This window comes from Carcharodon carcharias, chromosome 19, assembly GCF_017639515.1.
Source record: "Carcharodon carcharias isolate sCarCar2 chromosome 19, sCarCar2.pri, whole genome shotgun sequence".
Classification (NCBI taxonomy): Eukaryota; Metazoa; Chordata; class Chondrichthyes; order Lamniformes; family Lamnidae; genus Carcharodon; species Carcharodon carcharias.
Window position 1 is genome coordinate 102,324,338 of NC_054485.1, and position 71,735 is coordinate 102,396,072.

At 47.0% G+C, this 71,735-nt stretch overlaps 1 protein-coding gene and 1 long non-coding RNA gene across 2 annotated transcripts in view; one reads left to right on the forward strand and one right to left on the reverse strand.

The window, feature by feature from the left end:
* Nucleotides 1–1,664, forward strand: part of LOC121291359 — a 5,435-nt gene extending 3,771 nt beyond the window's left edge. Inside the window, exon 2 of the long non-coding RNA XR_005945979.1 lies at nucleotides 1,331–1,664. This is a non-coding gene — a long non-coding RNA (uncharacterized LOC121291359). The remainder of the gene's footprint in view (nucleotides 1–1,330) is intronic.
* Nucleotides 1,665–4,480: 2,816 nt separating this feature from the next.
* On the reverse strand, nucleotides 4,481–59,122 carry LOC121291942 (N(G),N(G)-dimethylarginine dimethylaminohydrolase 1-like). The gene is made up of 6 exons (XM_041213623.1): nucleotides 58,143–59,122; nucleotides 13,950–14,049; nucleotides 11,862–11,935; nucleotides 10,062–10,181; nucleotides 9,493–9,636; nucleotides 4,481–7,120 (listed from the first exon to the last, which is right to left on the reverse strand). The coding sequence occupies exons 1-6, from the start codon at nucleotides 58,452–58,454 to the stop codon at nucleotides 7,004–7,006; spliced, it is 867 nt and encodes a 288-aa protein (XP_041069557.1). The 5' UTR covers nucleotides 58,455–59,122; the 3' UTR covers nucleotides 4,481–7,003.
* Nucleotides 59,123–71,735: the final 12,613 nt, after the last annotated feature.

The window sequence follows — 71,735 nt, forward strand, 5'->3', positions numbered from 1 at the left end:
CCGCTGGCTCTGAAGAGGAGTCATGCGGATTCGAAAAGTTAACTCTGTATTTCTATCCACAGATGCTGTCAGACCTGCTGAGCTTTTCCAGCATTTTCTGTTCTTGTTTCAGATTTCCAGCATCCGCAGTATTTTGCCTTTATCAGGCAGTGAATTGCTTCATTCAGAGCGATAGAATCTCGGAATCCTCTGAGAGCCGTGGATGCTCAGACATTGAGTGTATTCAAGATAGAGGTCGATAGATTTTTGGGTACGATGGGAATTAAATGATTTGCTGATAGTGCGGAAAGGTGGGGGTGAGGTAGAGGGTGGTCATATTGAATAGAGGAGCAGGCTCGAGGGGCCAAATGGTCTACTCCCTGCTCCTATTCCATATGTTTCTATGATTAAATTGTTCCATTTTTACTCAAGACGATGGGCTGGTCAATAAAATCCAAGTGTTCCAGTCTCCGGGCGCTGTTAATGTCTCGGAGGGCGGGTCGGTGCAGCTGAACTGCACTTTTGAAGGGAGCCGGACTGTCGGACAAGTTGCTTGGAGGCGGGCCTCAGGAAACCTGGAGCTTTCCAGTCAGAATCCTTTCTATCAGAGGCGGGTGCAGAAGTCAGGGCCCAAATTATTTGCCCAAAATATGGCTTTCATTAAAATCGACAATTTAGCGAAAATGGACTCGGATTTTTACTACTGCGAGGTGGAAGTTCCGATGATTGGGAGAGGAAACTGGACAGGAACACAGCTTTACCTGGAAAAACTCAGCAGGTCTGGCAGCAGCTCCAGCGAGAGGAAAGAGAATTAATATTTCAGATCTGTATAACTCTTCAGGGCTAAAGTAGAAGCCTAATGGATTTTATACTGTATAAAATCCAATACATTTCCACTTCTCTTTAGCTCTGAAGAGTCACATGGGCCTGCAACATTATTCTGTTTCCTCTCTTCACAGATGCTGCCAGACCTGCTGAGCTCTTCAGCATTTTCTGTTCGAAGCATTAGCCTGGTTCACTGGATGACTAGTGTAATAATGTTAGTCCTGTGTCACCATCTGTATTGCCCACTTGGCTATTCAAGCCCCTATTCAAGGGCTACACTCCAGTGAATTCTGTACAAGTCAGCATAAGCCATTCCATCTCATGTGTCCCATCAGCCACAATTGGCTGGTGGTCAGCATGTTGCTATTTGTGGGATCTTGCTGTGTGAAAATTGGCTGCTATCTTTCCTACATGATAACAGTGACTCCATTCCAAAAGGGTTTGAATGGCTGGAAAGGGCTTTGAGACGCCCAGAGGTCATTATACAAATTTAAGTTACTTCCTGTTGATGATGTTTTGCTTCTAGGAAACACCTCCTGGGCCCAGGCAAGGGGCAGTTCTGCCATACAACTGCAACACATCCTTTTCTGAATACAGAATCATAGGCACACCGAGCACCAAAAGTGGATCCATGCCTTCAAACCAGCCTCTCGCCTATTCCCAATCCACATTCCAATAGGATTGCAAGAGACGTGGGAAAACTGTGCACTGAAATGAAATGGCCCATGAGGGAGGACTTGAGTAATAGAGCAATACACATTAATACATGAGCAGTTTGCATCTAAGCAGAATCCACAATTTTAATGGAATATAGATCAGAAATGAGTTAAGAATTACACATAATAAACATTCTCCTGTTATTTAATGCTTCTTATATTACAGCAGTGACTATACTTCAAAGTACTTAATTGATTGCAAAGTGCTTTGAGACATCTGGTGGTCACAAAAAGCACTATATAATTGCAAGTCTCACACTTCTTCTGATCTAATTTGCATTTGTGTTACTGTTAGATTTGATTCAATGTTTAACACTCTCACCTTGGAATCATAAGATTGGAGTTCGAGCCTCACTCCAAAGACTTGAATCTGGGCTAACATCAGTGCAGTACTGAGGGGGCGCTGCCCTGTCATAGATGCTACTTTTTGGATGAAATGTTAAACTGGGACCCTGTCTGCCCTCTCAGGTGGGTGTAAAATACCCCACAGCCACTATTTCACAGAGGAGCTGAGGGATGCTCCCCAGTTTGCAGAGCCATATTTATCCCTGAACAAACATTGATGTTTGTGGGGCTTCGCTAAGTCCAAATTGGCCAGAACAATTCTCTAAATTAAAATAAAGTGACTACACTACAAAAGCATTTCATTGGCTATGAAGTGTTTGGATATGTTCAGAGGGTGTGAAAGGCACTATATAAATAGATATTTTTTAATTTATTTACCACATTTTGCAGTCAGGTTATGATTGGACTACAGTTGCTTTGTGACCCATAACTTGTGCACATTGATATAAAAGTCAGCTCCTGGAGATTTTTTTTTTTAAATCTTGTGTCTGCAGGCTAAATCCTTGTTCAGAGATCTGTAGACTGTACCTGGGTGAATTCTTGGAATGTACCGTAAGACTTCTTCCTGCACTTTAATGAAAATCTGAACCAAAAATATATAAACATATTCAATGTTAAGGAGGAAATGGCCTTAAGATATATTTTAAACAGGCAGTTTTATTCCGGCAATAAAACAATGAATGGTAAACAGCATGAAGTTCAGAGGCAAAGAGCAGGAGCAGATCCTAGCCCCAGATAATAAAAAGACACCAGGAGACAAGGCAAAGTGAATATCATTCAAGCAGAGGAACTTACTAGGAATCCAGAGGCCCAAGCTCTTGCTCTGGGGACATGGGTTCAAATCCCACCACAGCAGCTGGTGGAATTTGAATTTAATTAATAAGTCTGGAATAGCAAGCAAATCTCAGTAATGGTGACACATTCAACTATCATCGATTAGTTAAAACAGTGCCTTTTAGGGAAAGAAATCTGCCACCCTTATGCAGTCTGACCAACATGTGACTCCAGACCCATAGAATGTGGTTGACTTTTTTTTAAAACTGCCCTCTGAAATGGCCTAGCAAGCCATTCAGTTCAAGGAAACTTTAGGATGAGTAACAATTGCTGGCCTTGCCATGAAAGAATAAGGAAAAAAGGTTTGTTAAAAGCTGAAAAAGGCAATGGAGAAAACAATAAGACTGAAGAATAAGAATGCAGTTTTCACCCCAGGAGATTAAAATAAGGTGAGGATATTGCAATTTTTATAAGTCATGAACTTCCAAAACACACTTACTTCATGTATTGTCCCCTCAAATTGTTTAAGAGGAATATTGGAAAAATTTGAAAATCATAACTATTTTTTGTGAATTTGTTACTAGCAGGACTGACTGACTGGTCACTTGGACAGATATGAATAAATCACATAGAACCAGCATGAAATAATAAAGACTAAAGCATGTCTAGCTAACTTAGATGCACCCGTATCTACCACATTTAATGATGAATGATATTTTCATTGACTTTCAAAAGGCATTCAACAAAGTTCCTTACAAGGGGCAGTTGAGGAGAGTGAAAGTTTGTACAGAATGGAAGGCAACCTAATGTCAATATTGGGGAATTGGTTAGGAGTTAGGAATCAGAGATGGCAGAATGGTTATGACTCAATTGGTAGGAATCTGGACTGAGGCTTCAGCTTTTTAAATGCATTTATGAACCATGCAGATGAAGGAATTGAAGTTTGCTCAGCACACCTAAGTTAGGTGACACCGGGAGTAAATGCAAATTGGAGTTGAAAGTGCATAGAATTATGACAGATGGAGCAAGTGGTCAGAGATGTAGTAAAGCTCATCAGGGGAAAGTGACCATCCACTTTGGGCTTGAGGTCTGATAGGTCTAAATGGTGAGAAACTGAGCTGTGAAGGGACAGATTTGGAACATGTGCACAAAATCACCAACAAAAATAGGTGGTGCATAATGGGAAAACTAATGAAATGTTACTCTTTATCTCAATGTGATTGGACCGAGATGGGGCCGAAGTTATGGTATAGTTATAGGCCACATCTAGAATACTGCATTCAGTTCTGGGTGGGCACCATACACCTCAGAAGGATATACTGGTCTTGGGAGAGTCTTCCATGCAGATACATGGAGTTAAATTGTAAAAACAAGTTCCATAGGCTAGGTTGGTACTCCCTGGAGTAATGAAAAATAAGAGGTGATGAAAATTGAGGCATTTTGGATTAATTAATTAATTTGACCGGGGAAATTACTTTTGATGGTGGTGAGAACAAGGGGACAGAACCTAAGCCCTTAGAACTGGGACATGCTTCTTAAACCAGATCAGAAAGGACATGACACAGGGTCACCACCCACCCAACCCACTTTCCCCCTCCCCAGAAAATAAGTCAAAGCAGTTGAGGTTCAGGGTGAATTAAAATTTCCAAACTGAGTGATGTGGGTTATGGAAATGAATGTTGAAAATTCAAGTGATGTTTGAATGGGGAGGCTGGGGGGGTGGGGCAGGCTCGAAGGGCTCATGTCCTCTAGATAGGTATATATACACTTAGCAGACACACAGCCCCACCCCCCCACCCCCCCCCCCCCCCCCCGCCCAGTATTAAACGCCATACACTGAATTGAGGCAGATTCTCAATTTTATTCAGTCAGAAGAGTCACTTACAAAGGAGACGCAGTACAAAAGCTGGATTTTATGGCATCAGAAATAAAAAGCACCAAGTGATTTGGCTCCAAACACATCGATCCCAATCCAGGGACGATTGGGATGAGGTAACACACTGGAAGTGGATTAGACATCATGAAGGACAGAGGCATGGACAAACTGAACTGATCTATCGGACGGCTATTCACTAAATTACTGTGCTGGGGAGAAGGAAGAGAAAGAGAGAGAGAGAGAGACACACACACACCCACCCAATCTTTCAATGTGTGTAGCTCATCTTCCATGGGACAAATATGCAAAGGTTGATGAACATTTTTTTCTCTCCACACTGATAATTTCAGATAGGGCATTAATTGGGAAGTTCTGCAATCGGCCAATCAAATCTGACAGCTGGGGAAAATAGACAAGCCAGCATTCTCATTGGAGCTCACTATACAGTGCCCTCTGCAGGAAATAACGGGTGTGGGCATTTCCCACAAGACAGCCAGTCAATATCCATTGATTTAGGATCAAAAGGACATGACCACTAAAGGCTGGGGCACTAAAATGAAAGGCCCAGTGAATTCTCTCCTTAGGGATCTGATGAACAAAAAACCGGATCCATATTACTACTGTTGCAAAGATTCAAAACAGGAAGGATCCATTTATACTGAACAATGTTAAATTGTCTCTGCACCACAAAAATTACTTGTATCCATGTGTAAAAAATCTGGCACCAAGAATGTTCTCAATCATATTGTGAGAGACACAAAGCACAGCCAGATGACACGGGTTGTGTCCAGAGTAAGGAGTGCAGCATTCACAGGACTGATCCTATTAAAAGGAAATTCCTCAAATTCTAATGACTTAGTAACAGTGACAATTAAAACAAGCAATATGAAAAAAAGGAGTCAAAGAGGGGCCAAGAAAGTTGACCTTTTGTCTGTTCTTCTGCAATATTACTTTCCAACTCTAGATGGTGCAGTTGCACAAAGGGACTAACAAAGCTGCTGCAAGCAGCATCAGCGCCAACTTACTCCCTGCAGTGGCCACTACATGCCCTTCCAACCCCAGATTTGTGGTGTCTTGACTGCAGGACTTTAGGTGTCAAATTGAAAATTTACCCGGGTGCAAAACGGGCATTGGAAATCAGTTGCCTGTTTTCAAAGCTGCCCCAGTCTTCTGTTACAAGCCAGTCGTACATCCAAAGAGGCCAATTTGAAAGTAAATGCTCAACAAGGGCAGAAATTCCGAATACAAAAAAGGTAATTCCCTCTCTTTACTGCAATAGCCGTTTCTTAGAATGTCGATTTACTTTTAGAGAGCTGTGGTTGCAGGGGAGGGGGCAAAGAGCCCCCACATCTTCCCTTTATTTTAGCACAGGGTCTACCCTGGTTAAAATAAACAGACATTAGCTGTCACTAAAAGGTTGTTCCCTGAATGAACTAAATATCCCAAGATGACTCCTCCCCATCCAAATCCCCTGATTTGAGAAAATCACCCAAGTTTCCAAATGCATTACCTAATTTAATGCGACTTTCCCCACTCATACATTTTAAGTATAATATCAGTGAGATGAGCTGCTGAGTGATTGATACGTAAAAGAGAGGTTTGGGGGAAGGGGGGTTGAAGGTTGGACATTTGTCTTGTGTTCAAGAAGTTTCTATAATGTTAGAAGACTGTTAATTGTGAAATGTTCCTCACATGCTTTCAATGCTGGATTAAGTCAGTGGGTTTGACCACAGCTGGGTGTGGATGACTCCTAGTTTCAGGAATTTGACATTTTGTCTATTCCTCCCAGGATATTTAAGCCAGATTCAGCCCAACCAGCCTCAGACTGGAAAACAAAAACACAAGGCATGCTGGCGTCCTGGGTAATTTTCCCAGGAAGAACCAAACACTTGGGAGAAAACTGGGATGAGAGGGGGGATCAAGGTCTGTTCTCAGAAGCTCTTACAGAATTAGGGAGATCTCATTCATGCCAAGATTCATCAATATCTGGATCAGGAATCAAACATAAATCCTAGAAAAAAAAAAACCACACAAAAGGAGATCCAAGTGTAGGAGAGGATCCAGGATTTCAGGGAGTGGGATGAGGAGACATCTCAGTCCCTGCTTAGAACATTGGGTGGAAACTGGAGAACAAAATGTTTGCTCCTCAGATTAGAGCCAGTGCGGCTGCAGTAATACTGAGTGTATTATGCGTTGCTGGTAGGCTTACCATCTGAAATCTCTCACAATAAACAGCTTTGCTCTGCACATCAGGCTCCTGATTACATTGAAGGTAAGTTCAGTCCCTAGTCTCCTATATAAAAATAATCCAACTTCATTTCTGGGATTTGGGTGGGTGGGGGGGGTGGGGGGAGATTGTCCCTGATCCAAATATTCCAGTGTATCCCTCATACTCCAGGCATCCATCAAATCAGAGCCATTTCTATTCTATTCCACCATGGAATTAAGGCAGGGGTGGGGGGGTGCAAGAGGGCACCCCCAACTGAATCTAGTATTCAAACTTCTTATTGATTAGGATGGAGCACGAGCTCAAGGCTGCTCCCAGTTTGGCCACTTCCGTGCAGGAGGCTGGGATCAACGTGTAGTCCGGAAGCTTCTTGAAGGCCTGGAAGTGAGAAGGGGGGGTGGGGGGGAAGAAAAAATTCTTATTTAAAGAAAGACATATTACAGTGATTTCAACCCACAAGGCAGAGTTCCCTGCACAACGAGCACTTGACGTGTCTTCCCTTAACATTCATACAGCACCATTAACAGTCAAAAAGTCAAAAGATACTTAACAAAAACCATTTAATTAAATCTGACACTGAGCCACATCTTTTCAACTGATTCTTGGGATGAACATGTCTCAGGTTAAAAATCAGTATTTGTTAATCCGTCCCTAAATCCCCTCGAGGGAGGTGGTGGTGGTGAACTGCCTTCCTGAACCTCCTGCCATCAGGCTCCTCAAGTAGCTACTTAATTCAGGTTTCGATGGGAGACACCCAGGCAGACAATGGGAACACTTTAGGGATGTCCTCAAAGCAGTCCTGAAGAGGTCAAACACCCCCGATGATGCCAGACCATCCCCTGGGCCGGCAACAGGCCAAAATGGAGAAGGTTTATTCGGGAAGGCACCAAACACATCAGGAGACTTTGAAGCAGGGGGTGAAGCTGAGGCAACACCTTGCCTACCCAACCCTCCAAGCAGCATTGACCCCCCATGCGGTGGGGTCTGCATTGGGTTTTTCAGCCATCTCAGAACCCATCAAACTGGAAGGGAAGCAAGTCACCCCAATCTCATAAGAGAAGCCACCCTGTCTGAAGAAATTTCTCCCAATTGTCCCTCCCGATTAATTTTTAAACCAATGATGTTGACCCATTTGCCGGAGGAAACCGTACCTCCTTACTTGTCCATCGAAAACCTCTCAACTTTGGAGCACCTCCATTATGTCTCCCATTAACCTTCACTAATACTCCCTTCTCCATTTCTGTTTCAGAAAGATCAACCCACCACCTCTCCCCCCACTCCTTTCCACCCCCCCCCACCACCGTGGGGTTAAGATTGTCACACAGGCAAATCCGTGCAGCTGTGGGATTTTCTGCTGTGCTCGGCCTTGCTTTCCAGACACAAGATTAAAAAAGTTACTAAAAATTTGCCAACATCTTTTTCACACACCCCCTCATTAGTCACTGCTAGTTTTAGAGTGAATGAGCCAAATGCAAAATGATGGCTAACTTGCATTTTATTTTTAAAAAGCCAGCTCACTAGATCATACATCCAACTGCCAAAACCACAGGGGAAACAAAAGTTTAAAAATCCGATCACATAGCCCAATAGCTCAGGGGCTTAAGCACAAACTATAGCTGTTAAATCCTTTCACACATCAACAAAAGGAAAATGTCACCAGGGTTAGATTGGGCCCCGTCTCCTTAGCAATAGGACTCAGCAGTAGGACAACGATCCCACAGGCCTGCCTGCCAATTGTGTAGGGACATGCTCCTCCTAAACAATTCTCAGGTACATCATTTGTTCAAACGGCTGCCACTCAGCAATTAAAAGGGTCTTGTGGGCCTTTTCTTTTTAAAAAAAAGGCTGTTTCATCCAGCTGATAGTAAACAGGCATTCAGACAAACGTAAGTCATCCACTGGCTCCAAGCACCGTCACTAACACAGCAGCTGGGGCAAGAAGAAAGATGAAGCTTTCAGTGCAGAATAGACTCAAACTTCAACATTGTAATATATTTCACCACAGAGAGAGAGAGAGGCAGGCACATATACATACAGCGCCTCCTGACTTGTCTTTGCCATGTTTCCGCATAGCTTTCAAACATCTGTGAAGTATTAACCCAAAGTACAGACACGTTGCAACTGTGGCGCTAATTGAACACTGCCTGGGTCACAGGTTGCAGTTAATTTATGCTGAAAAAGAATTTAACAGCTTCTCAGAACATGCACAGCCTGTCTCCCACATAAGCCAGGCCCAAGAGAGCAGAGGGCTACTGATCTACAGGGTTAACTTGAAGCAAGGGGATTTAAAACTGGTCAATTTGGCTTGTGACCTTCTTCCTAAATAAGGGGCCCTCTCTCCCTGCTCTGCTGCCTTTGCAGTACTGCTCGCCCACCAGCAGGTGCCGATGTTGGACTCAGAACCTTTTAAGGCCTTGTGCAATTTTAAATCACTTAAAAGGGGAATACACATTGCTCACCTTCCCTGCCCTAAGGGGAATGCACAGCAGCGTCATCGTTCAGCACCATTCGAAGAACATTGCAGGAGCTTCCAATGCTATGGTAGAAATCAAATAGTCTTTTCCGTTTCCAACCATTTGAACCTTTCTCGTTACAACACAGAAGGAGCAGTTCTATGCCCTGCTGCCACCACACCCTCCTCCCCCACCAAAGACACCCAGACAGGCCACAGTTGAATAGTCCCAGGGAGAGGTCATTGTAACCCACAGTTCTGGTCAAACACCCAAGGAAACAAGTCCAAAATAATTGACCTTATAACTTTCTGGAAACTCATCCGCTGTCCGATGGACCAGGATGTTGCTCTTATTGCCAACTCGTGCATAGATGCAATTGGCTGCAGCGTCATCCGGCACGCTCAGTTTGTCGTATTGATAATCCGTTAGCTGCTCCATTGCCTGTCAGCAAAGAAGAAGCCAGTGAGCAATTGTGACACATTCTGAAAACCATCTTTCATCAACAGTGACTATCCCATCAACATCCAGCCAGGTATGGAGCGAATCTCCCTCTACTCTATCTAACCTGGTGCTGTACCTGTCCTGGGAGTTTGAAGGGGCAGTGTCGAAGGAGATTTCATGGGGAATTGGATAAATATCTGGTGAGAAAAAAATTTGCAGGGAAAAGGCAGGGAAGTCCAACTAGCCGAATTGTCCTTGTAGAGAGCTGGGACTGACATGATAGACTGAAAGAATAGCTGCCTTCAGTGCTGTAACCAATGATTTGGCCTCATCCAGCCCTAACCAGGAGTAAAGGGAGGGGTTGTGGTGAGAGGCTGTGTTTGGCGGAGAGAGCAGTTGGAGGTGGATAAAGGGGTTCACCTTACCTTGATAGCCTTTTGAGCAGCTTCACTATTGCCGATGATAATGGTGCTGGGGCCTCCCATGCTGCAGAAACTCTTCAAATGATGGGGTTCGGGAATGTGCACGATGGAGACAGTAAAATCCTGGACAGCCGAGACAACAATCCATTAAAACAAAGCTACCTTCACCATACAAGAGACTCACCCATCAGCCCACACACTGAACTATTATCAATTTGATGATTTAATCTCATATGGATTATTATTAAATGCAGAGATCTCAGCTTCCTCCAAACCATACACCCCCCCCCCAGAATGGGGACAAACGGAGACAGAGGTAGATCTTTCACACTCTGTCCAGGTATAAAACCAGCACTGAATTGATTTTCTTTTTATACAGGAGTTTAATAAACAAATCAACTTCATTTCTAGATCCTCACCATTAGCTTCACACCTGCAGCGCCAGCTGAAAATCCACCTTTGCACAACTTTTCCACTAACCCAAGAAAATTCCTGCAATTTGATCTGGGCAGTTCACCATTTTCAGCCACCTTTCCCAATTTGAGTTTCTAATCCCACATTCCCAAGGGTCAGTGTGGTAATTATGGTTTTATGTAATGTGCAGTATATCTTTAAGAAGGCTGTCATAAAGGACGATCACATGATCTCATGTAACCAATAGAGGAGCAGCGCGAGCTACCTCTGTAGTCAGCAGAATGGAGATAGGGTTTGAGTTGAAAGCACACAAGTGTAGCTCCTGAATACCTTTGTAAATAAACAGTGTATTCCACCCCAGAAGTGTCTGCTGATCAACTCTGTCAATGTACCAACTGGGTCATCCCACAACGAGCATGCAACCAGGATCCAACAGTCAAGAATATAACTGGACTGTGTGGTGTAAAGAGTTAATGTTAAATATGTAAATAGACAGTCTGCATTAGCGATGGGCAACATAGGCTAGTGAGTGAGCCACACGAGTAACCTTCCTTCAGCTCAGTGAGCCACAAGATTGAAATTGGTCATATGCACTAACCATGACCCCATAAATAAGATTAAATACATTTAATACACACAGAATATTTCATAACGAGTCATAGAAAACAGGTCATTCATATATTAACAGAACCGTCACCAACTTCAAAAAGGGTAAAAATAAATATTTACACTTACTTACATCATGCTCAATGTGACTTCTGGTTGGATCTGCCCTCCACAACTTCCCTGAATTAGGACTCCAGGATGTGCAGATGCTTCACAATTCAGCACTGAGGTTTCCATCCGTTAGTCTGCTGAGCTTCTTGCTTTTGATGTATCCCATAGCAAGAAAAGGCAACTGGCAAGCAGCGCTTTGATCGGGTGCAGAGAGCCTACTCGGCTCTCAATGTTGTACGCAACCAGCACGCACCTCACTTCATGCGCCCTTCCTTTACGTGCATACCACTTTAGCAATGTCGGTAGGAAAAATACTGCATGGACAGCTGAATCAGGCAGCCCTGCAGGTGGGCAGTCAACAAAACATTTCGCAGGCCCACACTCAGAACCCTGATGGGTCACATGCGACCCACAAGTTGCACCGCCACTGGCCTACATCAGTGATGCAAGATCACATGAGGATGCTGAGGGATTGTTCCTGACCCACCACAATGACAACAGAGACTGCCCACTCCTAACCATCCCTGGATACACACACATGCCCAGTCTGCCACTTGACACCCCCACTACTCTCCCTCAAAAGGGCCACTTGATCCTAGGAGCTGGGCCAGGAGAGGGGGCAGTGTGCTTGGTGGGGGTTGGGGGGGGGGGGCGCAGGGTTTAAAGTCTCACCTTGAATGTGTTCGCCACATATTCTGCCCCTTTGTGGTTGGTCCATTTCGAGATCCCAACGAAGAATTCGCGTCCTGGAACCGAGAAAAGGGAAGGGGGTAAGATCAGAGAAAATGCCAAGAAGGATTTACCAAGGTGTCATAGAATTGGAAGAGGGAGTATGAACTGGCAGGATAAGCCAGAGGGAAGGGCCGTGAAGAGGAGGCTTATTTTACACAGCAATGCGCAGCCTGAAAAAAAAGAGGGCAGAAGCAGATTTAATAGTAATGTGCAAATTTGCAGACTAATTGGGAAAGAGCTGCAGTGTGGGACTAGCACAGGCCTAATGAGCTGAATGGCCCCCTCTGCTTTATTATTCCATGGCTGTAAGTTCAGAAGGGGGTGGTGGGGAAAGACCTACAGATAGGGATGAAATCTACACCCTCACTTCCCCTCAACCTGCCCTGACATAGGGAGGCCAAGTCAGTAAGAGTGCCAACTGCCAACCAGCACCCCTGTTAAAACAAGTGTATGGACACTAAGTCTTGCTATGATGCCCATGATCAAATATCAACATCCTGAGGGGTACCATTGACCAGAAACTGAACCAGCCATATAAATACTGTGGCTACAAGAGCAGGTAAGAGGCTGGGAATCTGTGGGATTAACTCAGCTCCTGAGTCCCTAAAGCTTATCCACCATCTACAAGTATCAAGTAAAGGGTGTGATGGAATACTCCCTACTTGCCTGGACCACTGATGTATCAGTGTGTCCTATCTACAGGATACACTGCAGCATCTTGCCAAGCTTCCTTCCAAATCCATCTGGAAGGGCAGCAGGCATGGGAACACCACAACCTTCAAGTTCCCTTCCAGGCTACACACCATCCATACTTGGAAATATATTACCATTCATTCACTGACACTAGATCAAAACCCTGGAACTTTTAACAGCACTGCAGATGTACCTGCACCACATGGGCTGCAGTGGTTCAAGGTGGCATCTCAACACCACCTTCGAGGGCAATTAGGGATGGGCAATAAATACTGCCATAGCCAAGAAACCATGACACCCACATCTCTTGGCTGCCCGTTAACTTACATTTAACCTTGAACAGCAAGTATAGAGCTGCCAGAGGTACCAAGATGGCACCCAGCACAGCCAGCTGACAGGTCAAGGGAGAAAAACCAAATCAGGGAGATGGCCTCTTATACAGAGGACACAGAGCCCTTTGAGTGCCTCCTAGCCTCTATATAGGAGGGGCTGTAGCCATCCAGCCACGTTTTCAGCAATTTCACACAAACCACTTCCTCATTCTAGTCGGAGTCCAGGATAGAACCATTAGAAAAATATAGCCTCATCTAAATGTGTCACTTCCTGAGTAAGTAACTGAGGGAAGAGATGAAGAGCGATTGGGGGTGGTCCTGGGTCTATGCAGGATCCAAATGTGATACACCATCCAATATAGAAAGGGCCTCAGCAGGTCTCACATGGGACAAATCTCTGTTGACTAAGGGTCGCAGATTTAATATTCTCAATTTGGTCGCAATGTGTTGCTCCGGGTCTGCCCCCAATTTAACAATTTTATTCTGACGGTGGTGCAGAATATGCAGCAATGTCACCCGGGGGTCACCAGGAGATTGGGGTCACAGTGTGGTGGAGGTGGATTCGATCATGGCTTTCATGAGGGGAGTTGGATAATCATCTGAAGCAAAGAATATTTGCAGGGCTACGGGGGTAAGGCAGGGCTTGTGGGACTAGGCGAGTTGCACGTGCAGCAAGCTAGCATGTAGAGAATGGGTTGGAAAGCCTCCTACTGTGCAGTAACCATTCTTACAGGTGGCGTTCACAGATTCTCCTTGTAATTGATTGGCCGGCCCATATTTGCTGTACAAGTCCTTACACAGGAGAATGGGCATGCAGTGCCAGAGGGCTCCTGGCATCCATGAAACCATGCCCCAAAATCACCAGGAAAGTCTTTGAAGCTGCTCCCACTCCATTGCATCTAACTTTGCCACAAGGGCAGTGGAAGTGGAGTTTCCGGCGGTGGAGTGGGGGCAACCGTCTGGAAGTTATGTGGAGGAGGAGAGACATATAACCAGTATTCACCAGTGAAGAAGACATCACTGCCATCAAGTGTGGCTTTCTCATCCGTCACCTCGAACACACGTAGCTTCAGCTCTTCCAGAACATTCTTCACTGTCTCCACCTGCAACACAAGAAGCTGATGAAAGCTCTGCCCCATTTTATAAAAAAAAGCTAGCTGGATAATCCATGAACTATCCCAGCCACCCGAGCAGTGTGCTGCTCCAGCCCTGTGCAAGACACTACCAACAATCTCAATGCACTCAGATGCCAGAACTGGATGACAAAAAAAATTAGTCTCCTTTTTAGAATGGTTACAGCACAAAAGGCAGCAATTTGGCCTGTGCCAGCTCTCTGCTAGAGCAAAATGTTTGCTAAAACACATCAAAATGGATGTTAACCAATCTTCCCAATGCCCAATGGGGTAAACACAATGATCCCTAAACCAGAAGAGGACAGAATGCAATCTCAGGTCTGTGTTGCCCGACATCCATCTTTGGGAAAGGGCGTTAACTTGAGGCCGTCTTCCCTTGCAGATGAAAGGAAAAGATCCCACGGCCAACTACTTTGAAGATGTGCGGGGAAGTCCTCCATGGTTTCTGGGCCAATATTACTCCATCATGCAACATGAAAAGACCATTTGATCTGGTCATTTCCTAGCTGTGCAACCTTGCTATGTGGACATTAGCTTTTGTAATGTAAGAAATTCAATGGTGATCAATTTCAACAGAATAAAACTGAAAACCATTCTCCACTGGCTCATGGAGCCCTATTGAAAGTCTTGAGGTGGTGAAAGCTGCTATTGAATCATGAGTGTGTTTTATTGCATACAGGATCTACATACCAATCACAAATTGAGCTTGGTCCCAGTCAAACAACCCATAAGATCATAAAGAATAGGAGTAGGCCACTCGGCCCCTCTGCCATTCAACAAAAACCATGGCTGACCTGATTGTGGCCTTAACTTCATTTGCCTGCCACCCGCCCCCCCACCATCCATCCGTGCTCCAAGCCTCGATTACATTGTAGATCAAAATCTGTCGAACTCAGCCTTGAATACATTCAATGACATAGCCTCCGCTTCTCTCTGGGGTAAAGAATTCCAAAGATTGACGATCTTCAAAAGGAATTCCATCTCACTTCCCTCTTAAAACAGGAGATGCCTTATTTTCAAACTATGCCCCCTAATCCTAGATTACCCCACAAGGGAATTCAACCTCTCAGCATCTACAGTGTCAAGCCCCCTCAGCCCACCTCGCAATTCATCCAAACTCCAAGGAGTCTAGGCCCAAGCTGCACAACCAGGAATCAACCTAGTGAACCTTCCCTGGGCTGCTTCCAATGCAAGTGTATCCTCCTTAAATAAAAGGAAACCATAACTGTACATGTGCTCTAGGCATTTTCTCACCAACACCCGTGCTCATTTGTAGCAAGACTTCCCAACTACACACTCCACCACCCCCCAGGCAATAAATATGATGCTTTGCTCAGCCACATTTCGTGAAACATAGATCAGGTCAACATTGGAGCAACTGCACATCCCCTTCAAACCTCCTCCTTCAAAAAAGTTCAAGAACAGGGAAGCGACCACCACAGTAAAAGTCTATCAGAACAGAAACGTAAGTGGAAGTTAAAAAGATAATGTCCAAGCCAACCCCGCCTCAAAGTGCAGGCCAGCAGCCAGCGGTTGCCAGGGAGACCAGATACATGGCAGCGCATGACTGAAGTCTGTGTGAAGTCAATGACTTTCCAGCATTCCAGGCAGCTGGCCTGGAACACGAGGCCTTGCTGAGCACAGTCAAACACCTTCGCCAACAGCTGTTACACTGAGCTGATCTCTACTGCTGCTTGCTATGTATTCAAACAAAGATTGGCTGACAGGCAGCTTGGGCTCCAGTGTCTAAAGCTGGGCTCCACAATTTGGGAAGGACATCAAGTCCTTGGAGAGGGCAGAGTGGAAATTTACTCGGACGGCATTGAGGACGAGGGTCGTCTGTTACGCGGAGACTGAGACCCTGGGGTTTGACATGTTTCAACCATGTTAAAAGGCGCAACATAAACACAAATTGATGCTTCACCGCCCTCCTCCCCCCCCCCCCCCCGCCTTTGAGCAGAGAAAGTTATGGGGGTTAAATGGGCTTTCGAAAATCATAAACCATTTTGGCAAGAATAAGACAGTCGAAGCGGTTTTCAGGCGGTAGATGATTGTGTAACCAGAGGACCCAGTTTTAGGATGAATGGGAAAAGAGGCAGAGGGGAGAGGAGGAAACATTTTTAAACACAGCTAGTTTTGTTTATGGTGATCTGAAATGCACCGCCTGAAGGGACGTTGGGTGCAGGCTAACTGCAAATCTTAAAAAGGGAATTAGATAAATATTTGAAAAAAAAATCTGCACAACTATGGCGAAGGAGCAAAAGATATTAATGGGATATCTCTTGAGGCACAGGCACAACGGAGCGAATGCGGTTCTCCTGCGAATGGCCAAACACACTGAACGCAGCAGCGCAAAGTGCAGAAAGATCCCAGTCCTGGGTCGACCAAAGTTATCTGCTGCAGTACAGGCCGTGAGGGGACCCTGATCACTATCCATGCTGAGATCCCAGATCCAAGCCCCGTGTCAATCATGGAGAGACCAGCATAACGAAGTTTCGATGGCACCGCCCTGCCCCCAACCTCCGCCCCCACGACCACCCCCCCCCCCCACCCCCGCCCCCAAAGCCAAAGGTGGAAACGCTGATCGTGACGCATTGTTTGAAATTTTCCCTGGTATCCTGACCAAGTTAATTCCTCAACTAACCTCACCGGACAGGTCATCACCTTCCTGCATGCAAATTGGCTGCTATGTTTCACAGTAGCAACTGCGCTTTAAAAAATGGTCTTTATTGGCTAAAAATGCTTTGGAACATCCGGACATGTACACAGAGTTTGAGAGATCTGTATACATAGCAGGTATATGTTTGGATAAGAACATACAACACTCCGTTCAGGAATATAGGCATTCTCCTCCGAAATGTATCCTCTTTCATTTAGGCAAACTGCTGTCTCTAATCGTTCCCCAGTGCTGCTGTGGGATCAGTCAGCGGCTTCTGCTGCCAATTAAAGTTTTATTGGAAGATGTCTTTGTTGTTGGGACAAGAAAGAACAGACAGCTGACAGAGGGGAGTTCAGGGCAGCAGGGTTGTGTGCCCTTCTCCTCCACCTGCCTCCCCCATCGGTCTCACCATGCCAGATGGTGAAAGTGGAGAAGGCAGAAGCACTGGGAGTTCAACTAGACTGATGGAAGTTTACAGCAAATGGAGAGGGGTGGGGGGTGGTGGGGGGCCATTCAGACCATTGGATCTCTGCCAGCCGAGGAAGATTCACTCAGCCTAATGCCACATTCCAGCTCTTGGCTCGCAGCCTTGTCAGTTCCAGCATTTCAAACGGATATCCAAGCACTTTTTAAATACAATGGAGGGTGTCTGTCTCTACTGCCCTTTCAGGCAGTGAGCTCCAGATCCCCAAACACCCACTGGGTTAAATCTACACTCCTGGGTTATTGACCTCTAAGGGAGGTGGGTTATTTCTCTCTACTCTATCCCAATTAAATCTTCCATCAGCCTCCTCTGTTCCCAAAGATAACCACTCTAGTCTATCTAAACTTCTCTTGCAACTTAAATTCTTCACTCGGCATCCTCTAAATCTCTTCTGGTCTCTCCCTAGTGCATTTGCTCCCTTCATGTAATGTGCAGACCAGAACTGGACACAGTGGTATAGCTGTAGTGTAACTAGTGTTCTATGCATTTCTAGCATAGCTACCCTACTCATTCTACACCTCAGCTAATAAGGCCACATTCCTTCTTAATCACCTTATCTAACTTTCCTGCTAAATTCAGAGATCCCTGTGGGCATTTACTCCAGGCCCCTCTGTTCCTCTATACCTCTTGCTATCGCCATTTATTGTGCACTCCTTTGCTTTGCTTACCCTCCATTACCCTACACTCTGCCAGGTTGAATTCTGAATGCCAGCTACTGGATATCTTCTTGGAAGTCTACAAAGTTCTTCCTCACTCCCAACCACACAATCAATTTTCATATCATCTGCAAACTTCTTAAATGAAGGGAGCAAGATTAAGACTAAATCATTGATATACCCCACAAAAAGCAATTGGCGGTGCACCCCATAAAAAAACCCATACCGACTGGAAACAACTTTCCAGTCACAAAAACGACTGTTGATCCTTTGCTCTCTCAGTGCATAGACCAAGTTTCAATCCACTTTCCCATTCAATCTCATGGGTTCTTACTTTTCTGACCAGTCTGTCATGTGGGACCTTGCCAAAAGCCTCTTGCTAAGAACCCATGCATACTAGAAATGGACCAGCGTCATTACCCCTCAAAAAATTGAATGTTAGTCAGACCTGATCTTCTCTTACAAAATCCATTCCGACAGTCTTTGATTAATCTGTACTTTTCTAATGGAGAACTTTTTCCAATAATTTGCCTAAAGGTACATTGACCGGCCTGTGTAGTTAGTCTGTAAGTAGTCGATTGGTAGTACAGAAGAGTATTTCAAAATAGACACGCCTAAGCTTTTCATGTTGCATTCATCAGGGCACTTGCAAGAATACCAACAACAATTTATACTGTTTGTGAAGAGATGCTGATTGGTTGGCAAGTGGCATTGCCATGGAGAATATACCTTTGATGGTGACTGACAGTTAACTGCCAAGCATTGTTTGGAATTTAAACCAGGCAGCTTGACCTTGATTGCCCTGAGGAATGGGTCAGTGAATGGCTGTCACTTATTTTGTTTGGTCGAAACAGGAGCAATGTACATTCACATTCTGTCTGCAAAGAGCTCTGTGAATTAGTATACGTAGCTTCCTGTACAAGCAAATGCATGAGCACACACCAGAGCCCGACTGACCACCTTAAAATGGTGGTCAGTGTAATTCTTGGCACATTGAGGATTATTTAGCAAACGCTGTAATCTGGGAATCACATCTAATACTGGACCCCGTGTTTTGAGTTTTGCAAGCACAGACTGGTTGGGTACAGTCTGTACCTTGCCCTTTGCAAACAGTGGCTGGGATATGCTGCTCAATACGACCCACCAGTCTTTGGGATGTTTGATTAGGAGGTGAGGTATCAATACATTAAAGACATTTCTCATGGAGCCCAACAAAGATGCTTGCGAGAGCTGGGCCTAGAGGGGATCCCATGGCAACACCATCTATTTGGACACACATGGCATATTAAAACTGAAATCAACTGTGAGTTGCCGAATTCATAAGTTCAATGAATACTGATTCATGTAATGGTGGCAGGTCTAGATCGCCATGATGTATAGTGCTGCAGCACAAATATCTATGGCTATGGCACAATGCTGCCATCAAGCCAGAAAGATGTTCAGCCTATCACACAAATGAGTAATGTGGTATATGAACTTCAGTGCCAGTGTGATGCTAGGTATGTAGGCTGCATGACCCAAAAACTGGCAGATCATATCAAGCAGCCTGTCCCAGCCACTGTTCGCAACAGGCAGGGTACAGGCTGCATCCAGCCAGCGCTAGCAAAACTTGAAATAGTGTCCAACATTAGATGTCATTCCACAATTGAACAGCATTTACTAAGTAATCCTCACTGTGCTAAGAATTACACTACCAATTTAAGAGGGCCAGGTCAGTCGGTCTCACAGTATAGTGCTTTTGCATGAACAGGAAGCAACAAATATTAATACACAGGGCCCTGTTCTTTGAGGACAGAAAGGATGTGTACATACATTACACCTGTTTCAACTAAACACTAAGTGACAGCCATTCACTGACTTATTCTTCAAGGCAATGCCTTGACTAGAGTCAAGTTGCCTGGTTTAAATTTCAAACAATGCTTGGCAGTTAACTGTCAGTCACCATCTGTAGTGCATTCCCCATGGCAATGCCACTTGCCAACCAATCAAGACACTCTTCACATAGTATAAATTGTTATTTTCCTCTTATATTGGTATTCTGGCACTTGCCCTGATGAGTGCAAGACAAAAAGCTTAAACATCTTTTTTTCAGCAACGCCTAGTCTATCCCTTTCTCCCTCATTAACAGTACAAAGTTAGCTGCTCTCCAGTCCGCTGGTATCCTGCCTGCAATGAGAGGGGGTTGGAAAATGATGGCCGCAGCCTCCAGGATTTCATTCCTTGTTTCTCTTCACAGCTTGAGATACATTTCATCCTGGCCACTTTCAAAGAAGTTGAACCTCTTAATATTTCCTCTCAAACTGTTATATTTTGCATTTTGTTTTACAACACACACCCCCTTAGTGGATGCATTTTTAAGCAAGGGACATTAAATAGTGTTCAAGAGCACGAACACTGACTGATTTTTCAGCTCTCCAGCCCCCTGGAGCCATTGTCATACCCCCAATCAGCCATCTCACCATTGACAACAAACATAGGCTCCATCTGTTGACTCCACCAATCTGAGTCATAACTGGAACAGTTTGCTTCCAAATAATTGTGAATATTACAAACTTATATGAAAGAATGTAGTTGTGGGACAGACAAAATTCCACAAGACATTAGCATGGCAACAGTTACCAATTCAGCTGTACCCCATTTTTTAAAAAAGAAAGAATTTTTGAGTTTTGTTAGGTACTACTTATCAACCAAACTATTCTTATTTCTCATCCTTCCATTATCCACTGGCCAAATTTGAGGCCTCCATTGTAGGACCAGACTAGGCAGGACTTCTTAACCCATCATTCCCTGAAGGCTTTATCCAGAACAAGATAGAAAATGGGACAGCTTTTGCAGCACATCTCTCCACAGGGCAGAATGCAAGCTATGCCCAATGATGAGGTTGCTGAGAACAGTTACTCAGTGCACTTAACAGATCAGCCATAAGTAGTTGAAAGGTTTGAGAGCCTGAACAGCCAAGTCCTCTTACGTTCCCCATATTACATGGAGAGGGAACCATCATCCCCACACATCCCACTATATGCAACCCACCCACTAACAACATCCTGGGGGTTACCATTGGCTAGCCATATAAATACTGTGGCTACAAGAGCAGGTCAGAGTCTGAGAATCCTGTGGCAAGTAACTCACCTCCTGACTCCCCAAACCCTGTCTACCATTTAGAAGCACAAGTCAGGAGTGTGATGGAACAATCTTCCCTTGCCTGTTTCAAATGCAGCTTCAACACTCAACAAGCTTGACACCATCCAGGACAAAGCAACCCACCCGATTGGCACCCCATCCACAAACATTCATTCCCTCCACCACTGACACACAGTAGCAGCAGTGTGCACCATCTACAAAACGCACTGCAGGAATTTACCAAGGCTCCTCCGACAACACCTTCCAAACTCACAACCCCTACCACCTAGAAGGACAAGGGCAGCAAACACATGGGAACACCAACACCTGCAAGTTCCCTTCCAAATCACTCACCATCCCTACTTGGAAATATATCACCATTCCTTCACTGTCGCTGAGTCAAAATGCTGAAACTCCCTTCCTATCAGCACTGTGGGTGCACCTACACCACACAGACTGCAGCAGTTCAAGGCAGCAGCTTACCACCACCTTCTCAAGGGCAATTAAGGACAGACAATAAGTGCTGGCCTAGCCAATGACGCCCATATCCAATGAATGAATGAAAAAAAACATCCAGGCAGAGGTAGGAAAGGGTTAAATATCACATCACCCCAATCCTTTAAATCAGGTTAACTTGCTCCTTGAACTTTAACCTTGAGCAAAGTAGCACTGGAAATGAATTTTAAATTTAAAGAAGCTTGGACAAAAGAACAGAAGGAGGCCATTTAGCCCCTCAAGCATGTTCATTCAGTGAAATCATGGCTGATCTGTGTTCTAACTCTAGATGCCTACCTCTTCCAAAAAAGAAAATTCAATCTGGGGCATCAGGCATGACCTACCCTTTATAAGTCAATAATGAGAGACAGAGCCAGCCCTATTATAGGTTAGGAAACAGGCTTATATAGCAGGGGCTTCAAGGGTCGGCAATGGATAGACAAAGCAGCCAAAGTTACTCATGGAAGGTCATAGCAGACCCTCTCAATCAGCACAGCTGGATAAGGAACCATTGTCCTCCCTCTCAAATCCATTGGCCATTCCACTCTGCACAGAACAAACCTCCTGAAGAAACGGCCAATACTTCCTCAAAGCAGGCCCAAGCTCCCATTTCACACCTATTGTTAACTAGCCCCAGTCTAGAAAAGCTTTCCAAAGGCAGACTGCCATCCTCAAAAAACCTCAGCAGGCAAAACTCCACATCAGGCAATCAGTGCCAAGTTCACAGGTTTTGGGGGCAGGGGGCAGAAATCACCGCGGTCACAAATTACAGCCTGGACTTTTACAGCACAGTAATCAGCCACTCAGCCCAACCATTTCACATCCCTCCTATCCCAGTGCCATCATTAACCAGTGGATGTTCAAACCCATTACATCTCACTTGGAAAGAAAGGGACTTTTGCTCCACTTTAAGCCTATTCCTCAGTTGCAAGGTTTGGGACTGAATCCTTTAAAGCTCCTCTCTTATGGAGAGATATGAACCCAATTTTAAGTGACCATAAATTGCAATCCAGTAAAGGCAGCAAATTTAAGAATTATTGCATCCAGCTCAAATGTTATTCGATCTTCCTCCCTTACCAAAACATTGCTTTTTATTGGTGGGGGGGGTGGAGATAGAGGTTGGGGTGGGAGGGCCAGGGCTTGGATGAACGCTCCCTGGAATAATGGCACATTTTTATATATAAACTGTTGGCTTAAGCACAAACAGCTGCAAGACTTAAAAAGCAACTTAGACTTTGACAGACAAGATTAGACCCAACTTTCCCAGGGCACTGCTCCCCAAAATGTAAAAAAGTCATGACTGGAAAATACAAAAGCGATACCACAATAGCATTACATCAGCAGTAAAGTTTTAGCAGTTCCCACCCTCCAGCCAGGGGATGGATGAGAGGCACCACACCTTCAACTGAACTATGTACGTAGTGCAAGCTGAGGGATGCCAACAATCCTTTTAAATGCTCCAGCTTCCAGTTACTGTATGTGTCTCTGTATCTGTGTATATGTCTGTGTGTGTCTTTTTCTGTGTATTTGTGTGTGTCTGACATCACCAGGAAAGGGAGCTACAGGCTGTATCACATTCCCCAAGGGAAGGTCTGCTGTTTATCAGCTGATTCTCAACACGAAGCAGCTGCTCATAATTCACCCTCTGCCGAAGTTGACAGAAATAATATACAGACAATGGAAAGCAGGAGGGGGGCTTGGCACGCCGCAGAGAATGCTATTTAAACTCAACCCTCCTGTACTTTTGCACTCGACAGTAGTTAGCCAGCAACAGACTGTCACTCTCTCCCCACTCAGTTCGAAGATTACCAGCACGGTCATTATGCTGGACTTTTCTTTTGTGCCATCTACTCGCTAAATGGCATTTCACCCAATTGTCGCCTTGCATCACTGCAAAATGGAGTAAAGCAAGACTCATTGCACCATCTCCACTTTAGCTCGTTCCTTCTCAGCACCTGTAACACTTAGAGAACCTCACTCCTCTCCATGCACAGATTTAAAAAACCCCCAACAAGTTTAGTAAGAAAACTTGCATTTTTATCGCACCTTTCGCACCCACAGGAAGTCTCAAAGGACTTAGGGAGTGTGGCAAGCATTGTAATGTAGGATTCATGGCAGCCAACCCCCACAAACATCAATGTGATAAGGGCCAGGTCATCTGTTTCTAAGTGATGTTGGTTGAGAGAAAATTATCAGCCAAGGATCTTGGGCAACCCACAACAGCCAGCCCCTCCCCTCCACCAGTTTTCCTTCCGAATAGCAGCCCTGGGGTCTTTTATATCCAGCTGAGGTAGCAGACAAGGTTCCTATGTGACATCTCATCTGAAAGATGCCCATTTAGGACAGAGGTGAGGAGAAATCTTTTCTCTCAGAAAGTTGGGAGTATTTGGAGCTCCCTTCCTCAAAAAGGCACTGGAAGCAGAGCCTTTGAATATTTTCAAGGAAAAGGTAGGTAGGTTCTTGATTAGCAAGGGGGTGAAAGGTTATAAGGGGTAGGCAGGAATGCAGAATTGAGGTTACAATCAGATCAGCCATGATCTTATCGAATGGCGGAGCAGGCTCGAAGGGCTGAGTGGCCATCACCTGCTCCTAAATTGCATGTTCGTATAAAGACAGCACCTCAGACAGTGCAGCATGAGGGGGAAAGAAGGGCTCCTGCGCTGGAGTGGGACTTGAATCCATGAATTTGTTGAGTCAGGAGGTGAGTGCTACCAGCTGAGCCACAGCTAACCATATTACTCAACTAAACACAGGCCTTTGACCATCAGTGATTATGGCTGAGGGGTTGGGGAGAATGCAAGGTCCTTAACATCAGTACCCTGTTCCCAAGCATCAGCCACACTTGCCTCCCCCACCTCTGCCAACCCCAGCACCACCCAATTCAAGATCGAGAGTGCTAAAAGCAAAACTAGCCAGTCACCCCCTATTCCAGTGAGACAGGCTGATTGTCAGCCTCTCAACAGGTCTTCCTGGTTAATTCCGTGTACAGAGTTGATTGCTCTTCGGGGACCTGGAGCTAAGTGGAGCTCAGCAAAGCAGATGTGACCCGTCAGAGTGAAGCGCTCAATTGGACAGAACGATGAAGCCCCAGCTCAGATAAACTCATTTAAAACAAAAAGACAGAGCCACCAGGGAGGGACAAACTGGAATAGTCCCGGCATCTTGGGATAGGGAAGTTGTGGAGCACGCCGACAAGGAATAGGAAGAGGCCAATTAATTTCAAAGTTGAAGCCAATGGATATTCTGATGAGACGCCTACTTGGGCTGACCTGGGGTGTTGGAAATTTTCACCCTTGCTGTGCAGGGGCCACTTAACTATCAGGTAGTGAGAGTGCCTGCCAGCCCATGTACAACAGCATCCTAGCAACAACATGCGTTTACATGCCCAGGGCATTTCAGGAGCGATCAAAAAACATTTGACACCGAACCATAGGATGAGATAGTCGGACAGCTGATCAAAAAGCTTGGCCATTGTGGGGGTTTTTTTTTAAAAAAATGAAGGGAGGGAATCCCGGGGCTAAGGGCTGAAGGCACGGGCACTGATGGTGGGGTGGAAGGGATGAGGGCTGAGCAAGAGAAATGCAAAAGTGCTGGGAGGTCATAGAGATAGGGAGGGATGAAGGCATGGAGGGATTTGAACAATAGGGTCTGGATCTTTGTTGTAGAGGAGAGTGTTTGGAGTCAGGAATTCTCCAGGCCCCACGATCCCATCTCCATCCTGGAGAAGCCTGCCCGTCCTGTGTGTCAAAGAGACAGGTTTGGGCAGGGGATGGGCCTCTGGATGGATTGTGATTGAGGACATCTCAATTGGCGAGAACATTAGTGGCTCAAAACAATAAATAAAGCAATGCAGGTCAGCTTTATGTCCTGCCCAAAAACCACCCTCAGCCCTGGCCCTCCCACCCTCTCCACCCATGTGTTCACATTTGGCCCTATAATACATTGCAATTCCTTCAAGTTAATTTCAGATCCATCAAAATGGAAAACAATTTAACTGAATAATCCATTGGAGAGAAAAGTCACTCCCCCTCCCAGTTCTGAATATGGGTGAGACAGGTAATGAGTGGGGAGATGTGGCACAGTGGTAATGTCACTGGACTCGTAATCCAAAGGCCCAGACTATTGTTCTGGTACATGGGTTCAAATCCCACCATGGCGGAATTTAAATTCAATTAATAAATCTGGAATTAAAAGCAAGCCTCAGTAATAGTGACCATGAGACTGATGTATGATTGTTGTAAAAATCCATCTGGTTCACTGTTTCCCTTTTGGGAAGGAAGCCTGTCGTCCTTACCTGGTCTGGCCTAAAATGTGCCTCCAGGCCTCAAATAGCCTAGCAAGACACTGTGTTCAAGGGCAAGCAGGGATGGGCAACAAATGCTGGCCTTGCCACGTCCTACGATAAAGGATAAATTTTTAAAATCCTCCGATGTCAGTATTTCCTGATGAAGTGTAAAGCAGGAAGCTATCTTCCCACCTCCAGGTCACATTTCATAAGGCATTCCCAAGCGTGGCCATCTCCATGAAAATCATGGGGGATCTGAACTAGCCAAATTTAAAACAACGTGGTTGGGGTTAGGGGGTGCAGGGGTCATGACCTGCCCCTTTGCTTGTGCCGGTGAAACGAGCTGGTGCCAGAAATGGAGGTGGGACTTCTAGATCTGGTCCGTAGCCATCATTTTCTCCTCGGCCCCTTCTCCATTTCAGCTCCGATTGTGGTCACGAAAATCTGGCCCTTGGCATCAGAATTTCACATTCGAGGTAGTTGGGCTGGGAGACAATGTAGGTCAACGAGCACAGAAAGTGATGGGGACAGGAACTTCAGCAGTTTAATACCGTCTCAGTGCAAGTTCAACTGTATTTGCATTGGGCAGAATTTCTGGTTAAACAGCTTTTAACGACACTTCCAAGTCATGTGACATCTCAGGAGGATTTCAGTATTTTAGCCTATAAATCACAGCTTCCTCAGTAAACGTCAGGGCCTAATTACCACGCAAAGCACAAGACCCATTTCAGGTCATTACCTATACCATAAAACAGAGTTAAGTAATGGATTCCCTGTTACATTTATTGTACTAGATTCTGCTTCCATTTCAGAAAAGAACAACGCCTCACTGCACTTCCCAACATGCCCATTGCAGACTGAAGCCAAGAATCACAGCCAGGCAGAACAGAGGCAACATGATCAGGTGCGGCAACACCCGAGTTTTAAAATTCACAAAATTCCCTTCCTAGCATTGAAATCCACCCCTACCCGCTCTACGCCCCCAATTTCAAACCTCTTCCAGCCCTACACCAGACAGAGGTCTCTGCACTCCCAATTCCAGCCTCAATGCCTAATTCCCATCATTCCACTCTTGGCAGCCGTACACTTCAACTTTCTAGGCACTTAGCACTGGCATTCCATCTCTAAACTTCTCCTTTCCCCTTTAAAGGTGCTGCTTAAACCGTACCTGACCACTTTGGTCACTTCTCCTAATACTCCCTTATGTAGCTCGGTGATAAATTGGATTCGATAAAGCTTCCGTGAAGAGCATGGGACTGCTTTACTCTTCAAGCTGTTACTGCCGAGGATAGAGGGAGGACATAGTTGCAGAGTTAGTACAGATACACAGTCAGTTGCAGAGAACACAATGAACATGACTCAACACACAGGTTGTATTCGGGAGCAGGAATGAATGAGGAGAGTTGTCTCAAACGAAAAGCATAGTCTTGGAGTGGGACATTGGCCGGTGCCAGGGAATGGGATCTTAATCTCAATCCCACTTCAATCACCAGGCTCAGCACTAAACGCTCCCAGGTCAATCAAGGCACAGCCAGTTTCATCTCGACTACCCCAACCCTCACTTTTAACTTCATAACTGCACTGGAGAAACCTGTACCAGAACAGTGATTCTGAAGTGAATGGAGATAGGTCAATTTGGTTCCAAGATTAGGGCACTTTTCTCATTCATGCATCAAGCCTACTGGGCACTTGCTGTTTTGAGGAATCAGTAAACAATCACAGGACTGTTGTGGTGCAGGAGGCCATTCGGCCCATCATGTCTGCACTGCTGCTGCGAGTGAGCATCATGATTCAGTACCATTCTCTTGCCTTTTCCCCGTAACCTTGCACATTGCTCCTATTTAACCAATCATCCAATGCTCCCTTGAATGCCTCAATTGAACCTGCCTCCACCACACTCCCAGGCAGTGCATTCAAAACCCAAACCACTCGCTGAGAGAAAGTTTCTCACTTCACATTCACTCGTTTTGCAAATCACTTGAAATCTGTGTCCTCTCATTCTCGATCCTTTTACAAGTGGGAACAGTTTCTCCCTATCTACTCTGTCCAGTCCCCTCATGATTTTAAGCATCTCCATCAAATCTCCTTTTAGCCTTCTCCTCTAGAAGGAGTATCCCAATCTATTCAAACTATCTTCATAACTGAAGTTTCTCATCCCTGGAACCATTGTAAACCTCTTCTGCACTCTCTCCAATGTGTTCACATCCTTTCTATAATGTGGCACCCAGAACTGTACACAATACTCCAGCTGAGGCCTAAAGAGGGTCTTATATAAATTTAGCACAACCTCCCTGCTCTTGTACTCTATTAATAAAGCCTAGGATATTGTATGCTTCATTAACTGGTGCAGGAAAGTGGGATTAGAAAAGGGCACCTGGGTGCCCTCAGTCTGGCATGGACAAAATGGGCCGAATGGCTTCCTTCTGTGCTGTAACCTCTCTATGGTTCTAACTGCTCTTTCCACCTGTCCTGCCATCTTTAATAACTTATGTATATATACACACCCAGGTCCCTTTGCTCCTGCACACCCTTTAAAGTTGTACCCCTTATTTTATATTGTCTCTCCATGTTCTTCCTAACAAAATGAATCACCTCACACTTCTCTGCCTTGAACTTAATCTACCACCTATCTGTCCACTCCACCAACTTATCTATGTCCTTTTGAAGTTCTACACTGTCCTCCTCAGTTTAAATATCATAACTTGTATATATACATAACTGTTAATGTAGTTAAAAAAGTCCTTAATGCTTTACAGGAAACGTTAACAAAATGTAACGCCAAATCAATAGAAATAGATTAGGTGATCATAGAATCATTGCAGCAATGAAGGCCATTCAGCCCATCGTGTCTGTGCTGGACATGTAGCAAGAACATCAGGCATAAATCAGTTGGTAAGACTCTCGCCTCAGAGTCACAAGATTCCTGCTTCAACTCCCACTCCAGGGTTCATGCACAAAAAGACTGATGCTCCAGTGCAGTCCTGAGGGAATGCTGTGCTGTTGGGGGTGCCATCTTTCTGATGAGATGTTAAACTGAGGCCTTGTCTGTCTAACCAGATGGATATAATAGATCCCAAGGCACTATTCTGAAGAGCAGGGGAGTTATCTTATAAAAACAAAAAAATTGCGAATGCTGGAAATCCAAAACAAAAACAGAATTACCTGGAAAAACTCAGGTCTGGCAGCATCAGCGGAGAAGAAAAGAGTTGACATTTCGAGTCCTCATGACCCTTCAACAGAGGAGTTACCCTCGCTGTCCTGGTCAATGTTAATCCCTTGATCAACATCACAATGAACAGATTATGTGGTCAATGGGATTTTGTCTGTGTGCACACTGGCAGCTGCATTCCCTGCAATACAACAGTAACTATGCTTAAACTACTCATTGCTTGGTTGCAAAGTGTTCTGGGACATGGTCATGAAATGCACCAAATGAAAGACCTTTATCTTTTCTTAATGCTTAGGTAGCTTTAAGAAAGGCAGGTGGTCAAAAAATTCTTGAGCCTAGAGCACAGCCAACAATGGTGCAGTAGAGACATTGGGAGGGTGGCGGGGGGGGGGGGGGGGGGGGGGGGGGGGGGGGGTGCACAAGAGGCTAGAATTGGGAGGACTGCAGGGTTGTGGCGCCGGAGGAGGTTATAGAGATGGACATGGAAGAAATTGAACAGGAGAATGTTAAAAGCAAGACATTGCTGCAATGGGAGCCAGTGTATGGCACCAAACAAGACCCATCACAAGTGGCCTTTTTAAAAAGGCAGCACAAATAGAAGAAACACCGTTCAGCTAAACTAAAAGCAGCTCATCATAATCTAAACAAAAGTGCCAACAGAAGCAAAGGGAACCTTTCTAGTTAAAATCCTAATGCATTTAAATTATTGTCTGCAAGACACATTATAGCACTGAAAGCCAGCTGGCAAATGAAAAGTTCATCACATCAGCCCAGTCAAGGTTGAACACAACTCGAGGTTAACACGTTGTGTCCCCCAGCACCAATCCTACAGCTGTCATCTTGCCAAATCTCACTAAAAATAGAACCAGGTTAAAATTAAACAGAAGAACAAGAGTGTGTGAATGCATCAGATGCTGGAAATACAAACCAAACAGATATTTTTCAGGGGTGAGACCAGCCACTAGCTGATGCTGCAGAAGCAGGTAGGGGTCTGGTTATAAAAGCGCCGTGTGGGTCTTCATCATGGCCACCGCTTCCCTGACCAACTCTATTGTCATTAACACAAGTCTAATCAAGAGCACAAATCTAGCACATCAGCGTTTCCAACTTTGAATTTCACATTATATTGGTTTCACTTCATTCACATGTGCATTATTATTTGTTGAGACTAGCTTAGTCTAAGAGTTAAAGGGACTGGCACAACTCATGGTTGCAGGAGAGTTAGGGGCTTTTCCTTTATTGCCAGTATTGTTCTTGCTAGACTGTGGGACATGACAAAACTTAACAAGGTTCAACTTGCCCTCTCTTCTGTGCACTGTAAAGGTTATTGTCGGACATCACTCAGCAGGGGTAACTGAAATGTTGCAGTTGAACTCAAAGCCCTGCAAGAGCTAACACCGAGACATACCCACACATGGACAGTACTCACACTGCCCTATCGACCCCTCATTTTCTTACCTTAACTGACTATCCCCTCCTTCCCATTTCAACCCTCCATGGCCCCGGCCCCACCCTCCGTCTTCCCTTGGATCCCTCTTCCACCCTTACATGCCTCCAACCCCCACTCCACAACCCCCTCACCCTTGCCAGTTCCGAGTCTCCATTGTAAGCTGCCATTCTCCTGCTCTCCTTTGTACCGCTGACCTCAGACTCAACTGCACAAAGCTAACATTTTCATGCCCCTTGAAACAACAGTGAACCAGGTGCCATGAGATTTTCCTGTGCCGCTGACTCCATCTTGAAGGTAGGACGTAAAAATTTTAGGCCATGGAGTATCCATGGCATGGGGACATGCTGAAAGAGGGGGGAGCAGAGCAGGAGTGTACCACAGGCCGGCCTGAGGCCTGAGACACCACAAATACCCTGCTGACGATGCTCGACATCACAACCCACCATCGGGAGGTCAGAATTTTTGGCTCCCGCCGAATTCAGTCACCCCGCATGCCACATCCCCACCCTTGTAGACTCCATAAAATCCCTCGCTATGTGTGAAAAACATACACATTACACTTTTGCACTTCCTCCGTGACCACATACACCTTAACTGACAAAGTGCCTGATAACGCAAAACCATATTAGTTAGCCTTATTTGGCAGGTGCTGTTAGTACGTAATACAGAGACCCACATTCAGGGCATGACTTCTGTTTAGGGGACAATATTTACCAATGTTTCTGCCTGGATGTTGGATCTGGGTGGGAACAAGGTGACAGATTGGGAGGACAACATGCTACTCAGAAGCTGCCCAATTTCTCTCTGCGGAACGTGGGAGTCGCTGGCTGGGCCAGTATTTCTTGCCCATCCCTGGTTGCCCTTGAGAAAGTGTTGGTGAGCTGCCTTCTTGAACCACTGCAGTCCATGTAGTGTAGGTACACCCAGTGCTGCTAGTGTGGGAGTTCCAGGATTTTGACCCAGTGACAGTGAAGGAACGGCGACATATTTCCAAGTCAGGATGGCGGGTGTCTTGGAGGGGAACTTCCAGGTGGTGGTGTTCACATGTGTCTGCTGCCCCTGTCTTTTGAGTTGGCAAAAGTTGCTGGTTTGGGTGGTGCTGTCAAAGAGCCTTGGCAAGTTGCTGCAGTGCATTTTATATATAATACACACTGCTATCAATGTGCATTGACGGTGGAGGGAGTTAATGTTTAAGTTGGCAGATGGAGTACCAATCTAGTGGGCTGCTTTGGCCTGGATGGTGTCAAGCTTCTTGAGTGTTGTTGGAGCTGTACTCATCCAAGCAAGAGAAGTGTTCCATCACACTCCTGACTTGTGCCTTGTAGATGGTGGACAGGCTTTGGGGGGTCAGGTGGTGAATTACTCTCCGCAGAATTCTCAACCCCACCTGCTCTCATATCCATTGTATTTATATGGCTGGCCCAGTTCAGTTTCTGGTCAATGGTAACCCCCAGGATGTTGATATTGGATTGCACGTTGGGTGTCTGAACCTGTTTAAAGTTATTGAACCTTTCAGATTTTCATTTGGGCATTTTGCATTGAATTCACATGTCTCTGAACAGCCAAATCTATCTCCCACAATCATTATTTATATGGCAATGAGGTTACTGGATATTGGACATAGAAATTCTGCTGCTGTGGTCATCAGCCAATGATGTTCCATTCATCAAGGTTAAAAACTGAACCATCTGTTCAGATCACCATGTGCTGCTCATGGCTCAGCATCCTCACCTCAAAGGAAAAAGGGTCTGGGTCCAAATCTCACTCCAGAGAGTCGAACACAACATCTGGGCCGACTCTAGTGCAGTGCCTTGCTGCCAGAGGTGGTCTTTTGATCAAGACAGTAAACCCTCTCGGGCAGATGTAAAAGATCCCGCAGCATTATTTGAAGAACAGGGAAGCTCACACCCAGTTAACAATATTTATTCTACAACCAACATTGCTAAACACACATCACCTGGCCCACCTATCTCATTGCTGCTTGTGGGACCTTGTACACAAGTTGGTTGCTGTATTTCTTACATAAGACAGTACTTCAGTGTTTTGGGACCTACTGAGGGGCCCTATGTAAAATGGAAGTCTGGACTTTTCTTGTTGAATGTTTTTTTTTCCCTGAAATGGAAGCCAGGGAGGAACACTGGCAGCTCCAGCTGACATTTCCTTTGCAATAATTCAGAACTGAACTCAAAATCAGGCACACACACACTCCCAGCACTGCTCAAGTCCAAACCGACTGTACAGAGAAGTCCTCTCAAAATCAATTCCATCGAGAGGTCCTGTCATATCTTGCAATGATGCACAATGCTGGCAATGGGATAAATGCCCCTCAATCAAGCCGTAGAGAATTATTTGAACTGGGGAAAAAGGCTGCAAAAGGATTAACACCTCCCCCTTTCCACGCTTTCAGGAGAACAATGACGATGGGAGGTTTGTGCACTGGGAGGGGAAAGAAAGGAACCCATGGAACATCACAGAATTACTCACTGGCTCCCAAGCCCCTTCAAGAACCAAACATGAACAATCTGCTCAACTCCTCGCACTGATGGGGGTTTACTCACCAAAAACCTGACCGGCCTCTGGAAGTGATTGTGGTTAATGAGGAACAGCAAAGGAACATAAGATATTGGCTTTTGAGGGATTGTTGCGCTGGTTTACCTGAATGATACCTAGGGTTAAATTACAAGGAAATATTAAACAAACTAGGGTGTATCCTCTGGAATTTAGAAGGTTAAGGGTGATTTCAAAGTTTAAGATATTAAGCAGAATAAGTAGTTTCACTCTATCTGCCCTTATTTCTGCTGGCTGAGAAGTCCAGGGGTACAGGTAAGAGTTTAAAAATTAGAACCAGACCATCCAGGAGTAAATTTAGGTAACATTTTTACATATAAAGGCTGGTTTAGGCACTCCCTTTTGAAAATGCCAATTGATGCTAGTTCATTTGTTAATTTTATATCTGAGATTGGTCAGCTTTTTGGTGTCAAAAATGCCATCTCGGGCAAAGTGTGTGAAGTTAAGTGGCAAATCAGCCATGATCCCATTCGATGGTGGAACAGTCTTGAAGCAGCTGAAAGGTCTCCCCCATTCCAACGTTTCTAATAAAACTAGGGGTTTCACCCCCATTCCAATGTTTCTAATAAAACTAGGGGTTTCACAGGAAAAACATTTTCACCACAAGCCCAAATTTAGATTGCTGTGCTCGGTCACTGCTGAAGACAGTTTGACCCAGAGTAGGGCTTCCCATACCATATCTATGCCGCTGATTTTCAGCTCCATAACATTCACCTCATCTCAGCTCATCAGCTGCTGAATCCCTCATCCATGCCTTCATTACTTCCAGACTCGACTATTCCAACTCACTCCTGGCTAGCCTCACATATTCTACCCTCTGTAAACTTGAGGCCATCCAAAACTCTGCTACCTATGTTCTAACTCATACCAAGTTCCATCCCTCTATCAACCCTGTGCTCACTGATCTGCATTGTCTCCTGTTAAAGCAACACGGTCATTTTAAAATTCTCATCTGTTTTCAAATCCCTCCATGGCCTTGCCTACCTATCTTTGTCATCACCTCCAACCTCAAGTGATATTTACACTCCTCTAATTCTGGCCTTTTGTGATTCCCCCAAATTTAATTGCTCCACCATTGGTGGTCACAACATCAGCTGCCTTGGCCCCAGGCTTTGGAATTCTCTCCCTATACCTCTCTGCCTTGCTTGAAGAGGCTCCTTAAAATTCTACCATAATAACAATGGAAAATGGTGGAAAAGCTCAGCAGGTCCGGCAGCATCTGCAGAGAGAGAAAGAGTCAACGTTTCAACTCCATAGGACCCTTCTGCAGAGACTTCATTAATCAAACCAGCTGACAAGGGTTGGTGCTGTTTTTGCCTGGCATATGCCAACCTCTACCTTGCAGAGGCAGGGCACCACTCAAATTTCTTTCTACCTCCCCATGGACCATGACCCCACCACAGCTCTGAAGAGTCAAACAGACTCGAAACGTCAACTGTTTCTCTCTCCACAGATGCTGCCAGACCTGCAGAATTTTTCCAGCATTCTGTTTTTATTTCAGATTTCCAGTATCAGCAGTATTTTGTTTTTACCTTAAAGTCCACCTCTTTGACCAAGTTTTGTTCACCTGACCTAGTGACTCACTGAGGTTCAGCATCATACTTTGTTTGATAATGCTCCTGTGAAGTGCCTTGGGTCATTTCACTGGGGCTATATAAGCTGTCGTTGTCAAATGCTTTTCCCCACCTCCCCAGAGAGTAGGGCAGCCACTGTTTGCTGAGCAACCATTTGGTTTGCATCACGATCCATCTTAACCACATTAGTAATATTGCTGAAAACAGGAGACATGCCTATGCTTTTAATCTTGCACTCATCAGGATGCTCGCAAGAATGTCAATTTAAAGGGGAAAACAACAATTAAAAAAAACGTACATATTTTGCACCTTTTTCAGCTAAACACAATAAGTGACAGCCATTCACTGACTCATTCCTTTAGGACAATGCCTTGACCAATCAGGATCAAGCTTCCTGGTTTAAATTTCAAACAATGCTTGGCAGTTAACTGTCAGTCACCAGTCATGCATTCTCCATAGCAATGCCACTTCCCAACCAATCAATACTCTCTTCACATGAATTGCTTTCCCCTTTACTGGTATTTTTGCGAATACCCTGATGAATGCAAGACTAAAAGTTTAGACACATCTCTTTTTCAGCTATAAGTCCTGTACCACCAAATGACCATTAACCACATTACCAATACAAATGCAAAGCAATGAACCAATTTATTTGATGAGGCAAAGCAGCATTGTCACAATTGCATTGCTGGCGTCTGTGTGTCTGCAATGGGTGCAGGGCAGACCACTGCTAATAATCTATAAAAGATTAACTCTTTCAAGTGCACATTCCCTCAGATGTTGCCCCCGCCCCCCCCCGACACACCCCCAGTGGGTCAGTTGATAACTGCAACCTGTGGCGCAAAAGGGCGATCCCAGGTTCACTCCCCAAGTTAGAATCCAAACAAGGCAGCTGCTGGAAGCAAATTACAACTGGCTTCAGGCACTTGGGCTTTGGAGGGGAAAACAGCGTTCCCATTCCTGATCATGGTTCAGTGACTTGTTCAAAAGGACAGGATTGGGGGTGGCACTGTGACATTACTGCCCCTCCCCTCCAAACGTGGTCAAGTACCATGCAGAAACTATAGGGCTTCTGAAGTTAGGGCTGTACATTCAGGTTGGAATGAGGGAGTGTCCTTCACAACTACCTCAATCACATGGCGACATTTCTTGGCTGTTAGTGGGGAAGCCAGTCTTTAGTCAGCCATCCCTGCCTTCAGAAACATCGGCTGCATCCAAAGCAACCTTATTGCTTGGGCTTTTCCGCAGTTAGGCCAGGAATCAGGAAAGCGTGGCAAGTACCTGTTCAACCAGGTAGCATCTGTGCTGCCAGTAGAGGGAGAGGCTGGATTTTTAATCCTTAACCCAGGCAGGAACATTGGCAGACAGGTGCCGAATCTGGTACCGCAAGCAGTGGGCAGTCAATTAACCCACTTAGGTTTGATTAAGGCCTATTAATGGGAGGCCAATTGGTTTCCAGGTTCCTGCAGGCAATAGATTGGCAACTTGTGGAGCAAGCATTCTGGGCAGGCTCAGAGAAGCACCCCTCCCCAGGCAGGCCAAGAGATGCACCCCAGCATCTCATCCCCTCCCCAGACTGGCTTAGAGATGCCCCCCTCCCCCACCAACTGTTGCCCCCCCCTCAGGTAGGCTTAGAGGCACACCCCCTCCCTGCACCTGTCCAGGTTCAGCAGCCATAGGTTGTCCTGTTGTGGGACCCTTTCATGACAAACTAGGAGCAGGAGTAGGCCACTCAAGCCTGCTCTGCCATTCATTATCATGGCTGATCATCCAACTTAATAGCCTGCTCCCACTTTCTCCCCCTATCCTTTGATCTCTTTTGCCCCAAGAGCTACATCTAACTCCTTCTTGAAAGCATACAATGTTTGGCTCAACTACTTTCTGTGGTAGTGAATTCCACAGACTCACCACTCTCTGGGTGAAGAAATTTCTCCTTATCTCAGTCCTAAAGGCCCCATAACCTCAGACTGTGACCCCTGGTTCTGGTCTCCCCCATCGGGAACATCCTTCCTGCATCGATGGCAGTCAGGCTGTTGAATCTGACTTTCATTTTGCAAAGGTTGGAAGGAGAGGCCATCAAGATCCTCCTAGCACAGTCTTTCATTGGACAACGAACCCATTTCTCTGGTCATTCATTAGCCATTCTGTGGCAAATAAAAAGATCACAGGGAGTAACTGTTTCCCCACAAGAGTCCAGGCTTGAGCCCCATTAGAGGCTGCCAGAGGGGTTTTGAAGCCCTCAGGGAAAAAAAGTTTTACGCCATATTTCAAAGCTGAGTTTGACACCAGGGCACACCATTTGGGACTGATTGTGGCTCAAGGGAGGCCTTCATTTACCCCTACTAATCTTGCAGAGTTTAAACAGAAGCCCTAAAACTCTATTCAATGTTCTCAAGTCAAGCAACAGTTAAAAAAATTAAGGATTCTGCAGAGCACTCACATCGTCACAGATACCTACTTTTGTCTCCTCAAAGGCCTGAATAAATTAATTTATGCATCCCTCCACTGCCCTGCTCCTCCCCCATTACAGACACCAGTGAAACTCTGAAAAGATTAATTCAGTGCTTCTCAATGCAAGCTGCAGAAAAAAAAGTGGTAGAAAACAGGGGGGAAAGTCATGGAGAATTTAGATGACAAAAAAAATTGACAATTCTGATTTTAACACCTAACCTGGACAGGTTATGGTCAGATGCCCTTAACATTCAATTTAGAGAGAGAGACACTATGATTTTACAATGATAATCAAAAATTTGGGCATCTCCAACCCCCACCGACCCTCAACAAGTGAGGAGACTTCAATCCCATATCATTTCCGGAGTTACTTGACCCAGCTGAATGAGCAACCAATTCATCTTAACAGAGTTCGAAAGGCTGGATATGGCTTAGCACTGACTGAGCTATAATCTGACTGATATACACAACTGGGTTTAGGAATCCTCATCCACCAGCATAGAAACTTAAATTTGGTCAATCTTAAAACAGGTTTTTTTTAAAAAAAAATGGGGAGTCTTCAGCTCAAAACCAAAAGTCAAGAGTTAAAACCTGCTCACATGGCTCTGCTGGACCAGGGCAAATGATGCTTGGCCTGTTGCTGAGTTACCAGATCTCAGTCTCCTTAAGCCAAGAATTTGAGAGCAGTAAATGGCCGAGCTTCCTGTAACTACCACTGGGAAATGTTCAGGACATGCATGTTTGTTTCTAAGAACATAAGAAATAAGAACAGGAGCAGGCACTCAGCCCCTTGAACCGGCCCCTGACAAATCAATAAGATCATGGCTGATCTGCTGTGGCCTTAACACCACTTTCCTGTCTGCCTTCATAGCCCTTGACTGCTTGTCAATCAAAATCCGTCTAACTCAGCCTTGAATATATGTTCAATGATCCACTATCCACTGCTCTCCGGGGTACAGAATTCCAAGAATGATCCCAAGAGAAGAAATTCCTTCTCATTTCCATCTTAAATGGGAGACCCCTAATTTTGAAACTGTGCCCCTTAGTTCTAGATTCCTCACGAGGAGAAACATCCTCGAAGCATCCAGCCTATCACAATCGCATGCATTTCAATAATCACCTCCTTTTTCTAAACTCCAACCTGCTCAACATTTCCTCACAAGAGGACCCACTGTGGGAAATCAACAGAGTGAATCTTAGTTGTCATTTGGTAGCACAGGGCTTGAGTATTGCTGACTCACACTCAATCTTTGAACTGCTTCCAATACAAGTATATCTCTCCTTAAATAAAGAGGCTAAATCTAGGTGTGGTCTCATCAATGCCTAGTTCAGCTACAGCAAGACTTCTCTTTTTTACTCCATTCCCCTAGGGTTATCAACTCTCAATGGGTATATTCCTGGGAGGTTACATCACCTGATCTGCTGCCCCTGCACTCCCACCATCCTTGGCCAACATGCCCATCCTTGTGGCACTCTGCCTTTGCAAAGCGTTGTGAAATAGACCATTATCCTGTGAATGACTTTTGACTGTCAAGCAACCTAAACCACTCAGCACCATCCTGATCAATCCCCAATATTTTTAAAATTAGTAATCAAAATGTTATCTAAAAAAACTTTGAAGCAATTTTTTCATGGCATGAATCCTCATGGCCACAATTATATTTTGTGTCAAGGTTTGCTTGCAGTTGCGTCAAGGAGACACCTTTAAATTCCTGGAGACACCAGGGCAATCCTGGAGGGTTGGCAACCGCTGCTGGCTTCGGTTGCCACAGGTCGGGCCGAGCCAGTGGATCGGCCCAAGCATCAATGGGTTGAAGCTGAAGACGCATTTAAAAATATCCTTCCATTGTGGGCTGCAGGCTCGGGGGGATGCTGTGACAACTTCAGTCAATTAGTGGAGTTATTTAGAGCCAGGCAGAGTAATTCCCATCTCCAATTACAGTCATCGACATACACTGAGCAAATCACTCCCTGGAAAAGCCAGTCTTTCTTGCAAGATAAGTGAGTGAAAGGAAGAGGTTTTAAAAACCAGAGTGCAGGATGAGGTCAGGAGGCAGCCATTTCCAATGACAGGCTTTTTAGGCCCATTTGTAGTTGTCATGGCTACCGATGGCAAGTTGGAAAATTTTAATAATTCACACTTGAGTCACTCAAGGAAAACTGGCCCCGGGGTGGCACATCCTCAAGAGGATGTCAGATTCAAATGGATAGAGAGATTTTCTAAGAAATATAGAAGCACGGGTGAGGATCAATCTTTATAAGTGCAAATACTTAACTGGAAGATTGACAGGAAGGCTTTTACCATAAATGTGTCTCAGTGGTAAATAATCAATTTCAAAAGTATCAGATTTCCAGCATCCGCAGTTTTGTTTTTATCAAAAGTATCAGGTTTGACTACAACTCAATGACGCATTTATGCTAAACTCGCTTAAGCTCTTGGCACTCCCTGCCTACACCCATCAACTGAATGAATAAAAACATTTTTTTTTTTTTTAAAAACACAAAACACACCTCAGTTGATAACACCAAACTACCTATGACACAAAGCAGAAACAGTCTCTCCCAAACTCCCCTTCCCCCAAAGATCTGCAGGCAAAGACCCAAAATATGGCGAACTTAATTGGGCCCTGAAGACCCTCAAAGTAGACACCTCGATGACCCAAGCTCAGAAAACAGCATCCTCAATGCCCTTTGAATCGCTCTTCATTTGAAGATACTCGTCCTTATTTTTAAATGCCTTTGTGGCCTCGCCCTTCTCTATCTCTCTAATCTCTTCCAGCCCCACAATCCTTCGCAATATCTACACCCCTTTAATTCCAACCTCTTGTGCACCCGCCATTTTAATTGCTCCACCATTGGTGGCCGAGTCTTCAGCTAAGCCCCTAAGCCCTGGAATTCTCTCCCTACACATCTGCCTTGCCTTCCTCCTTTAACGCACCTCTTTAAACCTACCTCTTTGACCAATCTTTTGGTCATCTGACCTAATATCAACATGTGACTTATATTTTGTTTTACAATATTCCAGTGAAGTGCCTTGGGATGTTTCATTCGAGGCACTATACAAATGTAGGTTGTTGCCACCACTGATCTCTTCCAGCTTCCCATTCTTAAAAATTCTCCGTTTTTTTTTTTAAATCCCTCGTCATGAAGCATTTGCATTAACCCCATAGGGTCTCCAAGGCCGAAATCAGTGCCCAAGTCTCCAGCCAAATTGGCTGCACCATTTTAAGGTTAACAAAACACAGATGAGGTACCTTTTTTTAAAAACAAAATCCCCAAAATGTACCTCAGTTTGGTTGATCGTCTGTGTGTGTCTGTGTGTGTCTGTGTGTGTCTGTGTGTGTCTGTGTGTGTCTGTGTGTGTCTGTGTGTGTCTGTGTGTGTCTGTGTGTGTCTGTGTGTGTCTGTGTGTGTCTGTGTGTGTCTGTGTGTGTCTGTGTGTGTCTGTGTGTGTCTGTGTGTGTCTGTGTGTGTCTGTGTGTGTCTGTGTGTGTCTGTGTGTGTCTGTGTGTGTCTGTGTGTGTCTGTGTGTGTCTGTGTGTGTCTGTGTGAAGGACTAGACAGAATTTGGAGGGGAGTTGAACTGGAGCTTTTTGAGCATAAGGGTTATTTTAAAGAGCTTTCCATGGCCACTCTTTCCAGAGCAGGATTGTGGAGAGGAGACCTTGGCTTGTGTCCAAAACTCTCCAGGAATTAACTGCCAGAAAGTGCTCCAGGGTTGTCCATCATAACTTTGCTGTAGTTTAAACATTAGGGCATAATTTTTCAGCTCCTGCTGGTGCCAGGAACAGAGTCAAGGGGTGGTTGGTGGGTGCAGGCACCAAAAAATTTCCTCTGGCCTGTGCCAGTTCCTTGGATCCACCCACCCCCCCCAGGCCATTTACATGCTGGCATTTGTGGGGTTAGAGGAGGGGGTGATGGTGGGGTGTTGCTCAAGCCAGATGAGTGCCCCATTAAGGCCTGTTAAAATGGAGGCCGACAGGGATTTTGCAGTTAGCTTCCAGACTCTTGGGGGTGGGGGCGGGGCAACAGGTTTAAGCTGCCTACAGCTGGTTTCTCAGTGACCAAGCAGGTGACCTGCAATCCAGGCACACTTAGAAGTCCTTCCTGCCTTCCTGGGTCTAGCAGCAACCACAGGACACAACTGCAACAACACCGGCCCCACCGCCCGATCCCACCACCCTGGTAGCCTAGCTGCAAAAGACCATGTGTTATTTCAAACTTAAAGTTGCAAGGGGGGGGGGGGGGGGGGGGGGGGGGGGGGGGGGGGGGCGGCGGTGTGGAGGGGGATGTTGGGAGGGGCCTTCCATTTTGAAGCATCCCTCCCTCACTTCCATACCTGGCACCTTTTAATCAGGAAGGCCTCTGATTGGCCTTCCTTAGTTTGGTGGTGGTGGTGGGAGGTTGGGAGGATCCTACCCCCTGGCCCTGAACTGACCTCTCCAGGGAAAATTGCATAGAATGACAGGCTTCTGACTCCCATTTGGGCAAACAGCAACAAAGGTTCAGAGGCCCACAGGGAAGATTTTGTCCTGGGCATTTTCCCCAGATTCAGGCTCCCTCAGAATAGCCATAAGTGGCCCAGAGTATGCATTTGTTTGTCCGCTTGATACCTCGGTTAAATAACAGCAAGCTCCAGGAGTAGCACAGAACCCATTGTTTGTGAATCAGCCATGACCACTTGCTGCCATTCAATTCTGGTACAAATAAGCAGGACGAACATGTACTCAGACTGAAGCTCAGGCCCCAAATCAACAAATAGTTTGTTAGATTAAGACAAGGCAAGATTAAGACAAGGCAACGATAAATAAACCATGTAAATCACTGAATTGTATACTTCTCTTATGCAGTTCAATACATTAAAAAAATAAAGACGTCTCTCATTTTAAGACCTTGGGGTACTTGTTCACAAACCTGAAAAAGTGGAAGGACAGGTTAACAATAGCAGTTAATAAAGCCCAAGATCGCTTATCGCTTTAGAATTATGGTGTGGGGCACAAAAGTCCTGATGTTAGGCTAAACACTGGCTAAGCCTCAGCTGGAGGGTTGTCCCCAATTCCAGGCACTGCCCTTTAAGTAGGATGTCAAAGCCTTAGAGATTTACCAGAAGGGTTCTAGGGATCCATGTGGCGCTGCAGATAGTCTGGGAAAGATGGGGATTATTCTCCTGGGGGCAGAGAAGGCTAAGAAGCTGCCTAAACTCATGAAGGGTTGAGATGGAGCAAAGAGAGAGAAAGGGTCTCCAATGGTTGAATGGAGCAGAGTAAAATTTTATGGAGCAGGGATATGGGAGGGAAGGTCAGAGAGAATGAAACTAACTGGACTGCTCTTCAACACAGATGCCATGGATTGCATGGTCCAATTAGCCTCAATATGTGCCACATTATTATGTGACAACAGCCTAACAGAAGTTATAGGGAACAAGAACAGCCTAACAGAAGTTATAGGGAACAAGAACAGCCTAACAGAAGTTATAGGGAACAAGAACAGCCTAACAGAAGTTATAGGGAACAAGAACAGCCTAACAGAAGTTATAGGGAACAAGAACAGCCTAACAGAAGTTATAGGGAACAAGAACAGCCTAACAGAAGTTATAGGGAACAAGAACAGTACCAATATAGACCCTGGGTAATCAAAGGCAGCATCAGCCAGTTTCATTTGCACTCAACAGGCCAAAAATACAGCTTGTGAAAAAAAAATAAACTAACCAACACTTCTCGTCTGACTAAGAATAGTGATCGAGGGATACAGGTTTTCTTCAAATATCAAGTTGAGATTCATCAGCACTCTTTTCTGGTCATGTGCATTCCAGTGCTCATAGGGTTTGGTTTAAATGCAGGGTTGTGTGTTTAAACCATTTCAAACATTGCAGAAACCCAAAGCTGGCTCCTGTGATCCTCACAGCCGCATTTAAGTAGCTTCTCAGCTCACTGACCCTCAAATCCCCTCTTACACTGTAAAACAGGCGTGGGGCCCACAGCATTCACGCCACCCACCACTTCCTCTGCATCAATAAACTCTTAACAGAGGCGCACATAAAAGGACTGAGTTTTTTATTGCGTGTGGCGTGGATGAATATTGCACTCAGCGAAGCGAGGAGCGGTCACTGCTGGCACACGCCCAGGGAACACTTGATGCTGACAGTGGGTACCCGCCCCATTGCTCAGCACTATAATCGGCACCTTGAGCACAGCACCATGTACAACTTTAGCTCTATACCTTTCCGGCTTTCGCTTATCCTTCCTACAACTACAGTCAGACCCTGGTGCGGTGGTAAGAGGCAATATAGACCTGACACGTGCAGTACAAAAATACACTTCCTCTTTCAAGACTCATGCCATGTGGGTCATAAGGCAGCACAGGACTTTGACTCAAGACAAAACTTATATTTATCTAACACCCTTAATATAATAAAACACCCCAAGCACCTTTACAGGAGAATTATAAAACAAAGTATAACACTGAGCCCACACAAGGAGATATTAGGGTCAGGGACCTAAATCTTGGTCAAAGGTGTCAGTGGTTTTAAGAAATGTTTTAGAGGAGAGATGTGGAGGTTATTCCAGAACTTAGGGCTCACACAACTGAAGGCTTGGCCACCAATGATGGAATTATTAAAATGAGGTAGCCAGAATTATAGGTACAGATATTGGAGGATTGTCCCCCACTGTTGTCACTCAACCATGAAGGGTGGCCACTTGGATGGGAAGCATCAGAAGGCTGACCGCATCCATGGTTGTAGGAAGTCAGCAACTTCAGAATAGAGTTGGGGTTGGGGAAAGGAGGAAATAAAAAAAGTTAAAAGCAAGTTTGTAAAATTGATTTGATTAAAAAATTCTCATCCTTGTTTTTCAAATCCCTCCATGGCCTTGGTCCTCCCTAACTCCAGCCTCAGAACCCTCCAAGCAATTCTCTAACTCCTGCCTCGTGTGTTCCCAATTTTAACCTCTCCACGGTTGGTAGTTGTGCCTTCAGTTGCCTGGGCCTCAGGCTCTGGGATCCTCTCCCTGCCTTGCTTTCCTCCTTTAAGACACTCCCCAAAACTTGCCTCTATGGGTCACGTGACCTAATATTTCCTTGTGCGGTTCTGTGGCATATTTTATTATACGATGCTCCTGTGAAGCTCCTAAGGACGTTTTGTTAAGTTAAAGGCACTATACACTAAGTCTAAGCTGTTGCACTTCCTCCTTCTCAGTCAGGTCTATGAAACACAGCATGAGTGGTTATAAATAGAATAAGAGTCACATGACAGCCCACACTGCTCTCGCCGTACTGTGCTTCCAGCTAATAGGCTGCAGAACTTCAGACAGGGTTAGATGAAGTAGAGGAGGCCCTTATGAAGCATTAACCAGTTAGGTCAAGTGGTCCATTTCTGTGCTATCAGCTCAATGCAATATTTCCACATCAACGCTGTCGCCATCTGCAAGCCCAGGAAGTCAGTCAGTCAAGCAGGCACCAAAGGGTTCAAAATACACTCCAGGGCTTGAGCGCAAATAAAAAAAAATAAATAAGTTAAGGCTGCCACTCCAGTGCAATGCTGCACTGTCAGAGGTACTGTCTTTTGGATAAAACGTTAAACCAAGATAACCCCCCTGCCCATTTGGGTGGATGGAAACGAGCCCGTGGTGCTATTTCGAAGAGGAGCAGGGGTGGTTACTTCCAGTGCCCTGGCCGATATTAATCCCTCAAAACCAGATTACCTGTTCATGATCACATTGTTGTCGGTGAGAGCTTGCTGTGGCTGCCACCTTTCTTATGTCACAGAGATGACTACACTTTAAAAGCGGCTCATTGGCTGCAGTAAATTAGGTGCTTCGAGATGCCCAATAGAGTGAAAAACGCTTCATAAATGCAAGTCCCTCTATGATGAAGCTGCCAGGGGTGGGGGTAGGGGTACAGCACTTTTGCCGGAGAGTGCTGGAAGGCTGTTTTTCTCTACACAGAGTTAATGGAGGGGTCATGACCTCAGCACAAGCACACATGATGCCGAATGCTTTCGATTCACACTGGCCCCTGGATGTTTCTGCCTTATGAAAAGCAGCTGTGTGGCTGCAGTCTGGAATATTCCACGACAAGAGAATCAACAACAAAAAAAAATTGCTGAGCGAGTACAACAATGAAAGCCTGATGTCCGTGTCTGAAAACGCTACCCAGCCTGGCTTACAAAGGCAGCACACAGGGCGAGGGCTGAAAACAAGCCTGACACTTATCAAAATACATCAGCTCCTGCACCGGGTGTTAAAAGATTCATCCAGTGCTGCACGGCTGAAGTGCCCTTCAACGTTAGTGACTACACGCTGCCTAACACCGAGAAACCCCTCAGGTTTTGGCTACTCTCCCCACTCCCCCCAATCTCTGGGACATCCCAGGCCCCGCCAGACTAGAGTTTTCTTCACTTTGCCTGCTCAACATTCAACAATATTCCAGTTTATTTAAACAAGTGGAGTTGGTGGGGGTGGGGTGCTGGTAGGGGGTTAGGCGGGAGGGGTAGGTTGGGAAAGTCACAGGTGGACAAGAGCACCAGCATAAAGGCCCAGTCACAGTCTGCAGAAACGCCCCCACTACAAAAGACAAGGCAAAAGTCGTTGCTGCTATGTCTAATTGCTGGCAGGATTTCCACAAGGTCAGTCAATAACCGTGTTTCAAAGAAGAAGAAACTGATTTAGTAATAATAATTGCATATGCCCACACCACTATCCAGGCTAAAGACGCTGGAAACAAAGTAGGGTCAGTCAGCATAGCGCTTCCACAGAGAGCCCTCCAACAGGCCTCACTCCAAATATAGGCCCCTTATCAGCTCCACAGTGGGTGGGCCACTCAAAGCTTTTTTTTTAAAAAACCCTCTATCGGACCCCAAGTAATTCCAGCTTTAGTTTTTCAAGGCTCCACACGTACTCCACCAAATGCTGCTAAGGCTCACAGAGGTCAAGATAAAAAGGTCAAGCCAAATCAAGAAGACTTAACAGACTCGGTCTCTCCACTCGGAGGCAGATGGGTGTCCAGATGCAGTTCATTAAATTCATGAGGGTTCGATAGGGTAGACAGAAAAGGCATTTCCACTTGTGGAGGAGCCCAAAAATTAGAGGCCTGTGCTGTAAGGAAGTCACTAAGAAATCCAAGTGAAACTTTGCCTCAGAGTGGAACTTAAGAGCCTCCTGGAGTGTTTGAGCTGAATAGCAGACACATTAAAGGGGAAGCTAGATTATCATGTGAGAAAAAGGAACAGAGGGCTATGTTTTTAGGTCAAGATGAAGCAGAGGTGGCAAGAGGCTCATGTGGAGTGTAAGCTCTGGCACAGACCATTTGAGCCAAATGGCCTGTTCTCATGCTGCAAAATTCCTACTCTACACCACATGCAATCTCCTCCCATGGAAGCCATCATGGGCTGGTAAATCCCAAGAATGGCACAGCAGAGAAAGAAGGAATTTTTCCTAACCATCCTGCAAGTGCCTTAAAAAGGGGGATAGATTTGCAATCTTTACCATCTGGATATTAAGCATTTCAAGAGAAAGATTCTCCCGCAGCTAACTGTCCTTTCTGTGCTCTGTTCCAAGAATGCTGAACACCCAGGTGTTGAGGCACAGCCTGATCACATGTTTCAGCAAATTGGATACAGGTTTAAATGGCACAAAGATGAAATTCACATCCTTCCCCCCTCCCTCCGGGTGAATTGGCTGGTTCAAGGGACAGCCCCTCACTGCCCACTTCTTAAGCAGACATGAATGCCCAGACACGCGCTCGAGAATCCAATCTCCTTCTCAACCAAATTCTGGCTCGGAGCCAGCGATTGAACAACAGTGAAATAATAATTAGCTTGCACTTCTGACACTGGGCGAGAGCAAGGAACAGGCAGACCCGTGAGTACACAAGGGCCCTCTTTACGGGATAGTGTCCACGATTGGCTCCAAGTCTTGCAAGGGGAAACGGTTTCAGGCAGAATCACATGACTATCCCAAGTGAAATCAAAAGGTTTCATTCAATGCTTGTTGGAGGGGAGGGCAGAATGACTCACTGATCCCTCCCAGGATTGTAAACCATGGAACTCTTTGGTCTTTTCCTACTAAAATACTTAATAATGCAAACTTCCTATCGTCTCCTCACTGCTTACATAGAATTAACAGAGCACAAACAGGCTGTATGGCACTAACCAATCTGTGTTGGCATTTATGCTGCACAATCTTCATCCAGTCCCATCAACATAGCCTTCTATTCCCTTCTGTTCATCTACTTCCTCTTCAATGCATCTATTCCACTGCCCTCAGCTACTCAAATCATTTCAAAAAAGAAAATTTGGATGGGCATTGAGGGAAATAAAATTGCAGGGCTATGCGGATGGAGTGGCAGAAGTGAGACTGACTGGTTTGTTCTACAGAGAGCTGGCATGGATGCGATGGGCCAGGAGGCCTCCTCCTGGGCTTCTAAAAAAAATTTGGGGGCTGTGAACTCAGGTGCAGCAATGGCTCCGACTCAGTGATGACAGCTGTGAAGCCCCTTCAAAATTCATTTTTGTAAATAGTGGGCATGGCCTAATTGAACAAAATCTTTGATGCCGATTCCAGTTCCTAAAAATTCAATGAAAAGGTAGGTGTTTCTTATTTAGAAATCCCGTGGTTTAAACAGCACCCCCACTCTGCCGCGCACTCAGCTTTCTCCACACCCCACCCTGCTCCCTCTTTCCCCCCCACTCTCAGCTTTATCACCCCCACCTGGCTCTCACACTGTGACACAGAAACTTTCAAGCCTCAAAATGGGTGACAATGTTGGGAAGCACCTGCTGTAACAACTCTACTGGTGTATTACAAAAATATTAAACCCATGCCCACTAACATCCAGAAGGACAAGGGCAGCAGACACTTGGGAACACCGCCACCTGGAAGTTCCCCTCTAAGCCACTTTCCATCCTGACTTGGGAAATATATCGCCATTCCTTCACAGTTGCTGGGTCAAAATCCTGGAACTCCTTCCCTAACAGCACTGTGAGTGTACCTACACCACATGGCAGCGGTTCAACAAGGAAGCTCACCACCACCTTAAGGGCAATTAGGGATGGGCAATAAAGGCTGGCATAGCCAGTGATGCCCACATCCCATGAATGAATAGAATAAAAAAGACTCCACTCCTTGTGGCAGCAATTTCCACAACATGAACCCCCTCTGGATGAAGAAGTTTCTCCTGAATTTTCCACTGATGATTATCTTGCAATTTCCTCAGCTGTCCTATTCTTAATAGTCCATCGCTATGAACCCACCATCTTTAGTGTCTCATGCTTCTGGCCTTGATGTAAACGATGTCTGAAATGTGGGCATCTCCCTCCCCATAGCTGCATTTGCCCTTTCTGTCCAAGTCCGCTTTTTGTCATATGTTTTTAGCAACCTCTATGTGCATGTACCTCTGCACTTGTGTTTGCACACCGCTCCCCATATTCACGAGTGAGTCACTCCCTTAAGCACGCATTTATTAATATTGGCATAAAATCTAGCCACACTGAAATAATGTACAGATGCCTTCAGGAGACCCGCCCAAGAAACATCATTGGCAAGTTCCACACTCTCCTGGGGCAAATCAAGAGAAAATGAAAGGAACTACAAACAATTGGAACACAATCAAATTAACCAGCATGTGGGCAAGAACACAAAAACAGGAGGGGCCATTCAGTCCCTCATGTCTCTTGCACCACTCAACCAATGTTTGATCTGTATCCTGACTCCATATTCCCACTTTGCCTCTACATCCCTCAGTATCCTCGGCTAGTAAACACCTATTGACCTCAGATTTATTAACTGAGATAGCACCTGTTTTTTTTTTGCAGTTTGTTCCATATTATACGAAAAGGGTTTCCTAACTTCTCTCCAAAATGGTGCTGCTCTAAAACATTTAATAAAAGTGCTGATGGCCATCAGTTAGATCAACTGCACAGCTAGTTGGTAGCTATTAAAAGGTACCCAGTTGGAGCTTAAGTGAAGATTAATGGGTTCTGACATTCTGTTCAATTTATTGCTCTCCCAAAGTAGAATCTGATTTTTCCACAAACAGTTTAACATTGCAAGCTTTCAGTTACTGTTTCACTCAAGGTAATGGGGTCAGAGAGAGGTTCTGAAGCATCAAACTATTCAACGCCAAAAATATACGATTGAATTTTAAAAGCAGGAAACTTCTTATGCAAGGCAGCCAGATGTCAGAGGATCAGGAAGGTCACAGCTTTAATCTTGGATTCCTGCTGTTAGCCTGGGCTCCTAATCATCGCCCAGTGAGCCCTGCCAGATAATACTTGCTCGTGAACTTTGGCCCTTGTTAGGTGAGAGTATTAAGGGTTACAGAATGTCAGAGAGTTGACATACAGATCAGCTATGATCTAATTGAATGATGGAGCAGGTTCAAGTGGCTGGATGGACCTATTCCCATTTCTATGTCAAGAGTAGGTTTAGCTTCAATACCTCCTTCCCACCTCCAACAGCAGGCGTTTATATAAATGCCTTTTTGTGTAAGACAGCATCCCAAGGGCTTCAGGTGGTGTAATCTGACAAAACCGGATGCCAAGTAAGAGGCAATGTGCAGAGTGCACAAAAGTTTGATTTTAAAGAGGGGCTTAAGGGGATAAAGAAAGTCATTCTGTTGGTTTCTTTTATCATTCATCAATGTGAAGTGGCCATCACTGGCAAGACCAACGTTTATTGCCCTTGTAGGTGGTGGTGAACGATGAGCTGGCTACACTGGTCTTTCTAGGAGGTAGCAGATTTGGAAGATCATTTCCAAGTTGACGTGTTGCTGCAGTGCATCTTACAGATGGTTCACATTGCAGCCACTGACCAAAAATCAAGACTGACACTCTGGTGTGGTACTGCACAAGAACACAAGGAGGGGAGACCATATGGCCGGTCAAGCCTGCTCCACCATTCAATATAGGCTGATCCTGGGTTTTAACTCCACTTTCCTGCCCACTGTCACTATCCCCCGATTCCGAGACACCAAAATTCTGTCTATCCCAGCCTTAAATATACTCAACGATGGAGCATCCATAACCCTTGGCAATAGAGGATTCCAAAGATTTGCAACCCTTTCAGTGAAATAATTTCTCATCTCAGTCCTAAATGATTGGTCCCTTATCCTGAGACTGTGCCCCTGTGTTTTAGATTCTCCGACCAGGGGAAGCAATCTCTCAACATCTACCCCAGCAAACCAGCAGAGCCTTCAATATTTCAATGAGATCACCTCTCATTCTTCTGAGCCCCAGAGAACATAAGCCCAATTTACTCAGCCTCACCATGGGACAACCCCCTCATCCCACAGACCAATTTATTGAGTCTTTGCTGTACCGCCTCCAACGCAAGTATATTCTTCATTGGAGACCAAAACTGCACACACTACTCCAAATGTGGTCTCACTAAAACCTGGTACAACTGTAGCAAGATTTTGTTATTCCTGTGCTCCAATCCCCTTGCAATAAAGGCCAACATGCCATTTGCCTTCCTCACTGCTTGCTGCAACTATACACTAACTTTCTGCGTTGTTTACATCCAGATGTCTTTGAACATCAACACGTAACAAGTTGCACACCTTTTTAAAAAAAATACACGAACTCAGCCTTAAACATAGTCAATGGCCCTGCCTCTGCCATGCTCTGGGGAAGAGAATTCCACAAGCTAACAACTGTTCACTACGCAGCCTGCCCAGTTTATACCTGGCAGGACACCAGACATCTGTACAGGCACATTCCTTTTTTGCAAACCCTAAAGAAAGTTTCCAGCTAATCGCCCCACACATCCAGCAGGGATCCAATAGCAGAGGGAAGGAGTGGAGAGCAACGCCTGTTGAGGGGACAAGGAGGACAACTATGCAATGAACCTTGTGCTGCCGAGTTCAATAGGTGAGGAGGCCCACCATAGCCACATAAGAGTCTAGTCTTGATCCCAAACCAGTCACCAGAAAGGTGAAGGCTCATCATTCAAGTTAATGGGTGGGTGCTTTGAGAGGGGTGCTAGATCAGAGCAGTGCCTACTGAAACAAAAACAGAAAATGCTGGAAAATCTCAGGTCTGACAGCATTTTTGGAGAGAGAAACAGTTGACATTTCCAGCCCTTATGACCCTTCTTCAGTGCTGAATGTTGCTCACAATTAAGGTGCCACATCTGCCTGCACGCCAGTCACAAAAAGAGTGAGCCGAACTAACCAGCCATGCCCAAGGAGATGTCTATCACATTACTGCACTGGTCCAAATATATTTTAACAGATTGTTGATGACAGGAGAGAATTGGATCAGGCTCCGTTCTGCTGCCACACACAGTAGAGCAGTCATCTTAGCTCTGACACACACGCACAAAATATCTGCTTCGGCGAGCGAATGGAGGTACCTATAAAATTGTAAATCTATCATAAGTCAGAAGCTAAAGTGAAAAGTGAGAGCTGACAAACAGGCACATCCCAAAAACACTATTCCACTTGAAATGCATTAGAGTGTCAGGTGATGAGAGAGCACACTGATACGCCCTATGTATATATTAAAAAAACAACAGTCAGGTATTAATATAACCCAAGCTCAGGCTTGGCCCTTGGAGATTTATAGCAACAAACAACTTTAACCCTTTAAAGGGCCAAGTTAGAAACCCCAAAAACTGGGGCACAGAAATTCCAGAAAGAATAAAGTACAGGGAGAGAAGAGAGGAGAGAATTGGGGGTGAGGTTGGGGGGGCGGTTAGGAAGCAGAGAAAATTGGGGGTGGGGGGGGGTTAGGAAGAAGAGAAATTGGGGGGGTGGGGGGGGGGGGGGGGTTAGGAAGAAGAGAGAATTGGGGGGTGGGGGGGGGGGTTAGGAAGAAGAGAGAATTGGGGGGTGAGGGGGGGGGGGTTAGGAAGAAGAGAGAATTGGGGGGTGAGGGGGGGGGGTTAGGAAGAAGAGAGAATTGGGGGTGGAGGGGGGGTTAGGAAGAAGAGAGAATTGGGGGTGAGGGGGGGGGTTAGGAAGAAGAGAGAATTGGGGGTGAGGGGGGGGGTTAGGAAGAAGAGAGAATTGGGGGTGAGGGGGGGGGTTAGGAAGAAGAGAGAATTGGGGGTGAGGGGGGGGGTTAGGAAGAAGAGAGAATTGGGGGTGAGGGGGGGGGTTAGGAAGGAGAGAGAATTGGGGGTGAGGGGGGGGTTAGGAAGGAGAGAGAATGGGGGGTGAGGGGGGGGGTTAGGAAGAGAGAGAATGGGGGGTGAGGGGGGGGGGGGTTAGGAAGGAAGAGAGAATGGGGGGTGAGGGGGGGGGGTTAGGAAGGAGAGAGAATGGGGGGTGAGGGGGGGGGTTAGGAAGGAGAGAGAATGGGGGGTGAGGGGGGGGGTTAGGAAGGAGAGAGAATGGGGGGATGAGGGGGGGGGTTAGGAAGGAGAGAGAATGGGGGGTGAGGGGGGGTTAGGAAGGAGAGAGAATGGGGGGTGAGGGGGGGGTTAGGAAGGAAGAGAGAATGGGGGGTGAGGGGGGGTTAGGAAGGAGAGAGAATGGGGGGTGAGGGGGGGTTAGGAAGGAGAGAGAATGGGGGGTGAGGGGGGGGTTAGGAAGGAGAGAGAATGGGGGGTGAGGGGGGGTTAGGAAGGAGAGAGAATGGGGGGTGAGGGGGGGTTAGGAAGGAGAGAGAATGGGGGGGTGAGGGGGGGTTAGGAAGGAGAGAGAATGGGGGGTGAGGGGGGGGTTAGGAAGGAGAGAGAATGGGGGGTGAGGGGGGGTTAGGAAGGAGAGAGAATGGGGGTGAGGGGGGGTTAGGAAGGAGAGAGAATGGGGGGTGAGGGGGGGTTAGGAAGGAGAGAGAATGGGGGGTGAGGGGGGGTTAGGAAGGAGAGAGAATGGGGGGTGAGGGGGGTTAGGAAGGAGAGAGAATGGGGGGTGAGGGGGGGTTAGGAAGGAGAGAGAATGGGGGGTGAGGGGGGGGTTAGGAAGGAGAGAGAATGGGGGGTGAGGGGGGGTTAGGAAGGAGAGAGAATGGGGGGTGAGGGGGGGTTAGGAAGGAGAGAGAATGGGGGGTGAGGGGGGGTTAGGAAGGAGAGAGAATGGGGGGTGAGGGGGGGTTAGGAAGGAGAGAGAATGGGGGGTGAGGGGGGGTTAGGAAGGAGAGAGAATGGGGGGTGAGGGGGGGTTAGGAAGGAGAGAGAATGGGGGTGAGGGGGGGTTAGGAAGGAAGAGAGAATGGGGGGTGAGGGGGGGTTAGGAAGGAGAGAGAATGGGGGGTGAGGGGGGGTTAGGAAGAGAGAGAATGGGGGGGTGAGGGGGGGTTAGGAAGGAGAGAGAATGGGGGGTGAGGGGGGGTTAGGAAGGAGAGAGAATGGGGGGTGAGGGGGGGTTAGGAAGGAGAGAGAATGGGGGGTGAGGGGGGGTTAGGAAGGAGAGAGAATGGGGGGTGAGGGGGGGTTAGGAAGGAGAGAGAATGGGGGGTGAGGGGGGGTTAGGAAGGAGAGAGAATGGGGGTGAGGGGGGGTTAGGAAGAAGAGAGAATTGGGGGTGAGGGGGGGGTTAGGAAGAGAGAGAATTGGGGGTGAGGGGGGGTTAGGAAGAAGAGAGAATTGGGGGTGAGGGGGGGTTAGGAAGAAGAGAGAATTGGGGGTGAGGGGGGGTTAGGAAGGAAGAGAGAGAATGGGGGGTGAGGGGGGGTTAGGAAGAAGAGAGAATGGGGGGTGAGGGGGGGTTAGGAAGAAGAGAGAATTGGGGGTGAGGGGGGGGTTAGGAAGAGAGAGAATTGGGGGTGAGGGGGGGTTAGGAAGAAGAGAGAATGGGGGGTGAGGGGGGGTTAGAAGAGAGAGAATGGGGGGTGAGGGGGGGTTAGGAAGGAGAGAGAATTGGGGGTGAGGGGGGGGTTAGGAAGAGAGAGAATTGGGGGTGAGGGGGGGTTAGGGAAGAAGAGAGAATGGGGGTGAGGGGGGGTTAGGAAGAAGAGAGAATTGGGGGGTGAGGGAGGGGTTAGGAAGAAGAGAGAATGGGGGGTGAGGGGGGGTTAGGAAGGAGAGAGGAATGGGGGGTGAGGGGGGGTTAGGAAGGAGAGAGAATGGGGGTGAGGGGGGGTTAGGAAGAGAGAGAATGGGGGGTGAGGGGGGGTTAGGAAGGAGAGAGAATGGGGGGTGAGGGGGGGTTAGAAGGAGAGAGAATGGGGGGTGAGGGGGGGTTAGGAAGGAGAGAGAATGGGGGGTGAGGGGGGGTTAGGAAGGAGAGAGAATGGGGGGTGAGGGGGGGTTAGGAAGGAGAGAGAATGGGGGGTGAGGGGGGGTTAGGAAGGAGAGAGAATAGGGGGGTGAGGGGGGGGTTAGGAAGGAGAGAGAATGGGGGGTGAGGGGGGGTTAGGAAGGAGAGAGAATGGGGGGTGAGGGGGGGTTAGGAAGGAGAGAGAATGGGGGGTGAGGGGGGGTTAGGAAGGAGAGAGAATGGGGGGTGAGGGGGGGGTTAGGAAGGAGAGAGAATGGGGGGTGAGGGGGGGTTAGGAAGGAGAGAGAATGGGGGGTGAGGGGGGGTTAGGAAGGAGAGAGAATGGGGGGTGAGGGGGGGTTAGGAAGGAGAGAGAATGGGGGGTGAGGGGGGGTTAGGAAGGAGAGAGAATGGGGGGTGAGGGGGGGTTAGGAAGGAGAGAGAATGGGGGGGTGAGGGGGGGTTAGGAAGGAGAGAGAATGGGGGGTGAGGGGGGGTTAGGAAGGAGAGAGAATGGGGGTGAGGGGGGGTTAGGAAGGAGAGAGAATGGGGGTGAGGGGGGGTTAGGAAGGAGAGAGAATGGGGGGTGAGGGGGGGTTAGGAAGGAGAGAGAATGGGGGGTGAGGGGGGGTTAGGAAGGAGAGAGAATGGGGGTGAGGGGGGGTTAGGAAGGAGAGAGAATGGGGGGTGAGGGGGGGTTAGGAAGGAGAGAGAATGGGGGGTGAGGGGGGGTTAGGAAGAAGAGAGAATGGGGGGTGAGGGGGGGTTAGGAAGAGAGAGAATGGGGGGTGAGGGGGGGTTAGGAAGAAGAGAGAATGGGGGTGAGGGGGGGTTAGGAAGAAGAGAGAATGGGGGGTGAGGGGGGGTTAGGAAGAAGAGAGAATGGGGGGTGAGGGGGGGTTAGGAAGAAGAGAGAATGGGGGTGAGGGGGGGTTAGGAAGAAGAGAGAATGGGGGGTGAGGGGGGGTTAGGAAGAAGAGAGAATGGGGGGTGAGGGGGGGTTAGGAAGAAGAGAGAATGGGGGGTGAGGGGGGGTTAGGAAGAAGAGAGAATTGGGGGGTGAGGGGGGGTTAGGAAGAAGAGAGAATGGGGGTGAGGGGGGGGTTAGGAAGAAGAGAGAATGGGGGGTGAGGGGGGGTTAGGAAGAAGAGAGAATGGGGGTGAGGGGGGGTTAGGAAGAAGAGAGAATGGGGGGTGAGGGGGGGTTAGGAAGAGAGAGAATGGGGGTGAGGGGGGGGTTAGGAAGAAGAGAGAATGGGGGGTGAGGGGGGGTTAGGAAGAAGAGAGAATGGGGGTGAGGGGGGGTTAGGAAGAAGAGAGAATGGGGGAGTGAGGGGGGGGTTAGGAAGAAGAGAGAATGGGGGTGAGGGGGGGTTAGGAAGAAGAGAGAATTGGGGGTGAGGGGGGGTTAGGAAGAAGAGAGAATTGGGGGTGAGGGGGGGGTTAGGAAGAAGAGAGAATTGGGGGTGAGGGGGGGTTAGGAAGAAGAGAGAATTGGGGGTGAGGGGGGGTTAGGAAGAAGAGAGAATTGGGGGTGAGGGGGGGTTAGGAAGAAGAGAGAATTGGGGGTGAGGGGGGGGTTAGGAAGAAGAGAGAATTGGGGGTGAGGGGGGGTTAGGAAGAAGAGAGAATTGGGGGTGAGGGGGGGTTAGGAAGAAGAGAGAATTGGGGGTGAGGGGGGGTTAGGAAGAAGAGAGAATTGGGGGTGAGGGGGGGTTAGGAAGAAGAGAGAATTGGGGGTGAGGGGGGGTTAGGAAGAAGAGAGAATTGGGGGTGAGGGGGGGTTAGGAAGAAGAGAGAATTGGGGGTGAGGGGGGGTTAGGAAGAAGAGAGAATTGGGGGTGAGGGGGGGTTAGGAAGAAGAGAGAATTGGGGGTGAGGGGGGGTTAGGAAGAAGAGAGAATTGGGGGTGAGGGGGGTTAGGAAGAAGAGAGAATTGGGGGTGAGGGGGGGTTAGAAGAAGAGAGAATTGGGGGTGAGGGGGGGTTAGGAAGAAGAGAGAATTGGGGGTGAGGGGGGTTAGGAAGAAGAGAGAATTGGGGGTGAGGGGGGGTTAGGAAGAAGAGAGAATTGGGGGTGAGGGGGGGTTAGGAAGAAGAGAGAATTGGGGGGTGAGGGGGGGTTAGGAAGAAGAGAGAATTGGGGGTGAGGGGGGGTTAGGAAGAAGAGAGAATTGGGGGTGAGGGGGGGTTAGGAAGAAGAGAGAATTGGGGGTGAGGGGGGGTTAGGAAGAAGAGAGAATTGGGGGTGAGGGGGGGTTAGGAAGAAGAGAGAATTGGGGGGTGAGGGGGGGTTAGGAAGAAGAGAGAATTGGGGGTGAGGGGGGGTTAGGAAGAAGAGAGAATTGGGGGTGAGGGGGGGTTAGGAAGAAGAGAGAATTGGGGGTGAGGGGGGGTTAGGAAGAAGAGAGAATTGGGGGTGAGGGGGGGTTAGGAAGAAGAGAGAATTGGGGGTGAGGGGGGGTTAGGAAGAAGAGAGAATTGGGGGTGAGGGGGGGTTAGGAAGAAGAGAGAATTGGGGGTGAGGGGGGGGTTAGGAAGAAGAGAGAATTGGGGGTGAGGGGGGGTTAGGAAGAAGAGAGAATTGGGGGTGAGGGGGGGTTAGGAAGAAGAGAGAATTGGGGGTGAGGGGGGGTTAGGAAGAAGAGAGAATTGGGGGTGAGGGGGGGTTAGGAAGAAGAGAGAATTGGGGGTGAGGGGGGGTTAGGAAGAAGAGAGAATTGGGGGTGAGGGGGGGTTAGGAAGAAGAGAGAATTGGGGGTGAGGGGGGTTAGGAAGAAGAGAGAATTGGGGGTGAGGGGGGGTTAGGAAGAAGAGAGAATTGGGGGTGAGGGGGGGTTAGGAAGAAGAGAGAATTGGGGGTGAGGGGGGGGTTAGGAAGAAGAGAGAATTGGGGGTGAGGGGGGTTAGGAAGAAGAGAGAATTGGGGGTGAGGGGGGGTTAGGAAGAAGAGAGAATTGGGGGTGAGGGGGGGTTAGGAAGAAGAGAGAATTGGGGGTGAGGGGGGGTTAGGAAGAAGAGAGAATTGGGGGTGAGGGGGGGTTAGGAAGAAGAGAGAATTGGGGGTGAGGGGGGGTTAGGAAGAAGAGAGAATGGGGGTGAGGGGGGGTTAGGAAGAAGAGAGAATTGGGGGTGAGGGGGGGTTAGGAAGAAGAGAGAATTGGGGGTGAGGGGGGGTTAGGAAGAAGAGAGAATTGGGGGTGAGGGGGGGTTAGGAAGAAGAGAGAATTGGGGGTGAGGGGGGGTTAGGAAGAAGAGAGAATTGGGGGTGAGGGGGGGTTAGGAAGAAGAGAGAATTGGGGGTGAGGGGGGGTTAGGAAGAAGAGAGAATTGGGGGTGAGGGGGGGTTAGGAAGAAGAGAGAATTGGGGGTGAGGGGGGGTTAGGAAGAAGAGAGAATTGGGGGTGAGGGGGGGTTAGGAAGAAGAGAGAATTGGGGGTGAGGGGGGGTTAGGAAGAAGAGAGAATTGGGGTGAGGGGGGGTTAGGAAGAAGAGAGAATTGGGGGTGAGGGGGGGTTAGGAAGAAGAGAGAATTGGGGGTGAGGGGGGGTTAGGAAGAGAGAGAATTGGGGGTGAGGGGGGGTTAGGAAGAAGAGAGAATTGGGGGTGAGGGGGGGTTAGGAAGAAGAGAGAATTGGGGGTGAGGGGGGGTTAGGAAGAAGAGAGAATTGGGGGTGAGGGGGGGTTAGGAAGAAGAGAGAATTGGGGGTGAGGGGGGGTTAGGAAGAAGAGAGAATTGGGGGTGAGGGGGGGTTAGGAAGAAGAGAGAATTGGGGGTGAGGGGGGGTTTAGGAAGAAGAGAGAATTGGGGGTGAGGGGGGGTTTAGGAAGAAGAGAGAATTGGGGGTGAGGGGGGGTTTAGGAAGAAGAGAGAATTGGGGGTGAGGGGGGGTTTAGGAAGAAGAGAGAATTGGGGGTGAGGGGGGGTTTAGGAAGAAGAGAGAGGGCACATTGTGAATCATGTGATGGAGCAGACTTGGAGAGGGCAGCTTGTCCCTTTGCCCTCTCTCTCACCTCTTTCCTCCTGACGGGGTTCCCAGGCCGGGTGATTAGTGCAGTGTCCCCCTGAACCACCACAATATCCTCCACACACAGACTGTGAGGCAGCCCGGGCTCCTGGGACGCCGGCAGCTCGATCACCTGTAAGCCCAGCTTCTGCCTCAAGATGCCGGTGTAAACCCCGAGCTGTCGCTGCAGTTTGGCCGTGTCGAGCTCGGAGACTTCCTTCTCTCCTTCCCTCCTCTCCTGCTGCTCCAGGTCTTTCTGCCCCACTGTGGCCGGGACGCCCCTGACGATGGCGTGAGTGTATTTCCCGAAAGATGACATGATTCCCGACGGAAAAATTCTGCCTTTTCCAGGGAGACAGAATCCAGACTCACTCTGTTGAAGTGACTTTATGTTTTTGCAACGGGCAGATTGTTGAGAATCCAATTTCAGCAACAATTGACTTGATCAGTTTACTCGATTTATTTCAATTGATTAATTTGTTTCAGTTTCGGTCGAAATTGTCTATTTTACCCCGTTTCTATATCCCCCTATTTATCTCCAATTGCCCCTGTTTATATCCCATTTATCTTCAATTGTCCATTTAATGTTATGTCCTATGTATCTCCAATATCCCCCTGTTTATCTCCAATTGTCCCTAATTATATCCCCCGATCTCCAATTGCCTCAGTTTATAGCGCCCTATTTACTTCCAATTGCCCTGTTTGTATCCCCTATTTATCTCCAATTGCCGCTGTTTATATCCCCGTTTATCTCCAATTGCCCCTGTTTATATCGCTCTATTTATCTTTAATTGCCAGTTTCTAAATACCCCGTCTATTCCTATTTGCTATATTCACCGACCCACCTTATTCCAATGAATTTGCGGCTGGTCTAGTTTGAAGGGCACACGAAGATAAATCTCAGAAATCCTTTTCTCTTTCTTCCTGGGATCCTGCCCTGCCCGTTTTAGCTCCCCTTCTTTCAGATTCCACAATAACCCAGCTCCGCCTGATGATCTTTCTCCACGCCGCACCCCCCCACCCCTCCCCGCCCCCAGTTTACACTTTATTTCAAACAACTGTTTTTTTTTTTTACCCCTCTCCCCTCCTGGTGATCCTCTTTCACAAAAATCCGATTTTGCTCTGTCTTTCGCAAATTTAATCGGTGCTGACTCCCCCACCCTCCTCACTCTCAAATCCGATCTAAGCTTTAAGTTTAGGAGGATTCCCAAATTTCTTCCTCAGTTAGTCTATCATAGTTAGAGCCCTACCTTCGGTTAACAAGGCATCCTCTGTCCTGTCCTGAAATCCCTTTTCTGTTCATCAAATCCTCTTTTATTCTTCTGATTTTCTTCTTCCTGTCAATTTGTTCCTTTTCTTCCCCCTTTCTCTCTCTCTCTTTCTTTCTCTTCCTCCTCCTGCCTCTTTGTCCCTGCCTCTTGGACTCTTATTTATTACCGCTTTCGGCTGCTGAAGTCAGTTTAAAATCGCTCTGATAACGGGACCGAGTGAGTGAGGTTTAAACCTTGACTGATCGCGCCTCTTATGTTAAAAGCTAGTATTTACAAAAGAGAGATTGAAAGAGATCGAGTTTTTTTTTAAAAAATACGAGAATCGGGAGGGCACGCCACCTACTGCCTGCTTTGCTAGTCCCATAAAGAAGCTCAATAATTCTCCAGCCTGAGTTTTTTTAAAAATTCTTTCATGGGATGTGGAGATCGCTGACGAGGCTAGCATTTGTTGGCGCTTGACATCCAAACCCACGACCGGTAACATCTAGAAGGACAAGGGCGGCAGACAGATGGGAACACCACCACCTGGAGGTTCCCCGCCAAGTCACTCACCCTCCTGACTTGGAAATATATCGCCCGTTCCCTCACTGTCGCTGGGTCAAAACCCTGGAACCCCCTCCCTAACTAACAGCGCTGTAGATGTACCTACACCGCATGGACTGCAGCGGTTCAAGAAGGCAGCTCACCACCACCTTCTCAAGGGGCAATAGATGCTGGCCCAGCCAGCGAAATCCACATCCCGTAAATTAATTAAAAAAAAAGACTGAGTGGCTTGGTGGGCCATTTCAGGGGGCAGTTAAGTGTCAACCAGATTGCTGTAGGTCTGGAGTCACATGCAGGCCAGACCAGGTAAGGACGGCAGATTTCCTTCCCTAAAGGACATTAGTGAACGAGATGGGTTTTTACAACAATCGATTGTTTCAAAGTCACCATTACTGAGACTCCCTTTTAATTCCAGATTTTATTGAATTTAAATTCTACCAGCTGCCATGGTGGATTCCCAATCCAATGACGTTCCCAGGGGTCCACCATCTCCCTCTGTTCATTGCTATTCATGAAGAACTGCCTCGCCTTTATATTCCAAGACAGGAGGCTTAGGAATTCTCTTTGAAGCATTGCAATGGGGGAAAGCTGACAGCCAGATTTGTACACTTCAGGCTCCCCCAAAGAGTCATGTGGAGAATGAGAAACAAGGAGTGAGGTGGTGTGACAGGAATGGGGGAAGCAGACTGCTGGGCACTGAGGATTGAGGTGGAGGAACACTGCGGAGTGAGGCAGAGGGACACTGCGGAGTGAGGGACACTATGGAGAGGCAAAGGGATACTTGAGAGTGAGGGAGAGGGACACATGACAGGCGGAGGGATACTTGAGAGACCATAAGACATAGAAGCAGAAATTAGGCCATTCAGCCTATCAAGTCTACTCTGCCATTCAATCATGGCTGATAAGTTTCTCAACCCCATTCTCCCGCCTTCTCCCCGTAACCTTTGATCCCCTTACCAATCAAGAGCCTATCTATCTCGGTCTTAAATACACTTAATGACCTGGCCTCCACAGCCTTCTGTGGCAATGAATTCCATAGATTCACTCTGGCTAAAGAAGTTTCTCCTCATCTCTGTTCTAAAAGGTCTTCCCTTTACTCTGAGGCTGTGCCCTTGTCTCTCCTACTAATGGAAACATCTTCCCCACATCCACTCTATCCAGGCCTTTCAGTATTCTGTAAGTTTCAATCAGATTCCCCCTCATCCTTCTAAACTCCATTGAGTATAGGCCCAGAGTCCTCAAACATTCCTCATATGTTAAGCCTTTCATTCCTGGGATCCTTCTCGTGAACCACCTCTGGACCCCCTCCAGGGCCAGAACATCCTTCCTGAGATATGGGGCCCAAAATTGTTCACAATATTCTAAATGTGGTCTGACCAGAGCCTTATAAAGCCTCAGCAGCACATCCTTGCTTTCATAGTCTAGTCCTCCCGAAATAAATGCCAACATTGCATTTGCCTTCCTAACTACCGACTCAACCTGCAAGTTAACCTTAAGAGAATCCTGGACTAGGACTCCCAAGTCCCTTTGCACTCCAAATTTCTGAATTCTCTCCCCATTTAGAAAATAGTCTATGTCTCTATTCCTCCTACCAAAGTGCATGACCTCACACTTCCCCACGTTGTATTCCATCTGCCACTTCTTTGCTCATTCTCCTAATCCATCCAAATCCTTCTGCAGCCTCCCTGCCTCCTCAATACTATCTGTCCCTCCACCTATCTTTGTATCATCTGCAAACTTAGCCAGGATGCCCTCAGTTCCTTCATCTAGATCATTAATGTATAAAGTGAAAAATTGTGGTCCCAACACTGACCCTTGTGGAACTCCACTAGTCACCGGCCACCATCTTAAGAAGGGCCCCCTTATCCCAACTCTCTGCCTCCTGCCAGACAGCCAATCTTCTATCCATGCTAGTACCTTGCTTCTAACACCATGGGCTCATATCTTACTGAGTAGCCTCCTGTGCGGCACCTTGTCAAAGGCCTTCTGGAAGTCCAAGTAGATAACATCCATTGGCTCTCCTTTGTCTAAACTACTCGTTACCTCCTCAAAGAATTCTAACAGATTTGTCAGGCATGACTCCCCTTGATGAAACCATGCTGACTTTGCCCTATTTTGTCATGCACTTCTGAAATCTCATCCTTAATAATGGACTCTAAAATCTTACCAACGACCATGGTCAGGCTAATCGGCCTGTATTTTCCCGTCTTTTGCCTCACTCCCTTCTTAAACAGGGGGGTTACATTAGCAATTTTCCAGTCCTCTGGGACCCAACCCTGACTCCAGTGATTCCTGAAAGATCACCACTAATGCCTCCACTATCTCTTCAGCTATCTCCTTCAGAACTCTGGGCTGTAATCCATCTGGTCCAGGTGATTTATCCACCTTCAGACCTTTCAGTTTTCCTAGCACCTTCTCCTTGGTAATGGCCACCATACTCACCTCTGCCCCTCCGACTCTCTTGAACTTTGGGGATGTTACCCGTGTCTTCCAACATGAAGACTGATGCAAAGTACCTATTCAGTTCCTCCACCATCTCTTTGTTCCCCACTACTACTTCTCCAGCGTCATTCTCCAGCAGCCCAATGTCCACTTTTGCCTCTCTCTTACCCCTTATATATCTAAAAAAACTTCTTTTATATTACTGGCTAGTTTACCCTCATATTTAATATTCTCCTTCCTTATTTCTTTTTTAGTTGTCCTCTGTTGGTCTTTGTAGGCTTCCCAATCCCCTGGCTTCCCACTGCTCTTCACCGCATTGTATGCTTTCTCTTTAGCTTTTATGTTGTCCCTGACTTCCCTTGTCAGCCATGGTTGCCTCGTCCTCCCTTTAGTATGCTTCTTCTTCCTAGGGATGAATTTTTGCTGTGTCTCCTAAATTACTCCCAGAAACTCCTGCTATTGCTGTTTCACTGTCTTTCCTGCTAGGCTCATCTCCCAGTCAATTCTGGCCAGCTCCTCCCTCATGCCTCTGTAGTTGCCTTTATTCAACTGTAATACCATTACATCTGATTCCAGCTTTTTCCTCTCAATTTGCAGGATAAATTCTATCATACTATGGTCACTTCCTCCTAAGGGTTCCTTCACCTTAAGCTCCTTTATCAAATCTCCGATGAGCTCTCATCCTTCTCCAGTTCATTCTCTGGCAGGGGTTTACCTCTGTGAACTGCCAGATTGTGAAGGGTGCAACACACTGTGATGATGTGGGAAATGTTATCAGGAGTGTATTGGAGTGAGCCACCTGAGAGGTCTAAACATCTGAAACGCGTCTTCAGAAGCCTTATGGTCTGCACTATAAGGGAGCGTGTGGAGCTGTGAAAAGCATTGTACCTCTCCTCAGAATGATTTGAGGGAGACGCACATGTGTCATCAGCCAGAGGGTACCCCTTATCCCTAAGCAGCCATCCCTGCAGATGTAATGACCCCTTGTCAGTCTCAGGCACCTGGGAATCAGTGCTGGCCCCTCAGGTACCCACAGGGAAGCTGAGCATCATCCAGACACCCCAGGGGCCTCCTCTCAGGACACTCCAAGGATGTGCAGCCTCTCCTCTGCCTGTGACCCCATCCACTCCAGCTGCTCAGGCCGCCGAGGGCACTTCTTTCTCTGAGCAGGCGACCTTTATCAGACTGGGGCCCTCCAGGCCTCGGGTCACAGAGGGCATCTGCCAAGGTCATCGCAGACATAAGGACATAGCAGTCAGCAGGCTGCCTCCAATTCTGCTGTGGATTTCGGGGCTGAGCCTAAGGGTATTCACAAAAGTTGCAATTTCTTTACATGCATAGCACACCCATGACCCAAGAGTGACATCAATTTTTCTTAACTTGCTTAACACTACCTGGCAATTCCCAGGATATCATGCACAAACATGCAATATGTGCTTCCAGTGATCATACACCAGTTGTACATTGATGGAATGATAGCCCTTGTGGTTTATAAACATTAGAGGCTGCTGCTATCAAGCCTGTATAGCCACATGGGTGCAGGCTACTGCACCCTGCACTCTTGGGAGGCCTGAGGTAGTGGATCTCGCAGCCTGGATATCTTCACCCAGAGCAAACCTGACATAATGATGGGCCTTCCTGAAAAGGGCATCTGTGACCTCCTTTATGCATCGATGTGTTGGGAATGAGAGATGCTGCACAGGTCCCCTGTTGATCCTTGGAAAGATACAGAGGCAAAGAAATTTAGCACTGCAGTCACCTTCAAAGCCACCTCCAAAGCAGGGGACACCCTCCAACTCCACGTGGCATCGGGACTTCACAATGAATGGGGTATATGTGATGGAGCACAGATGTGCATTGCTTCTCACTCATTTGTATATAGGATACAAAATAACCCTAGGTTTGGCAATTCGCCTCAGTTGCCTGGGCCTCTCCATCTGACCTTCCTTTTCATGCTCTGACTCCAATTGATCATGTCCCTCCTGCTGGAGCTGCGAGTGGCATCGCCTCTCTCTCCATCACCTCCTCCATTGCATTAGGACACTGACAAAGGCAGCATTGTGCCCTGGGTCCATATATGCTTTTGCCTTCTCCCTGAAAGACATTAATGATTCAAGGGGGAAGATGGAATGTACGGAAACTTTAAGGTTTTTTTCATATTTCTCATGCCCAGCTAGCATGGTGGCTGATGCCGCCTTGTCCCTGAGACACTAACACGCACATCGAGGCGATCAAGATGGCATCGCAGATGTGTAACATCTTGAGACCTGCGTGGGATGCTAAAGTTTAATTGAGATGAGTGACCCAAGCTTGCCCAGTGCTTCAATCTCTGATGTGCCATATTAACGAACACACAGCTTTATTTTTTGTTATGGGATGTGGGCTTTGTTGGCTAGGATAGCATTTATTGCCCATCCCTAATTGCCCTTAAGAAGGTGGTGATGAGCTGCCCTCTTGAGCCGATGAAGCCCCAGGATTTTGACCCAGTGACAGTGAAGGAACGGCGATATATTTCCAAGTCAGGATGGTGAGTGGCTTGGAGGGGAACTTCCAGGCGGTGGTGTTCCTATGTGTCTGCTGCCCTTGTACTTCTAGATGGCAGCGGTCGTGGGTTTGGAAGGTGCTGCCTAAGGAACCTTGGTGAGTTCCTGCAGTGCATCTTGTACATACAAACATACGAACATGGAGCAGGATGTTGTGGAGAATCTAGAACTAGGGGTCACTGTTGAAAAATAAGGGGTTGGCCATTTAAAAAGGAGATGAGGCAAAATTTTTTCTCTGAGGGCCGTGAGTCTTTGGAACTCTCTGCCTGAAAAGGTGGTAGAAGCAGGGTCTTTGAATAATTTAAGGCGGAGGTGAATAGATTCTTGGTAAGCAAGGGGGTGATAGGTCTTCTGGGGTAGGCGGGATGCAGTTTTCAGGTACTATTAGATCAGCCGTGATCCTATTAAATGGCAGTGTGTCTTTTTTACCATGCACTTCCAAGTATTCTGAAATCTCATCCTTAATAATGGACTCTAAAATCTTACCAACGGCCAAGATCAGGCTAATTGGCCTGTAATTTCCCGTCTTTTGCCTCACTCTCTTCTTAAACAGGGGGGTTACATTAGCAATTCTCCAGTCCTCTGGGACCCTCCCTGACTCTAGTGATTCCTGAAAGATCACCACTAACGCCTCCACTATCTCTTCAGCTATCTCCTTCAGAATTCTGGGGTGTAATCCATCTGGTCCAGATAATTTATCCACCTTCAGACCTTTCAGTTTTCCTAGCAACTTCTCCTTGGTAGTGGCCACCATACTCACCTCTGCCCCTCTGACTCTCTTGAACTTTGGGGATGTTACTCGTGTCTTCCACCATGAAGACTGACACAAAGTACCTATTCAGTTCCTCTGCCATTTCTTTGTTCCCCACTACTACTTCTCCAGCGTCATTTTCCAGTGGCCCATTGTCCACTTTTGCCTCACTCTTACCCTTTATATATCTAAAAAAACTCTTGCAATCTTCTTTTATATTACGGGCTAGTTTACCCTCATATTTAATCTCTCCCTCCTTATTTCTTTTTTAGTTGTCCTCTGTTGGTCTTTGTAGGCTTCCCAATCCCCTGGTTTCCCATTGCTCTTCGCCGCATTGTATGCTTTCTCTTTAGCTTTTATGCTGTCCCTGACTTCCCTTGTCAGCCATGGTTGCCTCGTCCTCCCTTTAGTATGCTTCTTCTTCCTAAGGATGAATTTTTGCTGTGTCTCCCAAATTAGTCCCAGAAACTCCTGCCATTGCTGTTCCACTGTCTTTCCTGCTAGGCTCATCTCCCAGTCAATTCTGGCCAGCTCCTCCCTCATGCCTCTGTAGTTGCCTTTATTCAACTGTAATACTGTTACATCTAATTCTAGCTTTATCCTCTCAATTTGTAGGGTAAATTCTTTCATTTTATGGTCACTTCCTCCTAAGGATTCCTTCACCTTAAGCTCCCTTATCAAATCTGCCTCATTACACATCACTAAATCTAGAATTGCCTGTTCTCTAGTGGGCTCCATCACAAGCTGCTCCAAAAAGCCATCTCGTGGACATTCCACAAATTCCTTTTCTTGGGATCCACTACCAACCTGATTTTCCCAGTCTACCTGCATATCGAAATCCCCCATGATCACTGTAACCTTGCCTTTCTTACACGCCTTTTCTATCTCCTGGTGTATCGTGCCCCACATCCTGACTACTGTTCGGAGGCTTGTACATAACTCCCATTATGGTTTTTTATCTTTGCGGTTCCTTAACTCTACCCACACAGATTCGACATCATCTGACCCTACGTCATTTCTTGCTATCGATTTAACTTAATTTCTTACTAACAAAGCAACCCCACCGCCTCTGCCAACCTGCCTATCTTTTCGATAGGATGTATATCCTTGGATATTTAGCTCCCAGTCCTGATCCCCTTGCAGCCATGTCTCCGTAATGCCCACCACATCATACCTGCCAATTTCAATCTGCGCCACAAGCTCATTTACCTTATTTCGTATACTGCGTGCATTCAGATACGACACCTTCAGTCCTGTATTTCCCATCCCCTTTCTCATTGTCGTCCCTTTGTCTGATGTGCTTGAAATTAGATTCCTAGCCCTTTCCAAACACTCTGTCCTATGTTGTGTTCTGGGGACTTTAATAGCCTCTCCTGGGCTCTCCTTTCTTTTCAGTTTTTTCATAATTTTCCATGAAGTTGAATCCACCCCCACACACGCTAACCTACTGGTTTGTTTCCCATTAGTTATACATCTTGGAGTTTTACACTTCCCTCCCCCCCACTTTCTAGTTTAAAGTCCTGTTGACCCCCTATTTACTCTTTTCGCTAGAACAAAGTGAGAGTGAGTAAGAGGCACACTGTGGAGTGAGGGGGAGGGACACTGTAGAGTGAGGGATACTGCAGAGAGGCAGAGGGATACTTGAGAGTGAGGGGGAGCGACTCTGCAGAAAGGTGGAGGAATACAGCAGATTGAGCGGGAGGGACACTTTGGCATGAGGGGGAGGGAAACTTTGGCATGAGCGGGAAGGACAGTGCAGAGTGAGGGGGAGGTTCAATGCAGAGATGCAGATGGACACTTCGCCGTGAGAGGGAGGAACTCTGCACAGTGAAGGAGAGGGATACTGCGAAGTAAGGTGCAGGAACACTGAAGAGTGAGGGGGATACTCTGAGGACTGAGGGGCAGGGATTCTGCGGAGTGAGGGGATGGGACACTGCGGAGTGAGGGAGAGGAACACTGGAGTGAGGTGAAGTGACAATGCAGAGTGAGGGGAAGAGGGAAACTGCGGGGTGAGGTGAAGAGACACTGTGGAGTAAGGTGAAGGGACACTGTGGAGTGAGGTGAAGGGACATTGTGGAGTAAGGTGAAGGGACACTGCGGAGTGAGGAGAAGAGGGACACTGCAGAATGGTATGAAGGACACTGCAGAGTGAGCTGGTAGAGGGGGAGTAGACTGCAGGAACAACATGGAGTGAGGCCATGGAACATTGCAAAGTGAGTTGGGATGGGGGGTCAGGCTGTTGGGACATTATAGAGTGAGATGGTATGGGGAGAGGGTGGATATTGCGCAGTGCGGTTGTAGGGGGCAATCTAGCTGGTGGGACATTGCACAGTGAGCGGATATGGAGAGAAGGGTCATCGTTGCCTTGAGTAGAGTTACAGTGTGTCAATCAGACTGGTGGGACATTGCACAGTGCGAGGATATGGGGGTGGGGGGATATTGCACAGTGCGGGGATATGGGGTTGGGGGGATATTGAACAGTGCGGGGATATGGGGGTGGGGGGATATTGCACAGTGCGGAGATATGGGCGTGGGGGGATATTACACAGTGCGGGGATATGGGGGAGGGGGGGATACAATCAGGCTGGTGGGAAATGGACAGTGAGGTGATCTGGGGAGAATGGCCATCATTGCCTCGAGCACAGCTGCAGTGTGCCATTCAGACTGGTGGGGCATTGCAGAGTAAGGTGTATGAAGGAAACAGCCGCCATTGACTGTAGCACAGTTGGAGTGTGTTGAGCAGGCTGGTGGGACACCACAGCGTAAGGCAGATCTCCAGATGGTGAAATGAGCTGTTGTGACAGGCGAGTGATGGGCCTCTGGCAATGTGACTGGCTGCGCCCATTAACGCCCAGCTCTGTGAGCAGCTGGAGATTGTCACTTGCCATGTTACATTCCTTGCTGGTGACTTGCTCCACTGCGATTGTCAGGTAACAGCATTTCTTGTCCAACGTAAGTTGGGGCCCAGCCATGTTTGCCCATTCCTTACCTGTCCCATTGCCTTAGGCCTTGGTTTTCGAGCTCCCACATCAGGAGCTATTGGATCACTGGTCGCTTCTTTTCCTTTATGTATTTATTCATAGAATGTGGGCATCATTAGAAAAGACAGAATTAATTCCCCATCCCTGATTACCTTTCAGTAGGTGGTATAGTCAATGTGGTGCCAAACTGCTACAGTCCCTGTAGTGTAGATACACCCACGGTGCTGTTAGAGAGAAGTTCCAGGATTTTGACCCAGCAACAGTGAAGGAACGGCGATATATTTCCAAGTCAGGATGGCGTGTAGCTTGGAGGGGAACTTCCCATCGATGGTAGAAGTCACAGGTTTGGAAGGTGCTGTCGAAAGAGCCTTGGTGAGTTGCTGTAGTGCAACTTGTAGATGGTATACACTGCTGCCATGATTAGACACGAAAAGTGGCCTTTTCCTGGTTGTGGACAATGTTCCCACTCACTGGACTGTGGAGGGATATGAGGAAGAACCTTTTAACACAGTGAGTGGTAGTGACCTGGAACTGGATATCTGCGAGGGTGGTGGAAGTGGAGATGATCAGTGATTTCAAAATGAAATTGGACAGGCATTTGGAAAGGCTATGGGGATAGAGAGGAGGGATGGTACTGACTGGGTGACTGTACAGAGAGCCGGCATGGACGCAATGAATTTCCTCCTCTGAGCCATAATGGCTTTATGACTCTCTGACTGTGGAGGCCTGGCTATCCCAGCCAAATCACAAGACCCAGGCGGAAGCGGTATCTCCATCTTGTTTTGTTCATGGGTGAGAAATGGGAGAGGGGGGATGTGTGGGGGTGGAGGGGAAGTGGGTGGGAGTGGTGGTGCAGATCCTCTTCAAATGTCCATTCCAACCTACCTGACTGCACCACACTTGCTGCTCCAAGAGACAGGAGTAGGAACGTTCTTCCTGGTTATCTGTCACCCAGGCCCAGCATCGCCACCCACTGTGGGGAAGTTTGGTGAAAGGTTGCGGTGACTCGTGCTATGTGCAGTCAGTGCAGGAATTCTCTCCAGGCGCTCAACTCCCCTTTTCACTGGGACTATAAGTCAGTGTTCAAATTCGGAGTGTGCGTGGATTGACTGGAATAGCTGTGATCGATCTCCTCAGGGCAGAGAAAGTCAAAGAGATATTTCAGGGAGTTGTTCAAAATTCTGAGGGTTTTGATTGCGTAGATACAAGGGAGAAGCTGTTTCCAGTGACGGGGTGGGTTGGGTACAAAAACAGAAGGGAGAGATGAGAAAACAATTTTTGTAGAGTGTATAGTTATGCTCAGAAATACATTACCTGAAAGAGTGTTAGAAGTAGATTCACTGCCTATGGATTTGCCTGTGTTTGATATTAATCCCTTCTTTACTGTGACACCTGTAATCCAGCCACACATTGGTTCAGTGGCCTAGTGTTATAATTTCTCTATTGTCTTGTCTCCTCCTTATTTCTCTAACCTCGCCCCCTCTGAGATGTTTACTTCCTTCCAATCCTGTCTCCCCCAGCTATCCTTACCCTTTTACTTCTCTACAAGCCTCCGATTCTAACCTCTTGTGCACCGCGAGTTTCCTTCGCTTCACCATTACTGGCCGTGCCTTCAGCTGCCTAAGGGTGAGCTCTGGGATTCCCAGCCTACACCTCTCCACCCTCCCTCTCCTCTCCGCGGTCCTCAGAGACCACCTCTTTGACCAAGCAAAAACAGAATTACCTGGAAAAACTCAGCAGGTCTGGCAGCATCGGCGGAGAAGAGTTGACGTTTCGAGTCCTCATGACCCTTCGACAGAACTAGGTGAATCCCAGGAAGGGGTGAAATATAAGCTGGTTTAAGGTGGTGGGGGGGTGGGGTTGGGTGGGGGGAGAGAAGTGGAGGGGGGTGGAGTGGTTGTAGGCAAAAGCAATGATAGAAGCAGATCATCAAAAGATGTCACAGACGGCAGAACAAAAGAACACATAGGTGTCGAAGTTGGTGAAATTATCTAAACGAATGTGCTAATTAAGAATGGATGGTAGGGCACTCAAGGTATAGCTCTGGTGGGGGTGGGGGGAGTATAAAAGATTTTAAAATATTTTAAAATAATGGAAATAGGAGGGAAAAAGAAAAATCTATTTAATTTATTGGAAAAAAACAAAAGGAAGGGGGAAGAAACAGAGGGGGGGCAGGGGTGGGGATGGAGGAGGGAGGTCAAGATCTAAAGTTGTTGAATTCAATATTCAGTCCGGAAGGCTGTAAAGTGCCTAGTTGGAAGATGAGGTGTTGTTCCTCCAGTTTGCGTTGGGCTTCACTGGAGCAATGCAGCAAGCCAAGGACAGACATGGGGGCAAGAGAGCAGGGTGGAGTGTTGAAATGGCAAGCGACAGGGAGGTTTGGGTCATTCTTGTGGACAGACTGCAGGTGTTCTGCAAAGCGGTCGCCCAGTTTACGTTTCGTCTCTCCAATGTAGAGGAGACTGCATTGGGAGCAACGGATGCAGTAGACTAAGTTGGGGGAAATGCAAGTGAAATGTTGCTTCACTTGAAAGGAGTGTTTGGGCCCTTGGACGGTGAGGAGAGAGGAAGTGAAGGGGCAGGTGTTACATCTTTTGCGTGGGCATGGGGTGGTGCCATAGGTGGGGGTTGGGGAGTAGGGGGTGATGGAGGAGTGGACCAGGGTGTCCTGGAGGGAACGATCCCTACAGAATGCTGACAGTGGGTGTGAAGGGAAGATGTGTTTGGTAGTGGCATCATGCTGGAGTTGGCGGAAATGGCGGAGGATGATCCTTTGAATGCGGAGGATGATGGGGTGATAAGTGAGGACAAGGGGGACCCTATCATGTTTCTGGGAGGGAGGAGAAGGCGTGAGGGCGGATGCGCGGGAGATGGGCCGGACACGGTTGAGGGCCCTGTCAACGACCGTGGGTGGAAAACCTCGGTTAAGGAAGAAGGAGGACATGTCAGAGGAACTGTTTTTGAATGTAGCATCATCGGAACAGATGCGACGGAGGCGAAGGAACTGAGAAAATGGGATGGAGTCCTTACAGGAAGCGGGGTGTGAGGAGCTGTAGTCGAGATAGCTGT

What these genes read in the sequence shown, in the direction of transcription:
- LOC121291942 (XM_041213623.1), bottom strand. Translation starts at nt 58,454, where the DNA reads ATGTCATCTTTCGGGAAATACACTCACGCCATCGTCAGGGGCGTCCCG. An exon ending in ACCCCGTCAGGAGGAAAGAG is followed by an intron (nt 14,050 to 58,142) that starts GTGAGAGAGAGG and finishes CTTGTGTTGCAG; the next exon opens with GTGGAGACAGTGAAGAATGT. An exon ending in CAGTGATGTCTTCTTCACTG is followed by an intron (nt 11,936 to 13,949) that starts GTGAATACTGGT and finishes TCTCGGTTCCAG; the next exon opens with GACGCGAATTCTTCGTTGGG.